At 40.0% G+C, this 65540-nt stretch overlaps 2 protein-coding genes across 2 annotated transcripts; both read right to left on the reverse strand.

The window, feature by feature from the left end:
• Nucleotides 1-18700: 18700 nt before the first annotated feature.
• Nucleotides 18701-19093, reverse strand: LOC138902691 (uncharacterized). The gene is made up of 2 exons (XM_070190580.1): nucleotides 19000-19093; nucleotides 18701-18930 (listed from the first exon to the last, which is right to left on the reverse strand). The coding sequence occupies exons 1-2, from the start codon at nucleotides 19091-19093 to the stop codon at nucleotides 18701-18703; spliced, it is 324 nt and encodes a 107-aa protein (XP_070046681.1).
• Nucleotides 19094-45847: 26754 nt separating this feature from the next.
• LOC138902692 (uncharacterized) lies at nucleotides 45848-54065 on the reverse strand. Its single transcript, XM_070190581.1, has 3 exons — nucleotides 53747-54065; nucleotides 46032-46097; nucleotides 45848-45915 (listed from the first exon to the last, which is right to left on the reverse strand). Exons 1-3 carry the CDS (start codon nucleotides 54063-54065, stop codon nucleotides 45848-45850), a joined length of 453 nt encoding a protein of 150 aa, XP_070046682.1.
• Nucleotides 54066-65540: the final 11475 nt, after the last annotated feature.

Consider the following 65540-nt stretch of genomic DNA (forward strand, 5'->3'; position numbering starts at 1 on the left):
CTAGTAGTTCCCCTACTAGCCACGCGTATCAAGCCACCCTTATCTCACCGCATGCGTTTCAATACCCAGACCTTATACCACCACATGCATATCAACATCACAATATATCACAATTTGTACCTCAAGTGCTCAAATAATTTAACTTGCCAAAATACTTCAATAATAATATTTTTTCACAATAAAGAGCTCACGGCTCATGCCAATATAAATCATCAATAATATTTTTCCACAATAAAGAGCTCACGGCTCCATCACAATAAGTACGAAAATCATACAAAAATATTCAGGAATAAATAATTCAGCAAAATAATATTTCAAAATCTTTAATACGTTGCTTCAATACCAAATTTAAAAATGTCAAATACTTCATATTAATAATATTTAATTTAAAGAAAATCAACTTCAAATAATGCACAGAATAAAAGAAATCAAGTTTTAACTAAACAGGTAAAACAATTAGCAGGAAAATGTCAAGCAACTTTAAAATATAAACATTAAATCAATGATGAAGAATATATCAGAATAAAATAGTTTAATTAATGCGCAACAGTGATCTACACAATTTAAAAATATAATCTTTCATATTTAGCCCGTGTACATACTCGTCACCTCGTATACACGACTTTCAACACATTACAATTTATTACTTCAATACCAATCCTAAGGGAGATTTTCCCCATACAAGGTTAGACAAGTCACTTACCTCAACTTGCTCCAATTTAACCAAGTAGTACGCCTTTTCTTCGATTTTCTGACTTTGATCGACTCGTATCTAGTCATAATTAATTCGATACAGTCAACAAAAATTATAGAATCAATTCCATAAAAAATACTATATTTTTCAATAAAATCCGAAATTAACTCAAAAATAGCCCGTGGGGCCCACGTCTCAAAATTCGGCGAAAGTTATGAAATATGAACGCCCATTCAACCACGAGTCTACCCATACTAATTTTACCAAAATCTGACCTCAACTCGACCTCCAAATCTTCAAATCTTATTTTCAAATCCCTAAGTTCAACCTCCCGATTTACACCCCAAAAATATGTAATCTAGTCGGATTATTCGATGATAATTCAATATTATGGTGTAAAAAATCTCACAAGGGACTTACCTCAAAATTTTCCGTGATTTCTCGCTCAAATATCGCCTCACCCGCTTTTGGAAATGTCAAAAATGACAAAATCTCAGACTCCTCTGTTTTTAACATTCTGTCCAGGAGTCTCGCACCTGCGGACAAAGTTCTCGCACCTGCGGTCCCGCATCTGCGGTGAAACACCGCATCTACGGAAATTAGTCAGCCCCAGCTGCCTTCACATCTGCGAGCCTTGGACCGCATCTGTGCCTTCGCAGGTGCGGAAAGTTCTATCACACCTGCGCACCTACCCGCACCTGCGCCCTTCCTCACGCTTCTGCGCAACATGAGCCGCATCTGCCGCATCGCACCTGCGGCTAATTTCTCGCAGGTGCGATTACACCAGAAGACAAAATTTTTTCCAGATTTCTTCTAAGTCCGAATTTGATCCGTTAACCATCCGAAACTCACCCGAGACCCTCGGGACCTTAACCAAATATACCAACATATCCTAAAATATTATAAGAACTTTCTCGCGCGATCAAATTGCCCAAATAACACCTAAAACTACGAATCGGATCCCAAATCAAAGGAAATTTCCAAGAAAATTTTAAAACTTATATTTTCACAACGAGACGTCCGAATCACATTAAATCAACTCCGTTTCTCACCAAATTCGGCATACAAGTCATATATATTATAGTGGACCTATACCGGGCTCTAAAACCAAAATACAAACTCGGTGTCAATAAATCCAACATCAGTAAATTCTTAAAAAAAATCATTAAGCTTTCAAACTTTTAATTTTTCATCAAAATTCCATATCTCGGGCTAGGGACCTCGGAATTTGATTCCGGGCATACGACCAAGTCCCAAATCACGATACAGACCTACTAAAATAGTTAAAACATTGATCCGAGTCTGTTTGCTCAAAATGTTGATCAAAGTCAACTCAGTTGAGTTTTAAAACTCTAATTCACATTTTTAATCTATTTTTCACATAAAAACTTTTCGGAAAATTTTACAGACTGTGCACACAAGTCGAGTAATAATAAATAGTGCTTTTCAAGGTCTTAGAACACATAATTAATTATTAACTTTAAAGTTGACATTTTGGGTCATCACATGGATTTTCTCTAGAAACCAAACAGACGACATTAGCTTGAAAGTCGTGCTTCAATTTTTGGATTGCGAAGACTAGCACCAAACATAACTTTTCAATTGGCGAATAATTCATCTCATTTGGTGTCATCATCCTGCTCAAGTAGTAAAGGGAGTTTTCTTTCCCTTCACTATTTCCTTGGGCCAACAACGCTCCAACAGACCTTTCTTGTGCTGAAATGTATAGTATCAACAACTTTCCAAGTATAGGGGCTGCTAAAACCGGAGGCTTCATCAAGTAGGATTTAATGCTCTCAAAGGCATTGCTACATGCTTGGTCCCATTTGAAAGGGACACCTTTCTTCATAAGGCGACTGATTGGTTGGCACCTCCTAGCTAGGTTTGAGATGAATCTCCTAAGGTACGCTAACTTTCCTTGCAGACTTTTCAATTCGTGAATATCCCGAGGTTCAGGCATTTTCAAGATTGCATCTACTTTGGCTTGATCAATTTCTATCCCTCGATGTTAGACAATGAAACCAAGGAACTTTCCGAAAGTAATTCCAAAGGCGCATTTTAATGGATTCATCCTAAATTGGTACCTCCGGATCAACTCAAACACCATTCTCAAGTCTCTCAAGTGGTCACCCCTCTTTCTTGATTTTACCACCAAGTCGTCCACATAGCATTCAACATTTTTGTGGAGAAGGTCGTCAAAAATATTCTGCATAGCCCTTTGATAAGTAGCACCAGCATTCTTCAAGCCAAAAGGCATTACCCTGTAGCAATAAATACCCTTGGGGGTGCGGAATGCAATAAGCTCTTCATCTTTTGGTGCAATCCGAATTTGGTTATAGCCTGACGAACCATCCATAAACGACATTGCCTCATACCCAATAGTAGCATCAATCATCAGCTCTGGAATAGGAAGCGGGAATTCATCTTTGGGACACGCATTGTTGAGATCCCTGAAGTCGACTCACACTCGAATCTTGCCATTCTTCTTCCTTACATGGACAATAGTTGAAACCCACGTTGGGTATTTAACTTCCCGAATAAATCCAGCTTCAATGAGTTTGTTAACTTCGGTTTCAATCAGGGGAACCAAGTCTGGCCTAAAGCGCCTTTGAGCTTGCTTAATAGGACGAGCGCCATTCTTGACCGCAAGGTGATGGACTGCTACTTTAGGGTCCAAGCCAGGCATTTCTTTGTAACTCCAAGCAAAGACATCCTTAAACTCCTTGAGTAACTCAATATAAGTGTTTTCTTCATCAACCTCTAGTAAAGCACTCAGGTAGGTGGTTCTTAGTTCTTCATCAGTGCTAAGGCCAATTTCTTTTAAGGCATCAATCGTTTCCTTCACCCCTTCTTCAAGTTTCGAGGGAGCATCTTTCGCATCTTCATCTTCTTGAGGGTCCCCATAGTTGAAGGATATGTGATAACATGGTGAAACATCGTCCAATTTCTCGTCATCCTCAATTAGAGATAAAACACCATGCTCGCCTTATGCAGTAACATGATACGAAGAACCCATACTTTCTTCGTCTTCATCACGTTCTTTAGTGTAGACCATAGTGTATGGCTTCACCTTCAGTACCTCATCACATGAAACCATGACTTTTGTTTATCGCTTAACTCTAGAAAGAACCAAACTTTGGAAATATTTAGAGATCTTCTAAATTTTGGGTAAAGCAACTGTTTTTATATTTCGATAATTTCTATGGAACTTATTCCCCTTCTTTAATGGACCCAATCTCTAAAATACAGAAGTTCTCACAGTTGATTTTCCAAGTCGATCAAAGACTGAAAGCCTGTTAGAAGCGGCAGATTCGTCTTCTACAGTGATATAATTGTTGCTCGCCCTTCTTATGGAGATGCGCACTAGTGACGGTTGCTTGTATCCCAAACCTTCACGTGGTTGCCTCGTTGCATCTTCTTATGGGAGCTTCCCTAACTTTTACGGCTCATTGGGATTATATCCAGCTTTTGCAAATAGCCTGTAAGCATTAGGATCAAAATCTTCATCTGTTCGCTTTGTAGGGAGTGCCACATTCTGCAAATGATTTTGGGCTACAAACCCTGCAAGTGGCTTTGAGGACAACTTTACTGCTTCAATTTGTTTTACCGGAAGAGTTAACTCCTTTAGCATGTTAGTTTGGAGATTAGATAATTCGCCTTCATCTTTCTTTCTTTTAGGAACATATTGGAGTGCAGGACTTACTTTCTTGCCATAAGATGCAATATCCCCTCTATGAGATTTATTCGCGTTGGGTTGTACCTCCTCAGTAACAGCTTTGGCTTTACCAACAATCACCTCAACTCTTTTTCATGCCATATCCCCTCTTGCTTTTCATGCCATCATCAGCTTTTAGCTCCTTCACAATACAAATCTTCAAGTAGAACTTTGCATCGGCGAAGTGTGACTCAGCCTCGGTGAATGGCTCATCATCAGCAACTATCTTCTTCTCGACTTCACCCTCGTAGTACTTCAAACATTGATGGTAGGTAGATGGAATCACTTTATTCTCATGTATCCAAGGCCTTTCGAGCAAGACGTTGTATGAAGTCTTTGCATCGATCAAATGCAGCCATGCACTTGATTGCATATCTTCAATGGTAATTCCCAACCTGATCGCACCTATGGCTCTTTGCCCCCCTTGGTTGAATCCTTGGATCATCACACGACTTTCAGAGAGTTCGTTCATGGGAATACCGAGTTATTTCACAGTGCGAATAGGCAAGATGTTCACTGAGGATCCTCCATCAACTAAAATTCGATTTACCCTTTCATTACGCATATATCTAACTAGGTACAACGGGCGGTTATGAAGAGTGTCCCCTAGTAGAAGGTCGTCATTTGTGAAAGTAACTTTTTCCTCGCACGTGTTAACTTATTGATGGATAGACTCGATGAGATTTTCTGGAGATGGTGCCAACGGTAGGTCATCACTCTTTTCTTCCCCTTTATCAGCATTGCAACAAGAGGCCTCAATACTTTCACGGGAAATCTTCATGCGAAACCAACATGGAAAGAAATCCTCCAAGGTCACTGGATGTCGTGGCTTTTGAGGATGGTGCACCTCCACTTTTGGTTTCTTCAAATGCTTAACTGGATTCCATCTCCGGGGTCTTTTCACCATTATTTTCCTTTTTGGTTGTTCTATTGATTCTTTTCGTGGGCTCCTTTTGTGGTGCCTACGCCGAGTCACCAACGTCCAACCTTCATCATCATCAGATTTATTGACTTTAGCTTTGTCGTTCTCCAGTAATTCTTCATCTTTACTTTCTTTAAAACCACATAATTCATCCGGACTGAATGAGCCAAATGTGATAGAGACTTGGTTTGCGCTTTCTATCTCATCTTCAAGCACAATCTTCTTTTCGCGAGCCAAGTCCATAACTTTGTTCTTGAAGACAAAGCACTTCTCCATAGGGTGGCTCACAAGTCGATGGTATTTGCAGTAATTAGGATCCTTTGTTTTCCTAGCTTCATTTGGTCGCTTCATCTCCAGAAGCTCAATGAGATTTAACTCGAGGAGTTCTTCAAAAATAGCTGGCACATCAGAATCCAGAAATGGGTACTCTTTCTCTTGCATTTCTTTTAGAGTCAACTTTTCACTTGGCTTATCTTGAAAAGAAATTGATTTCATACTCTGCTTCTTGCTCACTTTCGTCATGAACTTTACATGTGATGTGTTGACATTCATAGCTTCTTTACTTTCAGACTTGGGCATGAAATTGCCCCACTTCCTGACTTCTTGCTTGTCATTCCCTTTGCGAGGTTCATAGATGGGCAGCCTTTCAGTTCTAGCAGAGGCCATGCTCAATTCCATGTCATGGGCACGAGTTGCAAGTTCTTCAAATGTGCTAGGCTTGATACCTTGCAAGATGTAGCGCAATCCCTAATGCATGCCTTGGATGCACATCTCTATGCCAGAAGCTTCACTAAGCCTGTCTTTACAGTTGAGGCTTGCATTCCTCCAACGATTGATAAAGTCAATGACTGGTTCACCCTTCCGTTGGTGAGTATTTGTGAGTTCCACTATGCTCACAGTGCGCCTTGTGCTATAAAAGCGATTGAGGAACTCTTACTCTAGTTGATCCCACCTATCAATAGATCCCGCCTCGAGGTCTGTATGCCAATCAAAAGCATTTACTTTTAGCGAGCGGACAAACTGTTTGACAAGGTAATTTCCATAAGTCCCAGCATTGTTGCATGTCTCAATGAAGTACGCCACATGTTGCTTTGGATTGCCTTTACCATCAAACTGTTGAAACTTTGGAGGTTAATAGCCAGCAGGCATCTTCAACATATCGATCCTTGCAGTGTATAGCTTTGTGTATATAAGGAAGGACTTGGCAACAACTTCATACTTGTTCTTAATGGTTCCTTCAATAAACTCCTTCAGTTAATCGATTGGAATCATCCCTTCAGATGAGACAGGGATAGTCTTAGCGGATGCTACTTGTCTTAGGGGAGAATCACTCTCTGGAACTTCTGGGAGCTTGCCAAGTGCGTGGTTAGATTATTCTTCCATCAAGATTCCCACCTTATCTGTTAGCTTGTCGATTCTAGCATCTTGATTTTGCATGCACTTGGTCAAGCCAGCAATTGCTTCCGTCAAGTTTGCCAACTGCTCTTCCACAGATGAAGTGTTTGTCACCATGGCTTGCATGATTGTTGTAGATAATGGGGGGTAGCATGGATTGTCACACAAATTGATTCTCGAATGACTCACACTATGCGGTGTAAGTGGGGAGGATCCATCACTTGAAGCATCATCATCTTCCTTCACAGCTGAGTTCTTGGTTCCGAAGAGGTCAAGCAGAGCAAGAGTTTTCTTGATCTTTTCAGCAATATCGCTTTCTCCTTCGGGTACGTTTGTGGAAGATCTTGCTCCTTTTGAGGGTGAAGATCCGAAAATAGGGGTTGATGCGGATAACACTTGGGGTGCTTATTGTCCTAACGAGCTTGCTTTGCTCCTCGTAATTGGTCCAAAGCTTCCAAAGGTAACATCGAGGATGCTTTCCACATCAGCATAGAACCTGGAATTAGCAGCCTTGGTGGAAGTTGAACTGGAGTTGATTTTCTTTTAAGCCATTTCAATATTCTTGAACTTTGATGATTGAAAAGTTGAGATGAGAGGTAGAGATAGTCCCACCGGGCATGCCAGAATTTGTAAACGTGATAATAAAATTGCGTCGAGAAAATAAAATCAAGACCGAAAAATATTGCAACAATCGTAGCATTTGATTTCAAATATTTGAGTGTACAATCTCTATAATTCCTCTGATTCTACTTTTCCAATATAAATTCAAGGGCCTTTGAGCTTGATCTTGAATATGTAGTCGTTGCCACGAACGATGATCTTGAATTCAACTAGCACGAACTTTGATTTGAAATCGTACTCCTTGAATCTTGATTTGTTCATCGTTCTTGAGCTTGAACTTGATTTGTTCTTCATTCTTGAGCTTGAACTTGATTGCTTGAAGCTTGAAACTTGTGGAGGAATTTGCAGTGTTTGATCCACGAGCTCTTTCTTGCTTCTTGTTATAACTTCTGGTGTCTTTTCTGGGTTATGAAGACCCCTATTTATAGTTGTGGAAGGGAGGAGTTGTGATAAGAACAAACTCTTTCCGACCAATCAAATTAAAGTGTGACATGGCCGCATTTGATTGGCCAGAACATGTCACTTGCACATGTGGCGCGGTTTCATTGGCCTTTTGATTTGGCTTGACATGCCTTGTCATTTTGACACATGGCATTATCTCATTGGCTCTTCTGTTTGACTTGGCGTGCCACGTCATTTGACACGTGGCACCAAACTGGGCCTGTAGGAAGATGATATCTTGGGCTTAATGAAGTGGGCTCATCACTTTAGCCCAATTAAATGGGCTAGCCCAATGAATTAAGACTTATTTATTTAGTCCATATATGTTGGACTTATGTAACTAATCTAATTATAAAGGCCAATAAATTTATTTGAACTAATATATCTTGAATTTAAAATATAGTCCAAATTTTTTACGGATTTAATTTCAATAAAATTTATATGCCTACATTATCCACTAATTTTTCTTGCAGCTCTATTATACGCATATTTGTTAATTTATGATTCTTTTCGCTGAATTGCCATTCGAGCATCCGATCCGTTGCTATTTGATTTGTCCTTCACGAATACACGTAGGGGTACTTTAAGAATTTCAAGTAATTTTTTCTTCAATTCTATGTAAACATTGTTTATCAACACACATATGGGCATCCTTCCTTCGGAATTAATTAATCTTATTTTTATCAAATTCGATTATGTGTCAACTTCTAAGTGTCTTGCAACTATTAAGACTAAAGTCTCAAAATTGAACGTGAAATCAATAATAACTCATTTCCGACTGAATTGACGTGCGAATTTGTATTGATCATTCCATTCACCGTTGTGCTATATGTATATGAGAAACAATTTCTTTGGAAACAAAAAAGAGAAAATTTCAGAAATCACTATTGTTTAGGGCTATTAATTTTCTATAATTATTTTATACATAATTACTTTCTATAGTTACTATTTAGTTGTTACGCGATTGTATTCGTGCTACTGTATTCATGAATACAATAGCGGAATTCGCCTTAAAAATAGGGGAGTCCAGCTATGCAACTGTATTCGTTGTATTCGCGCTACTGTATTCATGAATACAGTAGCAGAATCCGCCTAAAAAATAGGGAAGTCCACCTGTTTAATAATGGAAAGATAATCAATTAGCGTGTATCTCTCATAATTTAACTTAACAAAATTAATTCTACATAAATTTCGATACTACTGTGCGGTATTTTATGTATTCGTGTGACTGTATTTATAAATACAGTGAGGTAATCTGCCTAAAAAATAGGGATTATAACTGTTTAATTCTGTATTTCATGTATTCAGCGAATGTATTTATAAATACAGTAAGGTAATCCGCCTAAAAAATAGTGATTACAGATGTTAAATAACGGAAATCGCAATATTGAATTGTATTCAATTTCACTATATTGAATTCAGTTGTATTCAAACAACAAAAAATCAAGAAATAGGGTATATACCGTTCTATTCAATTGGACTGTATACATTATATTCAATTCACAAATATTCATTATTCACTATTATACATTGTATTTAATTCACCGTATCCAAATCGACCGTATTCAAACAACAAAAAATCACAAAATACAGTGATATTCAGTTGTATTAAAAAAATACAAACCTACGGAATACATAAATACAGACGAAAAAATAATATATTTAAATAAAAATATAATGTATTTGAGTGTATTTGTATAAAATACAATGTATTTGTATCATTGTATGTGACTAAATAGCAAAGAACAGAAGAAAGTTCGCCGGAGATGGCGTTTTTCGGCCAAGCAAAATACTGTATATATTGTATTAAAACTAAAAATGGAGAAAAACAAAAATTCGGTCCTCAAATATTTTTCGGCGTAGCCATGACCAGATCTGTTCGCCTAAAAGGATGAGCCAATAGTGGATGATGACGCCCACGATTCTGACGCCGACGACCATGATGATGACACCGACGATTCCGTTGATTTGAGGGAGAAGAGAGAGAGGATTGAGAATCTTGCTGATAGAGAGAGAAGGAAGAGAGAGAGAAATAACATAAGTGGCGCATTTCATGCCTGAATGGTAAGTATAAATAAATGCCTATTTTGCTATAAAAGAGAAAAAGGTAGCTATAAGTAAATAATATTTAGAAATTATTTTGGTTTATAATAAATAGGGTGTAATAGTTTGGTATAGGAGGTAAAATTTCCAACCAAAAATATTGAAAATGGGCCTACTTTACTTTTTCTAGAAGAATTATTGCAAATCCTTATCTCTGAATGTAGTAGCGACTAGCAAAAGCTTCAAATTTTACTGTTGAATTATACTAGTGTTTTTCAGAATTTGGCTTGTTTTGTATAGTTTTTGTAGCAATATAGCTTAAGGAGTAATAGCAATCATGCCTTTGATGAATTGATTGTTTTCGCGCGGAAAATCTTCACAAGATACACAAATTAGTTGCGGTTCATACTGAGGAATAGCAGGAGAAGAGTTCTGGAGTATGAAAGCTTTTTGTATGCAGGTGAAAGTAAAATCAATGGCTATATATCCATTTGATGTTTCTGCTATTGGACTGCATATTCGTGAAATGTTCTCTCGATTATTGGTACTAAATTATGCATAACTTCGTAAAGCACAAGTTCACTTCATTTTTTGTGTTCGTTTTTCTTTTTCCGTCAATTCATCTTTGATGTTCAAATAAATTAGAAAATTTATCCTGAGGGAAAGCTCTAGCTGTAATTTCAATTTAGTTTTTTTTTTCATTCTTAACTTAAATAAAAGGAGTATAATAGTTATTGTTCTAACTTCACTTGTCTTTTCTTTAAAATTTTCTAAAATAAAAATTCGCAATTCGAAAATCACAACGCTCCAATAAGTGATACTGTAAATTCTATTTCACTTTGAAAAAGAAAATCAAAGTTGAACATAAACCAAAAAGAACCATCAAGATTGAGAAGAACATATGCTCCCACCCACAGAAAAAAAATAGAGGAGAAGAATAACTATAAACTGTATACCTGTCAACCGGTTATAACCGGAACTGGACCGGAACAATCGCCGGTTTCTGGTTTAAAAACTGGTTTGACCCACTGGTTTTCGGTTAATCCGGTTACGGTTATACAATTAAAAATATAGGAATCGGCCGGTTTTTTTTTTTCCAAAAACAATTATTCGGTTACAACGGCTACTTTATAATTTTTTTTTCTTTTATTCGGTTTATACTACATAATAAATATTTCAATACCATATATAGTTTTTGGGGAACCATTTGTTTAAATGCATAAAATAATTTGGACTATATTTTAAATTCAAGATATATTGGTCCAAATAAATATTATGGGCTAATATAATTGAATTAATTATATATGTCCAATATACATGGATTAAATAAAGAAAAACTACCAGCTATATCCATTTATAAGTATCTCATTACAAAAATTAGTCAATTCATAAAATATTACTAATATTAGCCAAATATTACTAATATTAGCCAATTAGCTATTTGTAGCAAAACAAATATCAAATTTTTGCTTTCTTTTGAGTGGGTGTTATTAGAATAGACTGGATACATCTTAAGGAGCTTGAATCTCAGTTTTGGGATGATTTGGTGAAGTTTTGAGGTGGTTTGAATTGAAAATTCGAAGTAAAAACCGAGCATAAAAAAAATAATATGTGTATCACACTGTGTATCATTTGTTTTATCACATATATATCATATTTGTATCAATTATGTATTACATGTATATCCATGTATACCTGTGTGTGAGATACATGCGTGATACATGATTGATACATGTGTCGCAGAAGAATTTTTAAACTCGATCTAATTATGAATTTTGATACAAAACCAGTCCAAATTACCTCCAATGTTCCTCAAATTTTGTATATTGAAGTATCTATATGTTTTCAATGAATTTCAACTATACCCATTGAAAAAGCTCCTTTTTGCTTAGATTTTTGGAATATTGTATATATATTTTTTTTGTATTTCATCACCTTATTTGCTATCTCATCCATGAAATTTTCTTTCTATCTTGCACCTAATATTGCTAATCACGCTTAAAAATATGAAATGTGATTTTTGCATGTAGTTCTTTGAGAGAAAGAACCTTATTTATTTGGTTTTTCAATTTTTATATGTGCTTGGCTAGTTTTGGTAAGTCTATGACTAATGGCTAGAGGTTGGTAAGTTGAGACTTATTTGGGACATTTGTGTAAGTTTTCCTTAAATAAATAAGTCTTAATCCATTGGGCTAGCCTATTTAATTGGGCTAAAGTGATAAGCCCACTTCATTAAGCCCAAGATATCATCTTCCTAGAGGCCTAGTTTGGTGCCATGTGTCAAATGACGTGGCACGCCAAGTCAAACCAAAGAGCCAATAGGATCGTGCCACGTGTCAAAATGACAAAGCATACAACAACAACAATAACAACAACCCAGTATAATCCCATTAGTGGGGTCTGGGGAGGGTAGTGTGTACGCAAACCTTACCCCTACCCTGGGATAGAGAGGCTGTTTCCAATAGACCCTCGGCATCCTTCCCTCCAAGAACTCCTCACCTTGCCCTTGGGGTGACTCGAACTCACAACCTCTTAGTTGGAAGTGGAGGGTGTTTACCATCAAAATGACAAAGCATGCTAAGCCAAATTAAAAAGCCAATGAAACCACGCCACGTGTGCAAGTGACATATTCTGGCCAATCAAATGCGGCCTTGTCATACTTCAATTTGATTGGTCGGAAAGAGCTTGTTCTTATCATAACTCTTCCCTTCCACAACTATAAATAGGGGTCTTCATAACCTAGAAAAGGGACCAGAAGTTATAACAAGAAGACACAAGGGAGCTCGTGGATCAAAGACCACAATTCTATACAAACTGCAAGTGTTCAAGCATTCAAGCACTTTAACACAAATTTCAAGTATTCAAGATCAAGAACGAATTCAAATTAAATACAAGGCGTTCAAGATCAAGGCTACTTGTTCGTGATACAATTCGTGGCAACAATCAAAGTGTTCGCGACGGATAAATCAAATTCAAATTCAAGATCAAGCTCAAATGCCCTTGAATTTACTATTGGAAAGAAGAATTAGAGGATTCATAGAGATTGTACACTCATATTATTTGAAATCAAATACTACGATTGTTGCAATATTTTTCGGTCTTGATTTTATTTTCTCGACGCAATTTATTGTCTACACCATTGTACACAGAAATTAACACCAAAATGTATATGTATGTGTACATCCATATCTATGTACATATTTATATCTATCTATATTATTATAAAAGTACGAATGTTTCATGCTAAATATTAAACGATCAAAATATCCTTGCAATATTGATCGACTTTTATAACCTTCAAAACTAAATTATTTTTTTATGTAAATAACTCCATATTGGATAAAGTTGTAAAATTAAAAACCTTACCTCATAATATTTAAGATTTTGAAATCAATTCAAATTTTACTGAAAGATTTTGTAATGGAACGTAATTGAACAATTCGAGCTTGCAAATGAAAATTTTGTGATGGAACGAGATTGAAGAATTTGTGCTTGCAAAGGAAACTTTCTAATGAGTCTCAATTTAATTTGGATCGATTGTGTATTATACATTAACCAATTTTATACAAAAATATCGCTGACTTTTCTCCTTTTTGTTTTTTTGTACTTGTGTGGTGATACGTACGTATTAAACATTTTAAGAAGTAAATAACGTGTTCTATCTCGTCCAAGCTAATCAAGCAAAAAACAAGGAAAGAATAATATATTTTGGTGCATTGATATCTTAAAGTATGCCAATTATTTATGAGACGCAACTTCGTAACTTGTTTTATTTAGACTCATGAATAATAGTTCTACATACTCGACTCAAACAATAGCTTTTACTTACAAATCAGTAGGCCATATTAGTAGCCATCTGATACTCATCAAGGTTTGATATGTGGCATATGAATTTAATTTTGATTTCGACGAGATGGCACATGCCTAGAGCGGTAACAAGAGTTCAAGAAAAAAATAGAACAAGGCGGAAAAGAAATCTTTTCATTAAGGTATATTCTGCTCATTGCCTGATAAGATTCATATAGCCAAAGAGCCGTTGGCAGAAGTTGGATTGTGTTTCTTGTGACGTCCATATCGGGTGATTTCTTGCTACTTCTAGGAAATTTTCTTATTGCTTACTTTCCTTAATTTTTTTTTCTTTAATTCCAATGTTTGATTTTGCTAAAAATTGTTGGTAGGATGAGAAAATTTACTGTCGACAAATAAGTTATTACTACATATGTAACGATCCGACCGGTCGTTTTGAGCTCTTGCATGTCGTTCGGCGGTTCGAGACCTTGAGTAGTTTCACTTCATGTATTATGACTTGCACGCGTAGTGGGATTAGATTTTTCGGGATGATCAGAATTGGTTTGGAAGAATAATTCTCAATTCGGAAGCTTTAAGTTGGAAGATTTGACCATGATTTGACTTTTGGGTAAACGGCCTCGGATCGGAGTATTGACGATTTCGTAAGTTCCGAATAATGAATTTGGACTTAGCCGTATGTCCGAATTTGGATTTTACAGTCCGTAGGTTGATTTGATGCTTTTTGACAAAAGTTGGAAGATTGAAGGTTTAAAAGGTTGATAGGTTTGACCGAGAGTTGACTTTGTTCATATCGAAACTGGATTATGGTTCCGGGAGTTGGTATAGGTTTGTTGTGTCATTTGGAATTTTCATGCAAATTTGAGGTCATTCCAGGTTGATTTGGTATGGTTCGGCATGAGTTTTAGAAGTTTAAAAGTTCATTAGTTCATTAGGCTTGAATTGATGTGCTATTCATGGTTTTGATATTGTTTGGGTTTTGTGTGATTGGTCAGGGTCCCAGGGGCCTCGGGTGTGTTTGGGTTGTGTTGCGCTCTTATTTGATGTTTCGGCGTTCTTTCTTTAGGCATAAAGGTTACTATATTGAACAAACGACCTTTGATTTATGGTTATATTAAACCATTAAATTCGTATCGTAATTACGTCTCCATAGCAACAAGAATCGTCGAATTCCGAGGTCGTACGAGAGAGTTATGCCCATTTCCGTGTCAGGAAAGATTGTTGGTTTTTGGTGCGAACTTTTATTATTCGCGAACGCGAGAGAGGTTCTGCGAACACGAAGAAGGATTTATGGGTTGACCAGTCAACGCGAAAATTTGCTCTTTGCGAACACGAAGGTCTCCCGTGAAGGCGATGAACAAAAATCATCTGGACAATGTTTTAAACCGAGAATTTTAGTATTTTGAGCATATCTTGAGTTCTAGAGCTCCGTTGGGGTGATGTTTGCGGCGTTGTTCTCGTATCAATAATGGGGTAGATACATGACCTTTATTTTGATATTTTTTCATGATTAGTTTCGTTGATTATTATTTTTATCCATCTTTAGATTGTAGAAATTGGAGTCTTTAGCCCTACAGTACCACCCTACATTTATATGGTGTTTCTACATCCCCTTCCTCCTCCAAAACTCCACAAAACAATAATAAAACACGCAGCTCAACAGCAATACAAAACAGTCCACAAAACAGTCCACTACAAGTGAATAACTCGAACTCACGGCTTCCGATCACCGTCCCGTGAGTTCTCACAAGTATAGAACGACTTACCATGAATTTATAGAAGAAAAACTGGATGAAAGAGAGCAGTAAACTCACCTTATTTGTTGGATAACTCAGCTCCTATCTTGGTTCTTCAAACTCTAGGTTTTACCTCCAATTAGAACTTGAAAGGGAGAGAAAATCAATTAGGGTTTGTGGGAAATTTTTGGGAGGATTCTTTGCAGAGCTTATGTCTGGTTATTATGCTCTATTTTAAGTCTAATATATGAAGAAAATAGGCCTTTAAAAGGCCTCTTTGGACGACCCGAAATGGCCCATTTTTGGGCTTTCATTTAAGCAAGTAGGTGACACACCTACTTGTCACCTAGCAGCTTGCGCAGTATCGCAAACATGCCCATATCTCTCTACTCCGATGTCGTATTGACAAACGGTTTAATGCATTGGAAAATAGACTCATAGATCTTTAATTTGATGGGTGGAACACCCCATAACTCTAAGTATATTGGGAGAAAATTGCAGTTAGATTTGACCCAAAGTTTCAGTAAAACTTATGAGTGTAACTTGTGATGACTTTCATCGACTTTTGTTCCACAACTCGTTTGACATTAAAACATAACACACGGATGTCATACGACTAATATAAATCATAACATAATCTCCTTATCATTTTAATCACCCTAGTCTCACCCCAAAGGTACATGTTATAACATTCCCAACTTGTCGACTTTCGACGAAACATTGTTTTATTCAATTGCTTTAGCTTCTGAACTGTCCAACCCTCTTTGTACTTCTTGTTCATGATCTTCAATATTTGTAACCTCATAGGTAACATGATTAACTTACTTTATATACTTTTAAATATTATCTCATTTTTGGTCCTACATTAGTTTGCTTACGACGCATTTTACGTACAAAAATATAGGGTGTAACAAGGCTACCCATAGATCTATGGCTGAGGGCATCGGCTACCACGTTCGCCTTCCCCAGATGGTATAAAATATCAACGTCATAATCTTTAAGTAGCTCCAACCACCTCCTTTGATGTAAATTCAATTCTTTTTGCTTGAAGATATATTGGAGGCTCTTATGATCCATATAGATATCAACATGAATGCCATACAAGTAGTGCCTCCACATCTTTAGTGCATGAATCACTACGGCTAACTCTAAATCGTGGGTCGGCTAATTCTTCTCGTGCTTTCTCTATCGTCTAGAAGAATAAGCTACAACCTTACCATGCTCCATCTGTACACAACCCAACCCAACACCCGAGGCGTCATAATAGATAACATAACCATCGGTCCCTTCTGGGAGCGTTAGAACCGGTGCAGAAGTCAGTCTATCCTTCAATGCCTGGAAACTCCGTTCGCAAGCATCAGTCCATTTAAAATTTGCTCCCTTCTGAGTCAACTTTGTCAAAGGTGCTGAAAGGGAAGAAAATTCCTCTACAAATCTCCTGTAATAACCTGCCAAACTGAGAAAGCTACGAACCTCCGTCGGTGTCGTGAGTCTAGGCCAAGTCTTTACTGCCTCAATCTTTTGTGTATCATCCCGGATACCTTCACTCGAAATGATATGCCCAAGGAAAGCTACAGAGTTCAATCAGAATTCACATTTAGAGAATTTTGCATACAACTTTCCTTTTTGTAGAACTCTGAGCACAATACGCAAATGATCTACGTGCTCAGCCTTTGAACGAGAATACACCAATATATTGTCGATAAATACAATTACGAACATATCTAAAAAGGGCCTGAACACACGGTTCATCAAATCCATGAATACTGCTGGGGCATTGGTCAAATCGAACGACATAACACGAAACTCAAAGTGCCCGAATCTGGTCCTGAATGCTGTCTTCGGAATATCTTCTTCCTTAACCCTTACCTGATGGTACCCGGACCTCAAGTCTATCTTTGAAAAACACTTGGCACCTTGCAACCGATCAAATAAATCATCAATCCTCAGGAGCGGGTACTTATTCTTGATCCTCACCTTATTCAACTGTCTATAATCAATACACATCCGTAAGGAACCATCTTTCTTCCTCACAAATAACACAGGTTCTCCCACAGTGATGTACTAGGTCTAATAAAGCCTTTTTCAAGCAAGTCCTTTAGTTGTTCCTTCAACTCCTTCAGCTCTGCGGGGGCCATTCTATAGGGAGGAATAGATATTGGGTGAGTATCTGGTAGTAGGTCAATAGCAAACTCAATTTCTCGCTCTGACGGAAGACCCAAAAGTTCATCAGGAAAAACATCAGGAAACTCATTAACCACAGGGATGGACTGAATGGTTGGTGACTCTACTTCCACATCCTGAACCCGAACTAAGTGATAAATATAACCCTTTCTGATCATCTTCCTTGCCTTGAGATAGGAAACAAATCTACATCTCGGCGACGCCGTATTACCTTTCCACTCCAAAACAGGCTCCCCTGGAAATTGAAATCTGACTATCTTTGATGTACAATCAACGTTGGCATGACAAGAAGCCAACCAATCCATACCCATTATAACATAAAATTCTACCATGTCTAACTCGATTAGGTCCGCTACGGTAGATCGACTATGAACCACCATTATACAACCCCTATATACTTGCTTAGCTACCAGTGAGTCCCCAACAAGTGTAGATACCTCAAAAGGTTTAACCAATTTAGGTTTTAATCCAAACTTACTAGTAACCAATGGAGTAACATATGATAAGGTGGAACCTGGGTCAATCAGTGCATATACATCATATGAGAAGACTGATAATATACCTGTAACAATATCAGGTGATGACTCCTGATCCTGTCGTCCTGCCAACGCATAAATGCGGTTCTGAGGACCGCTCAAGCTAGATGCTCCGCCTCTGCCTCTACCACGACTCATTAGTGCTTGCGAACCTTGCCCGGGGGGCGTACTGATAATGATGAACTAGCTACAGATCCTGGTGGCTGAGCTATTCTTGAATCACCTCTCGTTGGACAATCCCTCATAACGTGGCCCGGATAACCTCAAGTATAACAAACACCCAACCCCATACGGCACTGCCCGACATGTTGCTTACCATACTAAGCACATCATGGCAAAGGCGGTCTCATCTGACTTGACTCACCCCTATAATGAGAACCTGAGGCCCTGAAATTCTGACCAGACCCTGAATATGTGGAACGATCAAATCTCTTACCGCCCAACTGAGGGGGCGTGCTAGCCGATGGCTAGGCTGGATACCTCAGGTATTGTGGTCTTTGACCACCTCGAAACTCACCAGAAGGACCCGAAGACCTCGCTCTCTTATTCTGGGCCCTATCATGCTCATGATCGGCCCTCTGCTTCTGCTTACGCTCCTCTACACCATTATGCCTGAATACGAGAAATATCCATGTCTGGCTGAAGTGAGACCGACGTACAATCATTAACCAAGTACGGCTCTAATCCCATCATGAACCGGTGAACCTGATCCTCCATCTTAGATACAATAGTGGGAGCATACCTAGCCAACAAATCAAACTGAAGACTGTATTCTCGAACACTCATGTTACCTTGCCGAAGGGTCAAGAACCTATCAACTCTGGCCTGTCTAAGCTCTGGTGAAAGATAATGACGAAGAATAGCTTATGCAAACTCCTGCCATACTGTTGGAGGGGCATCCTCACCTCTGGACAATTCCCAAGACTCATACCAATTTACTACAACATCTTGGAGTCTATAAGAAGCTAGCTCAACTGACTTAGTCGTAGTGGCCTTCATTACCCTCAACTCCCTCTACGTTCTATCAATAAATACCTGAGGGTCCTCATTTGGATCTGCCCCCGTGAATACCGGAGGGTCTAAATTAATGAAACCGCGAACCCTCGCACTGACAGACCTATCTGCATGACCAATACCTACTTCCTGACGCCGAGCCTGTGCGGCTACTAATTGAGTTAATAGCTGAATAGCATCTCTCATCTCCTGACCCGGTGCATCCAGCTGAGGGGCTAAAAATACATGGGTGGGCGCTGGAGGTGGTGCCCCTCGGACCTCTCCTGGAGAGGGCGGGGTATGTGAAGTCTGAGATGGAATCTCACTATGAGACTCCCCCCGAGCCCTGGTCACTCGTGGTGCTTGACTAGTACTCTCACCAGCCACGGACTTTCCCTTCTAGGCGGCTGTAGTCTTTGGAGGCATCGCTGAAAATATAACATATCGTTAGGAACATGAATTCTTATATCGTACGATCTAAGATGAAAAGAGAGGATAACATCCTATATGTCCTGTAGTCTCTTGTCTATAAGTGTGGTGCACAACACACCCATAAACAAGAATCTACTAGACACGGTCTGTAGACAACCCTAGGACAGAACTGCTTTGATACCACTTTTGTCACGACCCAAACTGATGGGCCGCGACGAGTGCCCCAGTCCTACCTGACGAACACCTTTAAGCATGCGACTAAGATATAAACGTGAATAACATTCGCTGAATTACGAGAATAACATACGTGAGGAAAATCTATCGAAAAGACATATATACATATACGTATGGAATACAGTGGGCGAGCCGGCAAGGTTGCTATAGGCAACTATATACCCAAAACTGAAAGCCGACATGGCCATATACTATCCAATTATACATAACTGTCTACAGACCTCTAATAGAAATATAACTGTACAAAGATGGGACTGAGCCACATCATACCCATATATATATATATACAATCATATGGTACCAAAATCAAAAGCAGCTCGGGATCAAGTGGAGCACGCCAACTCTCGCTGATCAAGGATCCTAAGAAGGGAGACTGTCGCCTTGCCTACCTGCACCTGCGGGCATGAACCATAGGCCCCGAAAAATAGGGCGTCAGTATGAATAATGTACTGAGTATGTTAGGCATGAAAATCAGTACATAAAAGACATAGATGAAACATGGAATAACAAATTCCGCATGTAAAATTCATGTAACTTTGCAGATCCTAAAATATTTATAACGTCATGCATGTGCGTATGAATGTCGTGTCATGCATAGGTATAGGTGTACATAACATCTTCAAGCCTCTGAGGGCATCCCATCATATCATCTCGGCCACTGTGGGTAAATTCATCAACGTATACCAGCTGATCAGGTGGTGGTGCATATATAAAGCCATAACCTTTCCCCATATCCCATATACATATAATATACACGTATATAACGCCTTCTGGCCATGGGTCAATGTACATGTATAAATGCATGAAATGCATAAGAAATGCGTTAATAAGATTTCTCGAATATCATAAAATTAATATGTCTTTAGAACAACTTTATCAAATACGTATTTTTTTGAGACCCATGAATAGAGGATATAATAATAATTCACATGGGGAATCAAGAATATAGACACCCCTAATATTTTTATGAATAGAGTCATTTATGAAAGTTGCGTATTTTGCTCGTTACGTTTGTATCATTTGGATCATACCAAAAAGAAAGAAAGGATAGCCTTAACATACCTGGAGTAGGAAAAACTCCGTATGATGTTCTTGGAAAAAGTTTCACCTTACTCCTTTAAAATCGTAAAATTTACGTTGCTAACAATTCTCGTTGGATTTCTTTTGGTTGCAAGAATTCACGTCTTTGTTGAAAACTTGAAGAATGGTTAACGGTCTGTAGTGCTTATTCATGGCTATTGTTTCTAATTGTAAGAATGGCATATATTCAGATTGTAGGAATGGCTAATGTCCAAATGAACCAAACTTCTATAAGAAAAGCCAAACTTGAATGTCTTTACTTTACACGTTAAAGTCTTGTTACCCTAGGTAGCCACCTAAGCCAATTTGACCCTTAGTCATTTTGTTTGGTTAGCCCCTTGCTGCCACGTTTCTTTTTTTTTTTTAGGGGAGGGTTTAGTCTTATCTCATAATTTATTAATTAACTAAGTAATGTCCTGTTACCCGATAATTAACTAATTACCCGCATAATTAAAAATTATCTCAAATTACTTAAAATACTACTCATTTTTAATATACTTCATACATCATACTATTACGGTCATATGGTATCTTGTATGGTACTAGTCTATAAATATCGGGTATTATACCTCGGACCGTATTTTATCCCAAATCGACAACATTCAACGAAACTCGTTTTCTTTAATCCATGTATCTTTTATCCTTCATGGCACTTACTTATTGCTTGTTTTAAATAGTATAAATACGTTAACCTCAAGATAATCTCATCCCCGAGTCTACGTCGATTAACTTAAGACAAAACTTTAACGTACGAAAATGCGAGATATAACACAACGTTGCCATGGATCCATCAAAATAATCACACTTAGCACTGTACGGGTACCTGACAAAACTGCCCAACATCAAAGCACGTATACGAAATAGTATGCATGCGCTTAGTGCTGGCATATCAAACTCCGAAGGGGCGGATACTACCCAAGCGCTAATCATAATAACATAGCCCAAATAGTGGGGCCTGATGCATACGTAGCCATAAATTAGTATAGCTTAGCCCAATATGAGGTCTGGCATACGCGTCACCTGAATATCAATATAACCGTTACGACATGTAACACGATCTAAATATTCATATCAATATGGCTCTATGGCCCACATCAGTCAATAGTCCGCTCAAGTCTCAATATGCAGACACCTCAAAGAAACACAATCCAATTATATAAGATGGAATAACACATTACGTCTCAAATACCGCTCAAACTACTGTCACGTACAAGGATACCAATAACATATGAGACAACATATCTGAAGTACACAGAGACCGCGATAAAACATGCGGAGGTAACAATCATGACTGTTCAGTATGACTACGGCTAAAATAAATAGCTCAACATGGCAAAAATAGCCATATCATGTCTCAAACAATTGAATGAGTAGCCTAGGCATGATTTCTAGCATGAATGATATCCCACGTAGTCACATAAATGGAGAAAACATGATATCAAAGAAGCATGATAGAAAAACCAGCCACATAATAGCCTAAGAACTACCGGGATGATGAATATCTCCATGCACACACCCGCACCCATCACCTAGCACGTGCGTCACCCCAACCTATCTCAAATATCATAGTTCTCAGGGATATTTACCCTCAAATCCATGTTTAGACATGTTACATACCTCGAACAAGCCAAATACAATACCGAGCAAGTCAAACAATACTCTAAAAATGCTATCCCGCGCGTATACCCCCTCAGTACAGCTCAACTAGCCAAAAGCAACTCAAAAATATCAAATAATTCCTAAGGAAATAACCCCAAATGATAAAGGTCGAATCTTTACACATTTACTCAAAGTCAACCAAAAAGTCAAACTTGGGCTCGTACCTCGAAACCCAACAAAACTCACAAAATCGTACAACCCATTCAATTACGAGTCCAACCATACAACTTTCACCCTATTCTAACTCCGAATCGATGTTCAAAACTCAAATATTCACTTTAGGAAAGTTTAGACAAAAAACCCCAATTTCTCTTTAAAATTCATAATCCAAATGCCAAAATCGAATATAGATTAATGAAATATAATCAAAACCAAGTAGAAAATACTTACCCCAATCCATGTGGTGAAAATCCCCTCCAAGATCGCCCAAAACCGAGCTCCAAATCTCAAAATGTGAACAAAAATGACCAAGCCCTCGATATATAGCTTTTGCCAGGCATCTTTGCATATGCAACATCCCAGTCGCTTTTGCGGTGTCTCTTCTGAGGAAACAACAAACGAGTAGTCCTCTCGTACATGCGAAATATACTTCGCTTCTGAGATGTCGCAGGTGCGAGGAAAATGCTATACATCTGCGCTCTTTCCGCTTCTGTGCCAAAGCTACCGCACTTGCGCCTTCGCAGATGCGATGAAATATCCGCATTTGAAAACTCTTCCCCAGCTCCAAATTGCGCTTCTGCAATGCCTGCCGCACCTGGACCCAAATTTCCGCAGGTTCAGTCATATCAGAACCCAGCGAAAACCAGCAGCAACAATCATGTTCCCAAATAATCCTAACCACAGTCGAAGCTCACTCGAGCCTCCCCGGACCCCGTCCGAACATACCTATGAGTCCCAAAAGATAACACGGACCTACTAAAGGCCTCAAATTACACATAATATCATCGAAACGACGAATCACACCTCAAATTGAATTGAAGAACTTTTGAACTTTCAACTTTCAAAACTCGTGCGGAACCAAATCAAATCAACCCGGAATGACCTCTAATTTTGCACACGGGTTCCAAATGACATAATGAAGCTATTTAAATTTTCGGAACCACAATCCGAACCCGATATCATCATTGTTAACTCCCGGTCAAACCTATGAAAACTCCAAACCTTCAAATTGCCAACTTTTGCCAAATCCGAGCATATGACCAAGTCCAAAATCACCAATCAGACCTAACGGAACCATCAAAACTCGGATCCGATGCCAAATACGCAAAAGTCAAACTTGGTTAACTATTCCAACTTAAAGCTTTCTAGTTGAAAATCATTCTTCCAAATCACCTGAAAACCAAAACCGATGATACACGCAAGTCATAATACATAATATGAAACTACTCAAGACTTCAAACAACTAAACAAAATGCACATGCTCAAAACGACTGGTTGGGTAGTTACATCTCCCCCACTTAAACATGCGTTCATACTCGAACGTGCCAAGAGATGTTCCAAAGCCATCAAATCACCGTATAACCTTACTGTGCATATACCCATGGGTGATCTCACTTCACCCCAATCCATATAAGTCAGTCAACCCAACATAACCGAAGAGTCTTCCTTCAACCTTTGTCCATAAATCATGGAACCCAATTTCTAACATTCGGAATCCTACAAGACCCGATTATCACATCTATACACTATATAAGTCTGAACAAGCCGTACCAAGCCATGACCATTACCCAAGATGTAATCACATGATATACCACATAACTCAGATACTCATAACAATAGCTTCTGACCACGATAGCTGCCCAAAAACAAGCCCGATACTGGTAATAAACCTCATATCAAATATAACCTTGTTCCAAACTTTCATACACTGAAAACGTTGAAAGAAACATGCACAAACTCATAACCACCCATCAAATCAACAAGTCATGGAGCTCCCTCGCGGAACAAGAACCATGGTCCAATTCTAAGCTGATTAGTAACATTATTCTTCCAAACCTACCATAATCAAATCTGATAGTACCCATTCTAGGTCCAATGACCTCATCTCATCAAATACAAGTTGCGCATTAACATGTTACGCCAATACAAACCTAAGCCACAAACTGTATAATCTGTGCACCCATAAGCAACAACTCGAATGTACCCAAAAATGGAAGATGACTCAAATGAGAGAACCATTCTGCTAGCTCAACAGATACCACCACAAGCACAATGTTGTGAACCCATCATATAAAGAAGAACCAAAACACACGAAATCAACACAAAGAATCATATCCCAACCTAACCTCGCCATAGTGCGTGGTCCAATCCAAACACCGGTCCACATGAAATACCATAAGCCTTAGTGCTCAAATCAACAACCATACACAAATCAACATCAAGTACACGAAGTGCATAACCATAACTATGGAGGAACGAGTAGAAAAATATCGCAAAATTCGGAGGACAATAACCCAGTCTCCATCAACCATTCAATACCCCAAGTACCATCTCGCTCGAATTTCGCCACCAGGCCTAAATAGAAATACATCTAGGGTGCAAATAACAAACCGATCACAACCCATTATAGCTTAGAAGAGTAACACATAGAACATATCGGAACAGGAACAAGCTCAACTCCAATCGAATGACACACCCCTTAACAATAACAGTGTTGAGTCAACAAATTCGACCCGGTGTATAATACACATCCTCGTTGGGCATACCAATGGGCGCCCAAATCAACTCGGGTCATCCACAAATAGATTAATAACCCTCCAAAAGTCCACCATAACCTAACCATAACACATGCTATTAACTATCTAACTTTTGCCATACCTTCGTAGTCAGCAACCAAGGAACAATCTGCCTCCGAGCACTCCCAGCCTCCAAATCCCTAGAATACCAGAATTACCATATCCGCTCCCAACTCGACAAGTCAAGTGACTGACACACCCTTACGACAAAATCATTCCATGAGTAATTATTCCATAATTCTTCCGTAATGCATAGCTAAATCTGAACATTAGCACTTGATCGACCAGGTGTGTACCGCTATACCAATGAAACATCTGTAAGTCAAAACACAGTGCGCCTTCTGAAATGCGCACCCATCTCATGTAATACCAAGTAGTACTAGCATTCATCTAAACATGTGGAACACCATGCTATCTAAAATTCATGACCTTCCCTCCAAAACAGAACCACAACCTAGTACATGCAAACCTCAGTCCCACACGACGCACCGCATCTATCATGCCATCATATGAAAACACGAGAACCACATTATCAACCATGAGACGCAACCAAATTACATACTTAATTAGCTAGAAACCTTCCACCTGATCCTATTCAGGAGAAAATCACAACGCACAACAAACTCCCCATGCCTGTAGAAAATATCCATGCCAAGCCATGGTAGATATCATCGAGAACTCTATGACATAACCAAGCCATCAGAATTGAATCCCTCTAACTCAACCAAGCCACGTTGGCCAAACCCAAGAGTATTGCCACAAAACACTTATAAAGCTTCACCACATCATAAGAACCAAAAGAACCGAGCATACAATTACCATATTCATCCAACATACTACCAAGTTGTCCTATTTCCTCGGAGCTTCTTCTGAATTGCCATCAAGATAACACTTCTCCTTGCCATAATACCATAATCCTCAATCAAAACTCGCCACACGAGATCCTAGCATGATACCATATCGCCTTAAAGCCCAAAAGCCATTGTATTCCCTTTTAAGCACTCAAAATACTGCATCCAAGATACCTAGTCTGAAGTGACCTTATGTGAATCTAAAGCTATTTCTTTAACCTCTCAAATGCTGAAATGCCGAATTAATAATGATACAGAAATACCGCAAGTCTCAGTACCATCCAATGCAATCTTAGATCTTAGCCTTCACAGATTTCCGAAATTCTTCAAATGCCACATATGAATCTTGAATCCATTAGAACCTTCTCGAGAGTCATCCACTCTTCCCAAATCTCAAATGCACCGCCCAAACGAACCGAACGACCAATCCCCCATAAGCACACCAACACCCAGAGAAGTAATCCATACCTCTATGCAACCGAGTGAATCGCTTTTGTTAGTACATTACATCCATCACGAACAACAAACCTAAACCATTCCAAGACTTTCATATATCCATAAGGTGTAATGCATCATGCATCCAGAAATTTCCTTGCTTAAGTCATCCTCAAAACTAACCTCTGCAAGTCATAACCGATTCAAAAGTATTCCTCAGATCGAAACCAATGCGACACAAAACCATGCAATTAAATCATCGATAGTAGACTCCCCCACTTGGCTCGAATCCATAGAACAAAACATCTGATAACTCGCAATACCCATACTCTGTTACTGCCATAATCCTACACTAAAATTCAACTAAATCCTTCATAAGCTCATGCAACCCAAATCATAAAATACCTTAAATCATCTACTAAGCTCGTATTCACCCTCGTGACAGTCAAGTCAACTTTCTCAACCGATCCAAACTCACTCGCAACACATATAACCCACTGGTAGAAAGAAACTCTCCACACAACATCATAAGGATCACATATCCGTAGACCACCCTGCATGAGATAACCCACCTGCTTAGCCTCAAATTGGCATTTCACTATGCCCTACCATGCCCACAAACATCATGAAATCACTTAATCTTCCCGAGTCTAAACTCATCAACAAGACATAAGAAGCCCACTTAATCCCATAACTAGACAACGTGAAAGATCACTCAACACGATCATAACTCGAGACTATACAACAAATCAAGACAGAAATCAAGCATCCAATAGTCCTTTTTCATATCCCAAGCAAACTCTTCTCGTCACATCCAAGCCATCTGAACACTTCTTGTTGTCACATCATATTCATCATATAGCTATCCAATAACTCACCGAGCCATAAATCCCGCTCCTAGGGATACTACTGGATATATAAGCCCAAAAGCACATGCTCACACAACTGAAATCACCGAGCCCAAACTACGATCAAAACCAGGCCTCAAGTCCTCCAGACTGGCCCATCACAAAAATACCAAAGACACATTTCACACCTCATCCATAGAATCACAAGCCATCGATGCATAGCTGATACCGAGCGCTCACATACGCATATGAGTGAGTTGAAAGAATTCAAAGAGATACACTTCAAGCTGAATCAATGTTGCACGGTCAGGAAAGAAAGATGGGAAGTTTATCCTAATTACCCTATAGCATCTCGAAGATAGGTATGGACGTCATCAAACTGATCCACAAGACTCTACTAGACACTTGATCATGACTCATAGAACCTATGAACCTAAAGCTCTAATACGAACTTGTCACGACCAAAAATTTAGCCCATCATGATGGCACCTAACCCAGCCTACTAGGTAAGCCAAATGATAGACAACACAACTCAAATAGGATAACAGGAATCAATAAATAAAATAACTGAGCTTTCTATACAAAATCCCAAGGATTGATAATATAAATCATGCGCTTCTAAGATTTAGAATTTGGAAAGCATGTATGAAATAAGTACATCATCTATTCGAAATATACATAAACAGATTTGAAAATCTAGAGCTACCAAGGACAAGTGGTAGCTATAACTGGAATGCAGGTACATCTTTAATGCCAGCTTCCGCCACATGCAGCAACATCAGCTCCAAAATCTGCACGGAGGGTGAAAAAGTATAGTATGAGTACAACCGACCCCATGTACTCAATAAGTAACAAACCTAACTTTAGGTTGAAAGCAGTGACGAGCTCGAAAGAAGGTCAGTGACCAACATCAATAGCCAGTAACACTTCATAACAGTGTAGTGAAGCCAATAAAGATATTTGAATCAGGAGATATATGTTCGGCTAGATCACACTTACGGGAAAGTAGGCATGCTTTTCAAGTAAAACAGTCAATTCCAAATCTCACCATTGAGAAACAACTAAACATGAGTTTATCAAAAGAACTGTATTCCCAATTTACAACACCAGATAAGAGTTTTACTTTACCAATTAACATGGGGAAAGTACATCTCTATGCCTACCTGTCAATATACACATCAAGTCATCAATTATCAGCTACCGTCTAGCATGAGGAATATACATCTCTATGCCTACCTATCAAATATACATGTCAAATCATAAATGTCACATTACCGTCTAGCTTGAGGAATATGTATCTCTAAGCCTACATGTCAGGTATACATGTCAAGTAATCAAATGTCATGTCATTGTCTAGTATGAGGAAGGTACATCTCTATGCCTACATGTCAAGAACTCAGTTTCTCAATGAACTCATTAAGTACAAACAATCTTAGTATACTCCAGGTGCCTGGCTCAAATGCACCAATAACGTTACCATGGATCCATTAAAATAATCACACTTAGCACTGTACGAGTGCGTGGCATAACTGCCCAATATCAAAGCACATATATGAAATAGTTTGCCTGTGCTTACTAATAGCATGTCAGACTCCGAAGGGGCGGATCCTACCCAAGCGCTAATCATAATCACATAACCTAAATAGTGGGGCCTGGTGCATGTGTAGCCTCAAATCAATACAACTTAGCCCAATATGGGGCCTACCATATGCGTCACCTCAATATTAATATAACCATTTTGGCGTGCAACCCGGTCTAAATATCCATATCAATAAGGCTCTTTGGCATGCATCAGTCAACAATCCGCTCAATTCTCAATATGCAAACATCTCAAAGAAACACAATCTAATTATATAACACAGAATAACACAATATTTCTCAAATACTACTAAAACCCGTGTCACGTACAAGGACACCAATAACATGTGAGACAACATATATGAAGTGCACAAAGACCAAGATATAACATGCGGATATAAATATCATGATTGTATAGTAGGGCTACGACTAAGGCAAATAGCTCAACATGGCGAAAATAGCCCTATCATGTCTCAAACAATTGAACAGGTTGCCTAGGAAATGATTTCTAGAACGAATGATATCCCACGGAGTCACATAAATGGAGAAAACATGATATCAAAGAAACATTGTAGCAAAACCAAGCATATAATGGCCTAAGAACTACCCGGATCATGACCCAACCCATCTCAAATATCATAGTTCTCAGGGATATTTACACTCAAATCAAAATTTAGAGATGTTACTTGCATCGAACAAGCCAAATACAATACCAAGCAAGCCAAACAATACTCTAGAAATGCCATCTCACGCATATACCCCCTCTGCGACTCAAAACTAGCCAAAAGCAACTCAAAAACATCAAATAATACCTAAGGAAACAACCCCAAATGATAACGGTCGAATCTTTATACATTTACTTAAAGTCAACCAAAAAGTCAAACTCGAGCTCGCACCTCGGAACTCAAACAAAACTCACAAAATCGTACAACCCATTCAATTACAAGTCCAACCATATAAATTTCACTCGATTCTAACTCCGAATCGATGTTCAAAACTCAAAAATTCACTTTAGGAAAGTTTAGACAAAACTCCCCAATTTCTCTTTAAAATTCATAATCCAAATGCCAAAATCGAAGATAGATTCATGAAATATAACCAAAACCAAGTAGAAAATACTTACCCCAATCCATGTGGTGAAAATCCCCTCCAAGATCGCCCAAAACCGAGCTCCAAATCTCAAAATGTGAATAAAAATGACCATGCCCTTGATTTATAGCTTCTGCCCAGGCATTTTTGTGGCGTCGCTTCTGCGACTAATTCTCTGTTTCTACAAAAACAACTAACCAGCCGACGTCACATCTGCGCTCTTTCTGCTTCTGCGCCAAAGCTACCCCACCTACGCCCTCGTAGATGCGATGAAATCTCCGCATCTGTGGAATCCTGCCCCAGCTCCAAATTGCACTTCTACGCTATGCGTACCACATCTTCGGCTCCGCACTTGCGCCCAAATTTTTGCAAGTGCGGTCACATCAGAACCCAGCCAAAACCAGCAGCAACAACCATGTTCCCAAATAATCTGAACCACATCCGAAGCTTACCCGAGACCCCCCTCCGAACATACCTACGAGTCCCAAAATATAACACAGACCTACTCGAGGCCTTAAATTGCACATAAAAACATCGAAACGAGGAATCGCACCTCAAATCAAATTGAAAAACTTTTAACTTCCAAAACTCGTGCCGAACCATATCAAATCAACCTGGAATGAACATAAATTTTGCACACGAGTCCCAAATGATGTAACGAATCTATTAAAATTCTAGGTACCACAATCCGAACTCGATATCATCATAGTCAACTCCTGGTCAAACTTATGAGCATTTCAAACCTTCAAATTGCTAACTTTTGCCAAATAGTGCCAAAACATTCTAGAAATATCCAAATGCAAATCCGAGCATACGCCCAAGTACAAAATCACTATACGGACCTAATGAAACTATCAAAACTCCGATCCAAGGCCAAATACTCAAAAGTCAAACTTGATCAACTCTTCCACTTAAAACTTTTTAGTTGAGAATCATTCTCCCAAATCAATCTCAAATTACCTGAAAACCAAAACCGATAATACACGCAAGTCATAATACATCATATGAAGCTACTCAAGAATTCAAACAGCTGAACAAAATGTATATGCCCAAAACGACCGATTGGGTCGTTACATAGAAGCTAAATTAATATTTTAAGAAGCCCTTCCCGCGTGAAATAACCTTAGGATGGCTCAAATCTAGATAAAATAATTTAATATTATAAATAAAAATCATAGGAGATGATTCTAAATAATAAAGCTTTGATCTTTCATTTAAAAAAAAGTCAACTAAAAAAGGGCATGTATCTTTACTAATCTTGCGAATCTGTACCATCAATACTAATACAAAAGATCAGAAACATAGAATAAGTTAGGCTGTGAGTTTAAAAAAGAAGAAGATAGGCAGTAAGTTATGGTGTTTCCCTGTAGGTACAAAATATGATACTTATGAAACATGTTTAACCCCAAAAAATAGTTTTTATGGTCAGCAATTAATTTTATATTTCGGGACACTAACAACCAATTTAAATCACTTTTTCAAATATAAGTAATATAAAAAGGAATAGTAATTGAACAGAATAATTAAGAGATAAAAGGAAATATAAATCTTATTGGTGTCAATGACCCTTCTTCCCCGTAAACATAATATTGGATTGCAGAAATAGAACAATGAGATTCTATACTGTGATTTAGAGAGCAAGTAAATAATCTTCAAATGGGGATACAATGTAAAGAAAATGGGTAATCCTATTTGTAACTAATTGCCTTGTTGAGCTCCTGCACGTTACTTTTATTTATTGCATTTATTTTATGTTGCATAACTGATATGTAATTGATGGAGTGATAATGGCAAATCCCACATAATCAGGGGTTAATTGATTCTCTCTATCTTTTTCATTATGAATAATCTTCTATACTGGATTTGGTTCTATCTTCTCACGATCATTTTCGAGTCTAATAGCCATGGTATTATCATGCTCAGCTTCAAACGTAATTTACATGTCATCTGTAAGTTATTTTTGTGAATACCTAATTTTGGCACGCTTTTAATTCTCTTACTAAGTATTATTTTTTGGATGGTTTTAGCTATTTTGTCACGACCCATAATCCCACCATAAGGGTCATGATGACACGTAATTCATAAGACTAGGTAAGCCTATCACATAACGAGATCAAGCAGAATATTATAACTTAAATATTAAATAAAGCTGAGAAATGCCATACCATGGCCAAAACAGAAATATAAAAGTCATAGTTCCAAAACCCGCTAATACTAAGTCATAAGCTCTACATGGAATACACAAGAAGTCTAAAAAATATGTCACTTCTTGGGATACAATAAACAATCGAAAATGAAGTAGGATGGTGACTCCAAGGCGTGCAAGCGGAATAGCAGGTATAACTTGAAGTGTCTAATGGCTCGGGCACAACTCTTTAATGACCAGCACGATCTGAGGTGCCTGGATCTGCACAAAGAATTTGAAGAAGCATAGTATAAGTACACCACAGTTGGTATCCAGTAAGTATCAAGACTAACCTCGGTAGAGTAGTGACAAGGTTCAAGTCATGACACTCAGTAGTTAAATAACCTGTGCAAGATAATAAAAAAACTAACAACAGAAAGCATAACGAAACAGATATCAACAACTTTGAAGATCAAGTAACATCAACTTCAAGTAGAAAAACTCCTCTGTACAAACCAATTATCAAACTGGAGTGGGACATGTGATAGCATATCAAATCAACCAATAACTCATGAAAATTCATAGTAGAAACATTTAAGAGAAATGAGTATGTGAAAAAAACATCAATCCCCGTTCCAACACATGAACAATAACAAGGGAACACCGTGAAATATCACATAATAACATCAACAAGCCACCCCTACGTTGCCGCATACGTATCACAATGAAATGTTCCCCTTATGTTGTCGCACGCGTATAAGCCACCCTTATCTCACCGCATACGCATCATTAAACACTTCCCTTATGTCGCCGCATGCGCATCTCGCTACCCTTATACTCCACACAACAATAATCAACCCGCACAACAAGTCCACATGTGTTACAATATTACAAAAGCAACAATATCCCAAAGTCACATCAAGATATAGCCCACGACTCAACAACAAGTTGCACAATAACATGACAATAGTATAAAAGTGCAGGGAATATTCAACAATAAAGCATGTTCATATAGCAAACAACCCAAATTCAAAGCATATTAATAGGCTAAGGTCTAATCCGGTCATAAACCACACATACGTTGTGTACACACTCGTCACCTCATGTACACGCCGTTTCACATAATACAAATAATGAAATTTAGACTAATTCCTAAGGGGTAATTTCCCCACACAAAGTTAGGCTAGATACTTACCTCAATTAGGCCAAATTAATACTCTAAAAATATTTTTCCTTTATAATTCACCTCCGCACAGCTCAAATCTAGCAAAAAATGACATAATAATATCAAACAATGCAAGAGAAATCAATTTCAATTAAAAAAGTTAAGATCTTTACATATATTCCCAAAAGGTCAACTCTGAGCTCGCTCGGCCAAAATCCAAGTCGAGCGGTAGATCTCGACTACACATAACCCCACGAGTCTAAATAAATGATTGATTTTCAAATCCGAGTCCATATCGACTCTTAAACATCAAATTTTCATTTTTCAAAATACAGCAAAAATCTCCAAATTTTACCTTCAAATTATATGATTTTGATGTTATAATTCATAATTAATCAAGTTATAATATCAAAATTGAGTCAAAATTACTTACCCAATAGCTATGTATGAAAATCCCCTCCAAATATCGCTTCCCATTGAGCCTAGGTCTCAAAATGTGATAAAATGAGACTAAGTCCTGAAATCTCAACTATTTGTTCAGCTGTAGAAGTCGCATTTGCGATCAGAGATTCGCAAATGCGATGCATGGATCGCCAAAGAGAATAGTGTCATCCCCAGGGAACGTCGCAAATGTGACCCACACTTTGCAAATGCGAAGCCAGTCCCCCTTCGCAAAAGCGACCCTTTGATCGCAAATGCGGTCATCCTTGTCCAGGTGCCCCATCGCAATTGCGAGCCAGGCTTCGCAAATGTGAAGCTTATCTCCCCCTGCCAAGTTCCACAATTGCGGTAGATCCTTCGCAAATGCGATAATCACAAATGTGAACTAATGCTCGCATTTGTGAGACCCCGAGCACCAGCCAAGAACCAGCAAATCTGAACATCAATCCAAATGATCCGACACACATCTGAAACTCACCCGAACCCTCGGAGCTCCACACCAAACATCCACACAAGTCTAGAAAAATTATACGAACTCGCTCGCAAGCTCAAGTTACCAAAATAACATCCAAAACCACGAATTGAACATTATAACTCATAAAAATCACAATGAAACTCAAGAACATCTAAAATCACAACCAAGCATCCGATTCCTACAAAATCAACTCGGAATGAAAGCAAACTTTTCACACAAGTCCCAAATGACAAAATGGACCTATTTCAAGAACCAAAACCAAAATTCGAATTCGATAGCCATAAAGTCAATCCTTGGTCATTAGGAAAATTCTAAACCTTCAAATTACCAACTTTCGGCCAAAAAGAGTCAATTACCCTAGGGACCTCCGAATTCAATTCTGGGCATATGCCTAATTCTAAAATCACTATACGAACCTATTGGGACAATCAAAATACCGTTCTAGAGTCATTTTCACATAAGTTAAACCCTGATCAACCCTTCTAACCTAAGCTTCCAAACTAAAAACTAAGTGTTCCAAATCAATCCAAAACCTCCCCGAAACCCAATCAATCATCCCCGCAAGTCATAACCACAATTACATATAGGAAGGTTCAAAAGGGGAAACGGGGTTCAAATACACAAAACGACTGGTCAAGTCATTACATTCTCCCCCTCTTAAACAAAGTCGTCCATGAACGAGTATAGAGACATACCTGAAATGACAAAAAGATGAGGACATCGGCTACGCATAACATGATCGGTCTCCCAAGTCGCCTCCTCGACCGGTTGATTGCTCCATTGAACTTTTATCGATGCAATGTTCTTCGACCTCAACTTCCGGACCTGCCTATCCAAAATAGCTACCAGCTTCTAAACATAAGTCAAATCCTTGTCCAACTGCACCGAGCTGAAATCTAACACATGTGACAGATCTCCATAGTAGTTTCGGAGCATGGAAACATAGAACATCGGGTGAACTACCGATAAGTTGGGTGGCAATGTAAGTTTGTAGGACACCTCACCAATTCTCTCAAGAACCTCAAAAGGACTAATATATCGAGGGCTCAACTTGACCTTCTTCCCGAACCTCATCACACCCTTCATGGGTGAAATTCTGAGTAGAACCCTCTCACCCACCATGAATGCCACATGACGATCCTTCTTATCAGCATAAATCTTTTAACTGGATTGTGCTATACGAAGACGTTTCTGGATCAACTTCACCTTCTCCAAGGCACCCCGAACCAAATCAGTGCCCAACAACTTAACATCCCCATGCTCAAACCAACCAACCGGAGAACGACATCGCTTCCCATATAAGGCCTCATATGGAGCCATCTGGATGCTCAACTGATAGCTGTTGTTGTAAGCAAACTCTGCTAATAGTAGAAACTGATCCCAGTGACCCTCGAAGTCAATGGCACATGCTCGTAATATGTCCTCCAAGATCTGAATAGTGCGCTTGGATTGTGCGTCCGTCTGCAGATGAAATGGCGTACTCAGCTCAACCTGTGTGCCAATTCACGCTGTACGACTCTCCAGAAATACAATGTGAACTGTGTACCTCAATCCGAGATGATAGACATAAGCACACCATGAAGGCGCACAATCTCATAAAGATAAATCCAAGCCAGCTACTCTGAAGAGTAGGTAGACATGACTGGAATGAAGTGTGCATAATTGGTCAGTCTGTCCATAATGACCCACACATCGTCAAATCTCCTCAAGGTCCGTGGTAGCCCAACCACAAAATCCATGGAGATATACTCCCATATCCACTTTAAAATATCAAGCCTCTGAAGGAAACTACCCGGACTTTGATGTTCATACTTAACCTGTTGGCAGTTCAAACACCGAGCTACATAATCAACAATATCTTTCTTTATTATCCTCCACCACTAGTGCTGCTTCAAATCCTGGTACATCTTCGTGGCGCCCGGATGAATGGAATACCGCGAACTATGGGCCTCCTTAAGAATTAGCTCCCACAACTGATCCACATTGGGTACACAAATCTGGCCCTAAAGCCTCAATACCCCATCATCACCAATAGCCACCTCTTTGGAATCACCAGACTGCATACCTTGATGCACTCAAACAAACACGACCGTGATACAACACAAGCAAGAACCCTACTAGGCTCCGAAATATCCAACCTCACGAACTTGTTGGCCAAAGCTTGAACATCCAAAGCTAATTGTCTCTCCCCAACTGGAATAAAACCAAGACTCCCCATTCTCCCAGTCTTCCTACTCAAAGCGTCGGCCACCACATTAATTTCCCGTGATGATAAAGAATGGTGATATCATAGTACTTTTGTAGCTCTAACTACCTCCGTTGCCTCAAATTTAGATCCTTTTGGTTTAATAGGTGTTGTTGACTCATGTAATCCGTGAACACCTCACATGACATGCCGTAAAGATAGTGCCTCCAAAGCTTGAGCTGCTAACTCCAAATCGTGTACTGGGTAGTTCTTCTCATGGGGCTTCAACTGATATGAAGCATAAGCAATCATTATACCCTCATGCATCAACATTCACCCAATTCCAACCCATGAAGCATCACAGTAGACTGTATAAGAACTCGATGATGAAGGTAAAACCAGAACTAGAGCTGCAGTCAAGGAAGTCTTGAGCTTCTGAAATCTCTCCTCACACTCGTCAGGCCCCCTGAATGGAGCACCCTTCTGAGTCAATCTAGTAAGATAAGCTACGATGGATGAAAAACCCTCCACAAAACTGTGACAGTACCCAGCCAAACCTAGAAAACTCCGAATCTCAGTAGCGGTAGAAGGTCTGGGCATACTATGTATTGCCTCAATATTCTTCGGATCCACCTTAATCCCCTCACTAGACACCAAGTGACCAAAAAATGCCACCGAATCTAGCCAAAACCGGTACTTGGAGAATTTAGCATATAACTTATTCTCCCTCAAAGTCTAGAACACGATCCTCAAGTGTTGCTAATGCTCCTCTCGGCTGTGAGAATACACCAATATATCATCATCGAGTGCATGAAAGCTGTTGTGGCATTGGTCAGACCAAAAGATATCACCAAAAACTCATAGTGGCTATAGCGGGTCCTAAACCATCTTGAGAATATCTAAATCTCAGATCTTCAACAGATGGCACCCCAATAATCTTCGAGAATACCCTAGCACCCTGAAGCTGATCAAATAGATCATCAATACGCGGTAGTGGGTACTTGTTTTTGACGGTAACCTTGTTCAACTGCCTGTAGTCAATACACATCCTCATAGAACCATCCTTTTTCTTTACAAATAGAACTGGAGAACCCTAAGGTGAGACACTTGGTCTGATGAAACCTTGATCAAGCAACTCTTGAAGCCATTCTTTTAATTCCTTCAACTCCACTAATGCCATGCAATATGGTGGAATAGAGATGGGCTAAGTTCCCGGCACCAAATCACCAAAATCAATATCCCTATCGGGTGGCATGCCTAATGGGTCTGTTGGAAACACTTTTGGAAACTCACTCACTACTAGAACTGACTCGACGGTAGGTGTATCAGCACTAATATCCCCCATAAAGCTAAGTAAACCAAACACCAGTTCTCAATCATATATTGAGCCTTCAGAAAAGACACCACCCTACTAGGAACATGACCTAATGAACCTCTCCACTCCAACCTCGGCAACCCCGACATAGCCAACATCACGGTCTTAGTATGACAATCAAGAATAGCGTGATATGGCGACAATTAATCCATGCCTAAAATCACCTCAAAATCTACCATATTTAGTGACAGAAGGTCAACCCTAGTCTCACAGCCCCCAATAGAGACCAAACAAGAACGATAGATATGATCCATCACAATAAAATCCCCAACGAGTGTAGACACATAAACATGGGTACCCAAACAATCACGAGACATATCAAAATATGAAGAAAAATAGGATGACACATACGAATAAGTGGAACCCGAAATAAATAAAATTGATGCATCTCTATGACAGACCGGAACAATACCTGTAATGACAACATCTGATTCAACGACCTCAGTCCTACTGGGAAAGCATAACAACGAGCCTGGCCTCACCCTCGAGGATGTCCTCTACCTGCCTGTCCTCTACCTCTAACTGACTGTGCATGTGGAGAAGCAACTAGAGCAGAAACCATAGCTTGAGTACCTTGTGGAGGTCCACCCCTCCGAAGTCTAGGACAATCTCTCACCATGTTCCTAGTATTACCATACTCCCCTTTATGAGCATGACTGATAGTATTGAGTCTGCCCCGGACGGCTAGAATAACCCCTGTAGGAACCCCGTGCAAAAGGTGCATAGAAAGATGGCTGTTCAATATGAGTATCCTGAGGTCCTTGACTAGCTGGAGCACTACGAGTAACCTGAAATGCAAACTGAACTGGTCGACTGATAAAGCCTCTGCCATGACGAGCTGAAACCGTATAGTAGGAACAACTAAACCCTCCAAAATCTAGAGGCCTCTTGGCCTCCCTATCCCTTTTCTCCTGGATGCGGATAAACTCCAACCTCCTAGTAATCTCCACAACCTGATGGACTAGAGTGTTAGTCTCTAGGTCTTGTGCCATCCCAATTATGAGGCTATAACCGAGTACCTCAATAAATCTATAGACTCTCTCTCTAATAGTTGCAACCAAAGCAGGTGCATGATGAGATAACTCAGCAAACCTCATAGCATACTCGGACACAGTCATACTTCCTGGCGCAACTACTCAAACTCGGTGTGCAACTCATCACTGCAGGTTTGTGGAATAAACTCCGTCATGAAGAGGCTAGTGAACTGGGACCAAGTGAATGGCACTGCACCAGCTAGTCTACTCGCCTCATAAGTATGCCACCATCTATATGACGGTCCTATCAGTTGGAAAGTAGTAAGGCCAACCCCGCTCAGCTCCATTATGCCCATAGTACACAGAATATAATGACACTGGTCTAAGAAACCCTGTACATCCTCACAAGCTCCACTACTAAAATGAGGAAGATGATACTTCTAGATACCTCTCTAACCCCTTCTTCTCCTCAACCAATGAAACTGGCCCGACCTTGGGCTAAACAACAATCACGGGCTTCATCGGTATGACACCGAAACCTGATCAACAAGAGCCCGTTGCTCTGGAGTATGTGCGGTGGGAGTCTGAGCTCCCCCCAGCCTGTGAATTAGTTGGTGCAACCAGGATAAACCCCTCCTTAGCCAAGGTACCAAACATGCTCAGAAAGTGCGCTAAAGTCACTTGAAGTCCAGGGGTAGCAACAGGTGCTTCGGGTGCCAGCTCCCCAACCGGAGCTACTGGTGGCGGCCCTAGCACGACCCCTCGCTGTAGCACATGCCCCGCCTCTGCATCTTCTCCGGCCCGGCCCCTAGCAACACCTACACCGGGGGTAGCATCACCAATAACTGAAGCTCGTGTCCTCACCATACGTGAGAGAATAGAAAGTCAAAGGCTCAAACTCCGAAATCAATAATTCCACATGATAAAGAATGAAAAAAGTGAAATTTCCTAATAGCTCCATAGTCTCTCGAAGATAAGTACAAACATTTTCACACTGATCCGCAAGACTCTACTAAACTTGCTTATGACTCATAGAACATATGAACCTAGGCCTTTGATACCAACTTGTCACGACACAAATCCCACCATAAGGGTTGTGATGGCACTTAGTTCCTAAGACTAGGTAAGCCTATCACATGTTGAGATCAAATAAAATATAATAAATTAAATATTATATAAAAGCTGAGAAATGCCATAACATAGACAAAACAAAAATACAACAGTCATAGTCCCAAAATCCGGTAATACTAAGTCTTAAGCTCTACATGGAATACACAAGAAGTCTAAAAAATACATCACTATTTGGGATACAATAAATAGTAGAAAATGAAGTAAGATGGTGACTCCGAGTCCTGCAAGTGGAACAACAGGTATTCCTTGATGTCTACAACAGCTCGGGCACAACTCTCTAATGACCAGCACGATCTAAGGTACCTGGATCTGCACAAAGAATGTGAAGAAGCGTAGTATGAGTACACCACAGTCGGTACCCAGTAAGTATCAAGACTAACCTCGGTGGAGTAGTGACAAGGTTCAAGTCACGACACTCACTAGTCATAAAACCCGTGCAAGATAATAAAAGAAAACTGACAACAGAAAGCATAACGAAATGGATATTAACAACCTTGAAGAACAAGTAACATCAACTTCACGTAGAAAAACTCCTTTGTACCAAGCAACTATTAAACCAAAGTGAGACATATGATAGCATATCAAATCAACCAATAACTCATGAAAATTTACGGTAGAAACATTTAAGAGAAATAAGCATGTGAAAAAACATAGGCGCATAGCATAACCTCCAAGATGTGAATGGTGCGCTCGGACTGTTCGTCCGTTTGGGGGTGGAATGTTGTACTCAACTCAAGCCGTGTGCCTAACTATCGCTGCATTGCTCTCCAAAACTACGATGTGAACTGCGTGCCCTCATCAGAAATGATAAAAATGGGCATGCCATGCAAGCGGATAATCTCTCGGATATAAATCTGAGCTAACCTCACTGCAGAATAGGTAGTCACAACCAGAATAAAGTGTGCAGACTTAGTCAACCGGTCCACAATCACCCAAACTGCATCAAATTTCTTCAATGTCCGTGGAAGCCCATAAACGAAGTCCATGGTAACATGCTCCCATTTTTACTCTGGAATCTCAAGTCTCTGAAGCAAACCACTTGGCCTCTGAAGCTGGTACTTCACCTGCTGGCAGTTCAAATATCGAGCCAAAACACTCCACTATATCTTACTTCATTCAACCCATATACATTGGGCACACAAATCCGACCCTGCATCCTTAATACCCCATCATCTCTAATAGAAACCTCGTTGGAATCACCGTGCTGCACCGTGTCCTTAAGGATAAGCAAATGGGGGTCGTCATACTGACGCTCTCTGATGAACTCATAAAAAGAAGACCGAGAAATCACGCAAGCTAGAACCCGGCTAGGCTCCGAGACATTAAACTTCACAAACTAATTGGTCAACGCCTAAACATCTAATGCTAATAGTCTCTCACCAACTAGAGTATATGCAAGGCTACCAAAACTCTCCACTTTTCTATTCAAGGCATCGACCACCATATTGGCCTTCTCGGGATGATACTAAATAGTGATATCATAGTCTTTCAACAACTCTAACCACCTCTGATGCCTCAAGTTTAGATCCTTTTGCTTAAACAAGTGCTGTAGACTCTGATTATCTGTGAATACCTCACAAGACACACCATAGAGATAGTGCCTCTAAATCTTCAGTACGGGAACAATAGCTGCGAACTCAAGATCATGAACGGGGTAGTTCTTCTCATGGGGCTTCAACCGACGCGAAGCATAAGCAATCACCCTACCCTCCTTCATCAAGACATAACCAATACCAATCTGCAAAGCATCACAATAAGCCGTATATGAACCCATTGCTGAAGGAAAAACTAGAACTAGAGCTGTCTTCAAGGTAGTATTGAGCTTCTGAAAGCTCTCCTCACACTCATCAGACAACCTGAATGGGGCACCCTTCTGGGTCAATCTATTTAAAGTACAGTAATGGATGAAAAACCCTCCAGAAAACAGCGATAATAACCTGCCAAACCCATGAAGCTCTGAATCTCTGTAGCAGAAAACGGTCTAGGCCAACTCTGAACTTCCTTAATCTTTATTGGATCTACCTTGATCCCCTCACTGGACACCACATGGCCCAAGAACGCCATCGAATCATGCCAAAACTCACACTTGGAGAATTTAGCATATAGCTTCTTCTACCTCAATGCCTGGAGTACAATCCTTAGATGTTGCTCATGATCCTCCTGGCTACGTGAATACACCAAGATGTTATCAATGAACATGATGGCAAATGAATCAAGATATGGCTTGAATACAATGTTCGTCAAATGCATAAAGGCAGATGGGGCATTGGTCAGCCTAGACATCACAAGAAACTCGTAGTGACCATAACGGGTCCGTCTTCAGAATATTTGAATCCCGAATCTTCAGCTGATGATACCCAGACCTCAAATCAATCTTCGAAAATAATCTAGCACCCTGAAGCTGGTCAAATAAGTCATCAATGTGCGAATAGTGGGTACTTGTTCTTAATTGTAACTTTTTCAACTGTCTTTAATCAATACACATCCGTATAGTACCATTATTTTTGAAGTTTCTACAAAAACTCCCAATTTCTCAAATTCAAATCACTAATTAAATGATAAAAATGAAGATTTAATCATAAAATATAACCAAATCCGAGTCAAGAATACTTTCCCCAATCCAAATCATGAAAATCCCATCCAAAATCGTCCAATACCGAGCTCTCTAACTCAAAAAGTGATAAAAATATAATAAGCCTCGAAATAGAGTAATTTATGTTTTTCCCATGCACCATACATCGCGATCATGAAAATTCCCACGCGAACGCGTAGAACAAAATCACCAGCTTCCAAAAATGTGCTACGCGAATGCAGAAGGATAGACACAAACGTGATCCAAGCCTATGCGAACGCGAAGGCTAAAGCTCCTGGCCTCCCCAGCCTGACCACCCACTACGCCATTGTGACCCTACCCCGCGAACGCGATGAGTTAGCTCCCCACAGGTCCGCAATCGTGGCCTCAACACTGCGAACGCGAACAAGGGAAGCTTCCTGCCACAAAAATACACTACGCGGACGCGACTTACACTTTGCGATCGCGTATAACAACATCAGACGACATCCATCAGTAGTCCAAAACATAGAGAAATGACCCGTAGCCCATCCAAAACATACCCGAGGCCCCCGTGATCCAGACCGAACATACCAACAAGTTCCATAACATAACGCGGACCTGCTCGAGGCCTGAAATCACAATAAACAACATCAAAATTGTGAATTACACCTCAATTCAAGCCTAATGAACTAATGAACTATCAACTTCTACAACTCGCGCCGAATCATATCAAATCAACCCGGAATGACCTCAAAATTTTGTATGCAAGTCTCAAATGACACAACAGAGCTATACCAACTCTTAGAATCACAATCCGAACCCGATATCAACAAAGTCAACTCCTGGTCAACCCTTTCAACCTTCCAAACCTTTAACTTTCTAACTTTCGCCAAAAAATATCAAATCAACCTACGGACCTCCAAATCCAAATCCGGACATACGCCTAAGTCCGAAGCTACTGGAATGATCAAAACACCATTTTGGAGTTGTCTACACAAAAGTCAAACTCTTGTTAATTCTTACCACTTAAGCTTCTAAAACAATAATCATTCTTCCAAATCAATCCCTAATCACTCAAAAACTGAATCCAACCATACATGCAAGTCATAATAAAATACGAAGCTACTCAAGACCTTAAACCACCGAACGAAATGCTAATGCTCAAAATAATTGGTCGGGTCGTTACATTCTCCCCCTCTTAACAGTCGTTCATCCTCGAACGTGGCAATAGTCGCTCCCAAGCCATCAAATCACTCAATGGACTCACCATACATACACTCGCGGGTGATCTCACATCACCCCAATCCACATAAGCCCGGCAACACCATCTCAACTGAAGATTATTCCTTCCACCTATACCAATAAGTCATAGAACCAAATTTAAACATCAGATCATCCCCCGAAGACCTGATTCCCACACATACACACTGTATCAACCTCAACCAGCTGCAACAGCTCATGCATACACCCACAAGGTATAACCACACGACATAACACATCGTCCATATGCCTGTAGCAACAACTCTGACCACAATAGCTTCCCATAATCAAATCCAACACCGGTAAATAACCTCATATTAGTTAGAACCCTGTTCCAAACCTTCCCAACACTGACAAAGATGTAAGAAACGTGAAGATATCATAATCACTCACCCAAATAAATAAGTCACACCTAACGCTACCTGGGCACATACATCTCGATCTAAACCCAATAAGCACACCGTGAATATAATTGAATATGGAAAGGGAAACACATGAGAGAACTATCAACAAGTCCAACTCCTCATCGGTATCATACTACGAATCCATTCCACAAGGGAGAACAAAACATATGAACTAATCACAAGGATCTCATCCTAATATAACTCCACCGCGACACGTGGACTGGTTCAAATATATCAAACCACAAAGAACACCGGGTTCCCATCCTCCACTCGGAATCACAAGTAAGGTAAACATCTCAACAATAAAAACACTCTACTAACTCAATCCCATAGAACAAAACCACAATACGTAACAGACTTCCCCTGCCTATAGGGAACCTAAATCACAAGTCGTAGCCAAACCGTCCAGAAATCACATCAAAACCCACCATATAAAGTAACAGAATGTTCATCGTAGTCTCATAACACTCAATAGTGAACAAACCAAAATGATAAACACAGGCTACCACTATAGAATCTCTCAACATGTGCAAATACATAATAGAGTAAAAGAATCATGAAACACACCCATATATGAAGCAAGATAGGAGGACCCACACCGCTAAATAGGACTAGATCAAAAATAAGACTGATGCTCCTCTATGACAAACCGAAACCATACTTATAATGACCTCATCTGGTATAACGACCTCATCCCTACTATGGAAAGCATATCAACGGGCCATGCCTCCCCCTCTAGGACACCCTCTACAGGTCTGTCCTCCTCATCTAGCTGGCTGTGCAGGTGGAGTAGCAACTGGAATGGGGCCCATAGCCTGAGTGCCTTGATGAAATCCACCTCTCTCGAGTTTGGGACAATCCCTCAAGATGCGCCAAGTATCGCCACACTCATACTAACCCCTCCGCGGGCGTGGCTGCTAGTACTGCGACTGTGCTGAATAACTGGAATGGCCGCTGTAGGAACCCCGTGCAGGAGGTGCACTAAAAGATGACTATCCCATATGAGTACCCTTAGGTCCATGACTAGCTGAAGCACCACGAGTAGTCTGAAGTACGGATTGGATTGGACGACTGACTGAGCCTCCACCATGATAGGTCAGAGCTGAAGAGTAGAATACACTGAATCCTCCAGAACTTCGAGACCTCTTGGCCTCCTTATCCTCCTTCTCCTCACCCCGAATACGTTGTAATCTCCTGGCAATCTCCACAACCTGCTGAAATGTAGTATCAGTCTCCAACTCCCAAGCCATGCTGAATCTATGACCATAACTAAGCCCCTCGATAAATCTGCGAACCCGTTCTCTAACGGTAGAAACCAGAATAGGTGCATGACGGGATAACTCACTAAACCTGATGGCTTACTCCGACACTGTCATTGTGCCCTAATGTAGCTGCTCGAACTATGTGCGCCACGCATCCCAAAGGGTTTGGGGAACAAACTCCATCAAGAGAATCTCTGAAAACTGAGCCCAAGTGAGTGGGGCTGCATCAGCTGGCCTACCCTCCTCGTAAGCCTGCCACCACCTATATGCTGCTCCTGATAGCCGAAATATAGTAGGGGTGGGCATTCGGTATTTTGGTTCGGTATTTGAGAATTTTGGTTCGGTATTTCGATATTCGAATTATCAATTGTGTATACCAAATACCGTATCAAAATATTTTGATACTGTTCGATATTTATTATTTTGGTTTGGTACGGTTTCGGTTTAATATTTGCTAAATAAGAAACACTAACGAGTGACAATTCTCCTATGTTTCAATGCACTGTCTAACTGTTCATCCAAGAAATACAATGAAACTGAACAACCATTTCTTCAGAAAGAAGTAAATAGACATGATGCATTTTCTAATGCTGGCATTTGGAGCCAACTGACATTCTTGTGGCTTAATGCCTTAATCCACTATTCAACAAACATGCGACAGTAGCAGCATTAACAGGCTGCAGATTTTTTCTCTGAAAATGGCCAAGTTTAATGTAATCTTTTGGCAGAAAATATATGCAACAGTAGCAGCATTAACAGTAGCAGAATTAACAGTAGCAACATTAACAGTAGCAGAAATAACAGTAGCAGTAGCAGAATTAACAGTAACAATAGAATGAGAACAAAATTAATTTTTGAATTAATAGTAGCAGCAGAATTAATTTTTTTTTTCTAAATTAAAAAAAAATTAATTTTTTCTGAACAATGTATGAATGAGACAATATTATATAAAATGAAATACCCGTTACATAATTTAACAAACTTTTCAAACTAGTGCTAATGAAATTCAAACAAGGAGAATAAATCTTGAAATGGATGAACTGAGAATAAGCAGAAAACACAGGAGGAAGACGAAAACTATCTCTTGATTACAAAATTCTCTCTCAAGAGATTGTTTCAACATGTGGGTAAAAGTTATGAACCTGTTGAAGTCTTGAAGAGTTGAAGATTGAAGATTGTTTCTCAATTCTCACTTTTCAGAGTTCTCTCACAGGTCACAGCCGTGGCCGATCGGCCGATCTCTTAGGCTTCTAATTACCAATTCCAAGTGAGAATGAAAGACTGAAAGTATGAAACTAGGGTAACTGCCTAACTGGGGCCTGGGTAGTCTTATTGGGTTGGGCTCCTACAGAATTAAAATATTGGGTCGGGCACTTGGGCTGGGCAGTGAATAGGTCCTACATGATCTTTAAAAATTTGGTATTTCGGTATACCGAATTGTCAATATCCTATTACCGAGGACCGTACCGTTATACCGAAATACCAAAAATTTAGTACCGAATTGAATCGAAATACCGAAAAAACTGTAACCGAAATACCAAATTAATTCAGTCCGGTTCGAAATTCGGTTTTTCGGATTTTATGCCCACCCCTAGCCCATGGTGTGAAGAATACGGTGATACTTGTCTAGAAAACCATGTGCATCCTCAATCTATGTGCTCCTCCTCGGATGCCTCTGGCCTGACCTCAGGCTGAACCGCAATAACGGGCTATACTAGCACCACACCTGGAGTACGACCAATATGAGCTTATTGCTCTGGAGTACGGGAGGCTGGAGCCTGAGCTCTTCCCCATTCTGTGAAGTAGCTGGTGCAACTGGAATCAATCTCACTTGAGCCAATGTACCAATCATGCACAAGAACTGCGCTATAGTTTTCTAGAAGTCTGGGGGTAGCAACAGGAGCCTCCGGTGCATGTCCCCTAACCGGAGCTACTAGTGGCTCCTCAAATACTGCTCTGGCAGGTGCTCTAGCTGCGGCACGTGCCCCTCCCTGCCTCTATCTCGGCCCCGGCCTCTTGCGGCTCTAGTAGGGGGCGCGTGTGTCTGCTTGGATGATCTGGTAGTGTTTGTCCTCACCATCAGTTAGATACAAAGGCACAAACATCAAAATCAACAAATCCTCGTGACAGGAATGAAAGAAGTGGAATTTTCGTAATAGTTTCACAGTCTCTCAAAGATAAGTAAAGACGTCTCTGTACCGATCTGCAAGACTCTACTAAACTTGCTCTTGACTTGTGGAACCTATGAACCTAGAGCTTTGATACCAACTAATCACGACCCAAAATCCCACCACATGCGTTGTGATGGAACCTAGTCTCTAAGACTAGGTAAGCCGATTACTTACCACACTTAAACTAGTTGAACTGGATATTTTAAAGCAGAATTTAATATCAATACCAAAATAAATGTGACATTAGACTACACGACAATATTCACAACAATCCTACCAAGACTAGGTAATACAAAGTCACAAATACTAGATGAATAAATAGAAATATCTCAAAAACAAAATACAATACTGTTCGGATAACGAATTAACAGTACAATCAAAAAGAAAAGGACTCCAAGGGACTACAATGACCAAGCAATTCTACCTTGAATCCGCGCGATCAACAAGTTAACCTTGCCTATGTCCGTTATCTCCAATACCTGGATCAACACAAAAATATATAGAAGTATAGTATGGGTACACCACTGTTGGTACCCAGTAAGTATCAATACTAACCTCGGTAGAGTAGTGACGAAGTACAGTCAAGACACCTACTAGTCGTAAAACCTATGCAACATATAAGTATAAAGCTAATAATGAAACAAGGATCAATAATTGCAACAAGGAATAAAAATGTGACATAAATAGTAAAGTAATCATTATAACGTTAAAATACTAGTGACACTAATTAAGGAACACAAATGACAACTGAGTAATCAAACCTTTCTAACACAAGTCTCAACACAAAATTACTCTGAGATACCTCATCTCATAAACACAAATCACGAGTCTTAATTCATAATCCATATACTCATGGTACCCTATACCCACATTATTAATCATAACCACATGGACAATTCACATGACAATATCTCAATCTGCCCGTCATGGTCACAGTCTCACTATAACAATCCGTCCGGCGTGATTACAGGCTCAATACCACAATGGAAGCAGGTAATACAAGAGTACATGTGCAGGATCAATGAATGTCAAGTTTCATACTCCTGAACCGGTGTAAATAGCAAGTTATGGTGTATGCTTGTGTGAGTGTACTATTACAGTCCAAGTCAACAAGTAATATCAAAGACTTCAAGTAGCTCATTGGAAACAACACAACAAGTCACGAAATTTGCATGACATACACAAGGAACATTACACCATCACACGAATATCATTAACATTATGCACCCATGCCGTCACATATCATCCCTGACATAGCCACCCTCATCTCTCTTTATTGACAACATCATAATAGCCACCCTTATAACTATGCCCAGACAATAACACAATAGCCACATGTATCACTCCGCATAATAGCCACCTGTATCGCTCTGCACAGACAATAACACAATAGCCACCCGTATCACTCTGCATAATAGTCACCCATATCGTTTCGCCCAGACAATAACACAATAGCCACCTGTATCACTCCTCCTAGACATTAACACAATACTCACCCGTATCATTCTGGACAATTAACAACACTTAGATGCCACCCTTATGCTCCGCATAACAATAATTAATCCACACAACAAATTACATGTGCTAGCATCACAACAATACGACATATCAATCGTACTACAAGTGCTCATACGCCACAACGCTTTTCAAAACAACAATACCAATATCACTACACCACCTAGCCCATGGCTCAATCCACAATGTGTACAAGAATCTCAATAGCAACAAAATAAAATAGGGAAAATAACTCAACAATGAACCATACTCCATTAACCGACTACTTCAACTAAAACATGTTAATGGCTTTTAATAACTTCAACTTCAATTAATTGCTTAGGAATAAACTCAATAATAAAGGTATTTCCATGAAATGGAAAATTCGAATTCTAATGTATGACATAAGCTAACAATGAAAGAGATGGTATGAACTAGCAACTACGTCTAAATGCATGAGAATAACTTGACAACGAAGAGATATCATGTGATAGCAACTTCAATTAAGAGTAATTCAACAATAAAAGAGGCAACATGACAATAAAAAGGTAACAACTTCAAATAAAGCATATAAGAGTAAACTTGACAAATAAAGGATAAAACATTTACTAACAACTTCAAATAAAGCATGTATGAATAAACTTGAGAGCGGAATATAGCACATGCAATGACAAATTCAATAAAAGCATATAAGGATAAATTTAACAAAGGAATGTAGAACATGTAATGACAAATAAAATTAAATGAATATAAGAAGCCTAAGAGTCTAGTCCTATCAGTTTTCACATATAAGGCCATGTACACACTCGTCACTTCATGTACACGTCTTCCACGTAATCCAAATAGTGCAATAAAACAAACTCCTACTGGGTAGTTCCCCCAAACAATGTTAGGCAAGATACTTACCTTAAAGAAGCTAAATCAATACTCTAAATATACCTTCCCGTTTGAAACGACCTCCGTACGGCTCAAATCTAGCCAAAATAACTTAATATCATAAATAAAAGACACAGAAAATAATTTCGGATAATAAGGCTTCGATATTTAACGAATACCAAAAAGTCAACCCCGGGCCCGCACCTCGAAAACTGACAAAACTAACAAAATCTGAATACCCATTCCGATACAATTCCCACCATACCACAATCATCCAATTCCGACCACAAATCGGCATTCAAATCATCATTTTATGTTTTAGAAACTTTTTACACCCCCCCTCCCCATTTCTCAAAATCAAATCACTTATTAAATGATAGAAACAAAGATGGAATCATGAAAATAACAAAATCCGAGTCAAGAATACTTACCCCAATCAAAAGCATGAAAATCCCTTCCAAAATTGCCCAAAACCAAGCTCTCTAACTCAAAAAGTGATACAAATATCATAACCCTCGAAATAGAGTACTTTTATATTCTACCTAGGTAACATACATAGCGATCGCGGAAATTCCAACGCGATAGACGTGAACACAATGCACCAAAACTCCAAACCTACGCGAATGCGAGGTTCCTCCGCGAATGCGAAGCCTAAAGTTCCTTGCCTCCCCAGCTTGACCACCCACTACGCAATCGTGACCCTACCCTGCGAACGCGATGAGTTAGCTCCCCACAGGTCCGCGATCCCGACCTCAACACTGCGAACGCGAAGAAGGGAAGCTTCCAGCCACAAAAATACACTACGTGAACACTACGTACACTTCGCGATCGCATATAAGAACATCAGACACCATCCTTCTATAGTCCAAAACATAGAGAAATGACCCGTAGCCCATCTGAAACACACCCGAGACCCCCGGGACCCCGTCCGAACATACCAAGAAGTTCCATAACATAACGCGGACCTTATCGAGGCCTCAAATTACAACAAACAACATTAAAACTATGAATCATACCTTAATTCAAGCCTAATGAACTAATAAACTTTGAACTTCTACAACTCGCGCGAAATCATATCAAAGCAACCTGGAATGACCTCAAATGTTGCATGTGAGTCTCAAATGACACAACGGAGCTATACCAACTCCCGGAATCACAATCTGAACCCCATATCAACAAAGTCAACTCCTGGTCAAAACTCTTAACCTTCCAAACTTCAACTTTCCAACTTTCGCCAAAAAGTATCAAATCAACCTACGGACCTCCAAATCCAAATCCGGACATACGCCTAAGACCAAAATCATCATACGACGCTATTGGAATCATCAAAATACCATTTTGTAGCCGTCTATACAAAAGTCAAACTCTGGTCAACTTTTACCACTTAAGCTTCTAAAACAACAATCATCCTTCCAAATCAATCCCGAATCACTCGAAAACCGAATCCAACTATACACGCAAGTTATAATATACAATACGAAGCTTCTCAAGACCTTAAACCACTGAACAACATAATAAAGCTCAAAATGACCGGTCGAGTCGTTACATTCTCCCTCTCTTAACAGACGTTCGTCCTCAAACGTACCAATAGTCGCTCCTTAGCCATCAAATCCCTGAATGAACTCACCTTACATATACTCGCGGGTGATCCCACATCACCCCAATCCATATAAGCCTCACAACACCATCTCAAATGAGAGCTTACACTATTTTGTAAAATGATCTAAGTTTTGATATTCCTCTCTTTTACCCAGTTGCAGATATCGCATTTGCGAACACTATTTCATAAATGTGATGTCCGCCAATGCAACACACTGATCGCAAATGCGATAAGTGCATCAGGCCCAGTGAAGTCGCAAATGCGACATTTGGTTCGCAAAAGTGAAATGCCCCCCATCGCAAACGCACATCAGTTCTTCGCAAATGCAAAGATGACTCCCAGGACACTGCATCACAAATGCGACTGAGATTACAAATGCGGTCTCAGAGTTTGCAAAAGCGAACTATTCTTCGCAAAAGCGAAGTACCAGCCCCCAGCCTATTTTCATAAATGTGATCGTTTAACCGCAAAGCAAGGCTCGCAAATGCCAGCCAGACCTTGCAAATGGGATATCTGCAGGCTTGCACCAACAAAGCCTTGCACCAGCAGTTCAAACCTTTCAAAACACATCCAAAACTCATTCGAGCCCCTCGAGATTCAAACTGAACACGCACAAAAGAGTAATAACATCATAAAAACTCACTCACTAACTCAAATCATCAAAATAATTCCAAATAACAAGAATCAGTCATCAAAACTAGAGATTTCAACTTTAAACTCATTTTTTACAAATTTTCACATAATGCGCCAAAATGCGCTTGGGTCACCACGATCCCAAACGAACGTGCGTACAAATCCACAAACATCATATTAAGTCAAAAAATATCCTTTTCTTGAAAATTTTACGTAAACACTTTCCGAAAAATGAAACGGACCATGCACGCAAATCAAAAAATATTAAATGTATCTATGAGAGGTTTCGGGACACAAAAATTAAGGCTAGTACTCAAAACGACCTATCGGATCGTTACATTCTCCACCTTTAAAAGAAACATTCGTTCTCGAACGGACATAGAAAAGTACCTGTGCTGGTAAAGGGGTGGGGGTATCTACTTTGCATATCGACTCGAACTCCCATGTAGCCTCCTCGATCATCTGACCCTCCATTGTACTTTCACAAAACAAAAACTTTTAGATCTCAACTTCTGAACCTGCCGGTCTAGAATAGCCACCGACTCTTCCTCATAGGTCAAAGCTTCATCAAGTTGCACCGTGCTGAAGTCCAAAACATGCGATCTATCTTCATGGTACTTCCAAAGTATGGAAACGTGAAATATCGGATGTACCCCTATACTAGGCTAGGAGGCAATGCAAGCCTATAAGCAACCTCACCATCTCTCTCTAAAATCTCAAATGGGCCAATAAACCTCGGGCTCAACTTGCCCTTTTTCCTAAACCGCATCACACCCTTCATAAGCAACACTCGGAGAAGAACCTTATCACCCACCATGTAAGCCACATCTCGAACCTTCTGGTCGTCATAACTCTTTTGCTTAGACTTAGTTGTACAAAGTCACTCCTGAATCACCTCAACCTTTTTTAAAAGCATCATGGACCCAATCAGTGCGCAACAATCTAGCTTCATCGAGGTCAAACCAATGAATTGGCGAATGACATCACCTCTCATATAAGGCCTCGTACGGAGCTATTTGGATGCTCGACTGATAGGTGTTGTTGTAGGTGAACTCTGCGAGTAGAAGAAATTAATCCCATGAACGACCGAAATCAATAACACAGGCATGTAACATGTCCTCCAAGATATGAATAGTGTATTTAGAGTGTCCATCTGTCTGACAATGAAATGCAGTACTCAACTCGACCCGTATGCCCAACTCATGCTGCACGACTCTCAAAAAATTCAATGTGATTGCGTGCCTCGATCAGATGTAAATCTGAGCCAACCGGTCTGATGAATAGGAAGTCATCACCAGAATGAAGTGTGTGGACTTAGTCAACCAGTCCACAATACCCAGATTGTGTCGGATTTTCTCAAGGCCCATGGTAAGCTTGCCATAAAATCCATAATGATGGGCTCTCACTTCCACTCCACTAGCTCGAATCTCTGAGTCAACCCACCCGGTTTCTGATGCTCATACTTCATTTGTTGATAATTCAAACACCGAGAAACATAAGATACAATATCTTTATTCATTCTCCACCACTAATAGTTCTATTTCAAGTCACGGTACATCTTCGTGACACCTGGGTGAATGGAATAGCACGAACTGTGAGCCTCCTCATGGCTCAACTCTCTCAAACCATCAATATTTGGAACACAAATCCGGCCTTGAAGCAGCAGAACCCCATCTTCTCTAATCACAACCTCCTTAGCACCACCCCGCTGCACCGTGTCCCTCAACACCAATGAGTGAGGATCATCAAACTGGCGAGCCTCGATACGCTCCAACAATGATAACTTTGCCACCACACAAGGAACAACTCGGCTAGGCTCTGAAACATCCAATCTTACGAACCGATTGGCCAAAGACTGAACATCCATGGCTAGTGGCCTCTCCGATACCGTTAAATATGCCAAGCTGCCCATGCTCTAAGCCTTCCTACTTAATGCATCAGCCACTACATTGGCCTTCTGCGGATGATGTAATATGGTGATATCATAGTCTTTCAACAGCTCTAGCCATCTCCGCTACTACAAATTAAGGCCTTTATGCTTAAACAGGTGCTGGAGACTTCGATAGTTAGTATAGACCTAACATGGAACACCGTACAGATAGTGCCTCATAATATTTAGTGCGTGAACAATGGTTGCCAACTTTAAATCATGCACAGAGTAATTTTTCTCATGAACCTTCAACACGCGATGCATCACAATACACAGTGTAAGATCCCGAATTTATAGGCAACACCAACACAGAGGTTGTAGTCAATGCGATATTGAGCTTCTGAAACCTCACTTCACACTCATCGGAAAAGAGCACCCTTCTGGGTTAACTTGGTCAATGGAGCTGAGATAGATGAAAACCCCTCCACGAATCGACGATAATAACCCGCCAAACCTAAGAAGCTCCGAATCTCTGTAGTTGAAGTTGGTCTAGGACAGTTCAGAACTACCTCAATCTTCTTAGGATCTACCTTAATGCCCTCGAAAGATACAACATGGCCCAAAAAGGCATTCGAGTCAAACCAGAACTCACACCTCAAAATGTTTTCATAAAACTAACGATCCCTCAAAGTCTAAAGTACGATACAAATATGCAGCTCATGTTCCTCTCTGCTACGAGAACGATCGCAAAAGAATCCATATGGGGCTTGAACACCCGGTTCAACAAATCTATAAAGGTTGTTAGGGCACTAGTCAAGCCAAATTACATCACTAAGAACCCATAGTGACCATACCTAATCCGAAGAGCTGTCTTAGGGATATCCAATGCCCTAATATTCACCCAATGGTAGCCCGACATCAACTCAATCTAGGAAAACACATTGGTACCCTGAAGCTGATCAAATAAGTCATTAATCCTCGTCAACTGATACTTATTCTTGATAATGACCTTGTTTAACTGCCGATAATCTATACATATCATCATCGATCCATCATTCTTCTTCACAAACAACACCGGTACACCCCAAGGCGAGACACTCGGCCTAATAAATCTCTTTTCTAGCAAATCTTGCAACTACTCCTTCAAATCTTTCAACTCAACTAGGGCCATATGGTATGGTGGAATAGAAATGGGCTGAGTGCCCGGAACCAAGTCAATGCAGAAATCTTGCAACTTCCCCACTACCGCCCCACGTGGCGCGTCTCCCCATGCGGCGTGCATGTGCAATTTTTACTGAGTTAATATCCCAGTTCGCGTAGGAAAATGTGTTTTCATCTGGGCCCGACCCTACTTAGATAAATACATGTAAAAATGTTATTTTAAGGACTTTTGACAGATCTAAGACCTAAGGAGGAGGTGGAAAAGCAAAAGCTCAAGGATTTCATAATTCAATCTTCACTCAAGACAAGGGTTTGGATTATTTTATGTTTTCCTTTAATTTAAACATTGTTATGATGAATTACTCCATATCCATGGAGTATTTCTCTTTAGGGTTTGATGGATTTGGTGTATTGATACTTGCTTGTGGATAATTAACTCTACTTTTATGTATTGAATCATTTTGGATGTTTTAAGTGTTGCATCTTGTCACGACCCAACTGGAGGGTCATGACTAGCACCCGGGCCATACTTGCCGAGCACCAACGTACATTTTATCTAACCTTCCTTATTATCTTTAAGGGCCGACAAGATCAATATAAATGGTAGACATGGATCATGAACATCCAACAATGAAAGATAATGTCATGAACATACATAACATGGGACGACAAGACTGTCAAGAAACTATATATAAGGTACGAGCTACCATGAGTCGACACCTGTCTATGAGCCTCTAAAAGAACATAAGTGCTACAACATTGCCGGAACAGGGCCCCGACATACCCATAAGGTCTATAACAAAAATGCATACCAAGACCACGGCAAGTCCGGAGAAAGGATCTTGCCAATAACGCTGAACCGGATAGCCTACTGTGATGGGGGAGCTGCGTCTACCCGTCTATCAGGACCTGCAGCACGACATGCAGCGTCCACAAATAAAAAGGACGTCAGTACGAATAAAGTACTGAGTATGTAAGGCAGAATAGCATAAGTAAGAATAATAATGTAAACAGTGATAGGGAATATACAACCTGTGACATCTGGGTACCTCTGAGGGCTACTGACATGAAATACATGATACATACATATATATATATACATAAACGTTTAAAACATATGCCTTTGTGGGCATCATCATCATCATATCGTACCCGGCCATAATAGGCTCGGTAAAACGTACCCGGCCATCATAGGGCTCGGTAGAATCGTACCCGGCCACGTGGAGCTCGGTAAAACCCAACTGATCAGTGGTTGCACAATAGGTGCCATACCCGGCCGACTATAGCGCGGCTCGGTAGAGTAAAATAGATACATATATATGATGCATGCTGGACTCGTTGGAATCATATTTTGAACCTTTCGGAGTGACGTAAGGTCGGTATCCTTCGTACACGTTATTAGGATTAACTCTTCATCAAGAAACTTATAAGAATCAGGAACTACCAACAACATTGATAATATAAGAATAAGAGAAGTAACATCAATACCAATCGTTTCATAAGAAGGGCAGCAATGTAAGTACTGCTAGCTTCTAAGAGTAGAGTATCTTTGGGAGCTCGTTCATTACATTATGTACAATTGGAGTCGTGCAAAAGAATGAAGGGGATAGCCTCACATACCTTGTATATACTGCCCAACCTCAAGCTATGCAAATATCACGACTCCTTAGTCTACAATAAGATAAATGACACTATCATTATCGTTTAAGCGTCGTAACTATTATGTATCGACCACAACCTATTTTACGATGAAACGGACAGCACCTCCCCTATTTATATGACTTCCCACAAGTCAATACAATCACCAAACAGCCCAAACAACATCATTAATAATCATATTGAGCCTCCAAAATAGTCCACCAACCAACAACATTACTACCAAGCTTTTCGATATATATTTCACAAGTTCTAGCTTCAACGACTTAGCTGCAACTTGGATAATCTTAAATATATATAGAGTAAGAGGTTACTTACCTTTAAACAGAAAGAACAACTCCAATTTGACCTTAATTTTCTACGAAATATCCCTTCAATTCTGCCACAAGAACAAGGAAGCGAAACTAGCAATTAATTCGGGTTTTTCGGCACTAGAATTACTTTAGAAGACTTGAAATCACCTAGGGTTGATATTAAAAACTTGAAGGTGTATTTACAGAACATAAAGCACTTAAAACAACCTCCCACACGAGCTGGAACAACACAAAAATCAGCAACAACAAGAAAAACAAGAAACTTACTAGCACCACGGGATTCCCGACATTTGATTTGTGTTGTTTGCCCTTTGTTTGGGTCTTGGATCATGAGAGAACCTTGAGAGAATGTTTTTAGGGTTATAAGGTCTGAATATACTGAAAAATAATGACTTAAAATGGGGTTGAGTTATCTTATATATGTCCAAATGTCTTAAACCGCCTTTGTGGGCCCCATAGAGAGCAGCTTGGCGCACTCTCGCAAAAACGCGAATATCTCTCTATTCCGAGATCGTATCGATGAACGGTTTAATGCGTTGGAAACTAGACTCATAGATCTTCAATTTGATAGGTAGATCACCCCATAATTCCAAGCACATTGGGAGTAAAATGCAGTAACATTTGACCTAAAGTTTAAGTAAAATTATAAACCTAAGTTGCGACAACTTTTATCGACTTTTATTTCATAACTCGCTTGACTTCAAGACTTATGATGCGGATATTATATGATTCAAATACATTAAAACAAGACCTCTTGGGACAGTTAATCACCTCTAGTGTTATCCGAAAATACGGGTTACAACATCCTTGATTAGCTTAACTTCAAATACTTGTTAACCACTCTTATACACCCTTGTATCGTTTAAGACCAATAGGATTAACTTATTATCATCTCAAAGATAATCTCTTCTTGGATTTACGTCGACTACCTTACGGCGTGATCTATGATATGCGAATTTGGGTTGTAACATCCTCTCCCCCTTAGGAACATTCGTCCTCGAATGTAAGGGTTTATGGGGTGTCTAACTCATCGTGGATTCCGACGGAGATTTCTGGCTGAGTTTCCCTTATAAAATGGACACTAGCCAAACTTGCAAGCAGTTAAACCCAACCTATGGCCATACAAGACTATACAAAGCATTATGGATATGTACATTATCTGCATATCACCATTTTGTATTAAAAAAAGAGTATTCACAAGCTATTGCTTATCTCATAGAGCCGTTTCACCTTATAATGCGTCCTTCTTTCCCCCGGCATCCTCGTTATCTTCACTCTGGAATAGGTAAGGGTATTTAGACTTCATCTCCTCTTCTGCTTCCCATGTCATTTCTTCTATATTTTTGTTCCTCCATAATACTTTCACGGAAGCTACATCCTTTGTTCTCAGCTTGCGGACTTGTCGATCTAATATAGCCACTGGCACTTCATCATATGATAGATCCTTTGTAACTTGTACATCTTTGATAGGGATGACCCGAGAAGGGTCTCCAATACATTTCCTCAACATAGATACATGGAATACCGGGTGGACAAATTCCAATTCAGATGGCAATTCTAACTCGTAAGCAACCTGTCCAATTCGTCGAAGAATTTTGTACGGCCCAATATACCGCGGACTCAACTTACCCTTCTTCCCAAAACGCATAACACCCTTCATCGGCGAGATCTTCAGGAAAACCCAATCACCAACCTTAAATTCCAGATCACGACGTCGGACGTCGGAATAAGACTTTTGCCTGCTTTGTGCCGTCCTCAGTCGCTCTTGTATCACTTTCACCTTCTCAATGGCTTGGTGAATCAAATCTGGCCCATATAATTCTGTCTCACCGACTTCGAACCATCCAACTGGTGATCTACATCTCCTCCCGTACAGTGCCTCATACGGGGCCATTTTAATACTGGAATGATAGCTATTATTGTAGGCAAATTCTATAAGTGCCAGATGGTCATCCCAATTCCCCTTGAAATCTAGAACACATGCTCGTAGCATATCTTCAAGCATCTGGATGGTACGTTCAGCCTGTCCGTCAGTCTGCGGATGGAATGCAGTGCTGAGATTTACTTGTGTGCCTAAACCCTTCTGAAAAGACCTCCAAAAGTTAGCCGTAAATTGAGCTCCTCGGTCTGATATAATAGATACCGGCACACCATGAAGCCTAACAATCTCCTTGATATACAACTTCGCATAATCTTCAGCCGTGTAAGTTGTCTTAACTGGTAGAAAATGGGCAGATTTTGTAAGTCGATCAACTATCACCCAGATGGAGTCAAACTTATGATAAGAGCGAGGTAATCCAATAATGAAGTCCATATTAATCACCTCCCATTTGTAGGTCGGAATCTCTATATTCTGAATCAATCCACTGGGTTTCTGATGCTCGATCTTTACTTGTTGATAATTAGGACACTGGGCTACAAATTCTGCAATAGACTTCTTCATGTTATCCCACCAATACTGCTCCTTAACGTCATGATACATCTTTGTCGAGCCAGGATGGATAGAATATCGGGACTGGTGAATCTCAATCATAATCTTCTCTCGCAACCCTGCCACACTAGGTACACATAATCGGCCCTGGTATCTTAGTGTCCCATCTCCTCCGATCTTGAAAGCTGTAATCTTACACTGCTGAATTCCCTCTCTCAATCTTACTAAGGTAGGATCTTCATATTGCCGTGCTTTTACCTCGGCTACCAAAGATGATTCTGCTGTATTCTGTACAGTAACACCTCCGTCATCAGAGTCCAACAATCTGATTCTCATATTGGCCAGCAGGTGAAGCTCTTTGGTCAACCCTTGTCTACCTGCCTCAATATGTATTAAGCTTCCCATTCACTTACGGCTGAGAGCGTCTGCCACAACATTGGCTTTACCAGGATGGTGCAATATCTCGATGTCGTAGTCTTTCAGTAATTCAAGACACCTACGCTGCCTCAAATTCAACTCCTTCTGCTTGAAGATGTATTGTAAACTCTTGTGATCTGTGTAGATGTCAACATGGACGCCGTATAAGTAGTGCCGCCATATCTTCAAAGCATATATTACTGCAGCCAATTCCAAATCATGAGTCGGGTAATTCTTTTCATGCTTCTTCAATTGTCTTGATGCATAAGCAATCACCTTCCCACGTTGCATCAATACGCACCCCAAACCTATACCTGAGGCATCACAATATACCACATAACCTTCTGTTCCTTCTGGGAGAGTGAGCACTGGCGCGGATGTCAATCGATTCTTTAGCTCCTGAAAACTATGTTCACAAGCATCAGACCACTGGAACTTAGTTTTCTGTGTTAACTTAGTCAATGGTGCTGATATAGAGGAAAACCCTTCTACAAACCGCCTATAATATCCTGCTAGCCCCAGGAAGCTGCGGACTTCTGACGGTGTTGTAGGTCTCGGCCAATTCTTCACTGCATCGATCTTCTGAGTGTCGACACTAATACCCGCATCAGATATCACATGGCCAAGGAATGCTACTGAGTTCAGCAAGAATTCACATTTAGAGAGCTTAGCATATAACTTATGATCCTGAAGGGTCTGGGCATAAGCCTGAATACGGGAAATATCCATGCCCTCTACCAAGGAGGCTGTTGTGCACTCATTTATCAGATGTGGTCACCCTATCACTCATCTCGGCCACCATATGGGGAGTATACCTTGATAAAGAATCAAACTATATACTATACTCTCATGCACTCATATTACCCTGTCGAAGGTTCAAGAACTTATCAGCTCTAGCTCATCGTATCTCAGCTGGTAAGTAGTGATGAAGAAAGGCCTCAGAAAATTCCTTCCACACGGCTGGAGGAGCGTTCGGACCCCTAGATCTCTCCCAACTATCATACCATAAAATCGCTAAATCCCATAACCGATAAGAAGCCAACTCTACTGCCTCTGTATCACTAGCATGCATAACACGCAATGTACAATGAACCTGATCAATAAATGTTTGCGGGTCCTCCTTGGGGCTTGATCCGGTAAACACTGGAGGGTCTAGATTAATAAAATCACGAACTCCTGCACTAACCGGTTTATCAGCAGCACCGGTATTCTGCCTCTGAGCCTGAGCAGCTACTAAGCTACTCAACAACTGCACTGCACTGCGCATATCGTGGTCTGTAGTGCCAGACGGAGGAACTGGATGTACTGGGTGCCTCCTAATATCCTCTGGAGGAGACAGAGAGGTATGAGACGGCATCTCACTCTGAGGCTCACTTTGGCCTGCTATGGCTGGAGGCACCTGAATGTTACCCTCTCCTACAGCTGTATCAAGCCGTTTACTAATCGCTTGCTTCCTAGTCGAAGGCATCGCTAAAAGAAAACAAGGTGAATATTAGATATGAACACTTACGACTCAACTCTACGCACGATCTAGATTCAGGAAGAAGGTAACAACCCTAGATGTCACGTAGCCTCCTGATTATAAATGTGGCGCGCTACACATCCATAATCAAAACTCTACTAGACACGGCTCATAGACAACCCCTAGGACAGACTTGCTCTGATACCAAGTTTGTCACGACCCAACTGGAGGGTCATGACTAGCACCCGGGCCATACTTGCCGAGCACCAACGTACATTTTATCTAACCTTCCTTATTATCTTTAAGGGCCGACAAGATCAATATAAATGGTAGACATGGATCATGAACATCCAACAATGAAAGATAATGTCATGAACATACATAACATGGGACGACAAGACTGTCAAGAAACTATATATAAGGTACGAGCTACCATGAGTCGACACCTGTCTATGAGCCTCTAAAAGAACATAAGTGCTACAACATTGCCGGAACAGGGCCCCGACATACCCATAAGGTCTATAACAAAAATGCATACCAAGACCACGGCAAGTCCGGAGAAAGGATCTTGCCAATAACGCTGAACCGGATAGCCTACTGTGATGGGGGAGCTGCGTCTACCCGTCTATCAGGACCTGCAGCACGACATGCAGCGTCCACAAATAAAAAGGACGTCAGTACGAATAAAGTACTGAGTATGTAAGGCAGAATAGCATAAGTAAGAACAATAATGTAAACAGTGATAGGGAATATACAACCTGTGACATCTGGGTACCTCTGAGGGCTACTGACATGAAATACATGATACATACATATATATATACATAAACGTTTAAAACATATGCCTTTGTGGGCATCATCATCATCATATCGTACCCGGCCATAATAGGCTCGGTAAAACGTACCCGGCCATCATAGGGCTCGGTAGAATCGTACCCGGCCACGTGGAGCTCGGTAAAACCCAACTGATCAGTGGTTGCACAATAGGTGCCATACCCGGCCGACTATAGCGCGGCTCGGTAGAGTAAAATAGATACATATATATGATGCATGCTGGACTCGTTGGAATCATATTTTGAACCTTTCGGAGTGACGTAAGGTCGGTATCCTTCGTACACGTTATTAGGATTAACTCTTCATCAAGAAACTAATAAGAATCAGGAACTACCAACAACATTGATAATATAAGAATAAGAGAAGTAACATCAATACCAATCGTTTCATAAGAAGGGCAGCAATGTAAGTACTGCTAGCTTCTAAGAGTAGAGTATCTTTGGGAGCTCGTTCATTACATTATGTACAATTGGAGTCGTGCAAAAGAATGAAGGGGATAGCCTCACATACCTTGTATATACTGCCCAACCTCAAGCTATGCAAATATCACGACTCCTTAGTCTACAATAAGATAAATGACACTATCATTATCGTTTAAGCGTCGTAACTATTATGTATCGACCACAACCTATTTTACGATGAAACGGACAGCACCTCCCCTATTTATATGACTTCCCACAAGTCAATACAATCACCAAACAGACCAAACAACATCATTAATAATCATATTGAGCCTCCAAAATAGTCCACCAACCAACAACATTACTACCAAGCTTTTCGATATATATTTCACAAGTTCTAGCTTCAACGACTTAGCTGCAACTTGGATAATCTTAAATATATATAGAGTAAGAGGTTACTTACCTTTAAACAGAAAGAACAACTCCAATTTGACCTTAATTTTCTACGAAATATCCCTTCAATTCTGCCACAAGAACAAGGAAGCGAAACTAGCAATTAATTCGGGTTTTTCGGCACTAGAATTACTTTAGAAGACTTGAAATCACCTAGGGTTGATATTAAAAACTTGAAGGTGTATTTACAGAACATAAAGCACTTAAAACAACCTCCCACACGAGCTGGAACAACACAAAAATCAGCAACAACAAGAAAAACAAGAAACTTACTAGCACCACGGGATTCCCGACATTTGATTTGTGTTGTTTGCCCTTTGTTTGGGTCTTGGATCATGAGAGAACCTTGAGAGAATGTTTTTAGGGTTATAAGGTCTGAATATACTGAAAAATAATGACTTAAAATGGGGTTGAGTTATCTTATATATGTCCAAATGTCTTAAACCGCCTTTGTGGGCCCCATAGAGAGCAGCTTGGCGCACTCTCGCAAAAACGCGAATATCTCTCTATTCCGAGATCGTATCGACGAACGGTTTAATGCGTTGGAAACTAGACTCATAGATCTTCAATTTGATAGGTAGATCACCCCATAATTCCAAGCACATTGGGAGTAAAATGCAGTAACATTTGACCTAAAGTTTAAGTAAAATTATAAACCTAAGTTGCGACAACTTTTATCGACTTTTATTTCATAACTCGCTTGACTTCAAGACTTATGATGCGGATATTATATGATTCAAATACATTAAAACAAGACCTCTTGGGACAGTTAATCACCTCTAGTGTTATCCGAAAATACGGGTTACAACATCCTTGATTAGCTTAACTTCAAATACTTGTTAACCACTCTTATACACCCTTGTATCGTTTAAGACCAATAGGATTAACTTATTATCATCTCAAAGATAATCTCTTCTTGGATTTACGTCGACTACCTTACGGCGTGATCTATGATATGCGAATTTGGGTTGTAACATCCTCTCCCCCTTAGGAACATTCGTCCTCGAATGTAAGGGTTTATGGGGTGTCTAACTCATCGTGGATTCCGACGGAGATTTCCGGCTGAGTTTCCCTTATAAAATGGACACTAGCCAAACTTGCAAGCAGTTAAACCCAACCTATGGCCATACAAGACTATACAAAGCATTCTTGCATATCTTCACGTGCTTAAAGTCGGTTCATCTTTGAGGTTGAGACTTAATCAAGAGAGGAGTTTTTACTAATCAATTGAACTAATAACCAAGTGAATTCGAGAGACTCACTTGAACATTAGAAGTGAATTATCTCGAGTTAAATCTCAAACATTTATCTTGCACCTATCCTATCAACCCTATATTCTCCCAATTGATAAATTCCTTTGCTTAATACTTGCGTTGATTGTCATTAGTCAAATAGTATAGATTCTTTGTTAATTTTAGTTTTAATCACATAAACCTAAATTATTGATCATATTGGATAGCAATCTAGCTATAAAATACGATAATACTGTTTAACTCCAATCCCTGTGAAATACCTCTAGGAACTCTCGTACAACTGGAATCAAAACCATGGAAGGAACTTCTGAACTAGAATCACGGATATAGGCAAAAATACGCCAAACATCCCTTCTCGACCATACGCCGAGCCTTTACATAAGAAATCACCCTACTAATGGAATGACCAGGAGTACCTCTCTACTCCAATCGAGGTAACCCCGGCATGGCCAATATCACAGTCTATGCATGATAATCCAAGATAGCGTGATATGGCGACAACCAATCCATGCCCAAAATTATGTCGAAGTCCACCATACTGAGAAAGAGAAGGTCTGCCCTAGTCTCATAACCCCCGATAAAGATGACACACGAGCGATAAACATGGTCTACCACAATAGAATCCCCAACAAACGTAGATATATAAATATGAGAACTCAAAAGTCACGAGACATATCTAAATATGAAGCAAAATAGGATGACACATACGAATAAGTGGAACCTAGATCAAATACAACTAATGCATCTCTATGGCAAACTGGAATAATACCTATGATGACCACATCAGACGACTGTACCTCGGGTCTAGCTGGGAATGCATAGCAATGGGGCGGAGCCCCACCAATTTGACCTCCGCCTCTCTAACGACCTCTAACTGGCTGGCCTCTGCCTCTGACCACTACCTCGAGGTAACTAACCCCCGCCTCTAGCTGGCTGAGTGGGCAGTGGAGCAACCGGTGCCAGAATAATGGCACGAGTATGCTGCTGTTGTCTGCTGCTCCTCAATCTATGATAGTACCTGTCGCGACCCCGTTTTCTCGTGAAAGCAGGTTTCGACATGTGATAACTATTTTGGATGGGAGATAGAGTGTTAAAAGAAGAAGAGTCGCCACCTAACAATTTTTAAGGTGCGTTA

The sequence above is a fragment of the Nicotiana tomentosiformis genome, chromosome 12 (genome assembly GCF_000390325.3).
Source record: "Nicotiana tomentosiformis chromosome 12, ASM39032v3, whole genome shotgun sequence".
NCBI classification, from domain to species: domain Eukaryota; kingdom Viridiplantae; phylum Streptophyta; class Magnoliopsida; order Solanales; family Solanaceae; genus Nicotiana; species Nicotiana tomentosiformis.

What these genes read in the sequence shown, in the direction of transcription:
- LOC138902691 (XM_070190580.1), bottom strand. Translation starts at nt 19,093, where the DNA reads ATGAAGGCCACTACGACTAAGTCAGTTGAGCTAGCTTCTTATAGACTC. An exon ending in GTCTTGGGAATTGTCCAGAG is followed by an intron (nt 18,931 to 18,999) that starts GTGAGGATGCCC and finishes ATCTTTCACCAG; the next exon opens with AGCTTAGACAGGCCAGAGTT.
- LOC138902692 (XM_070190581.1), bottom strand. Translation starts at nt 54,065, where the DNA reads ATGGGCAGCTTGGCATATTTAACGGTATCGGAGAGGCCACTAGCCATG. An exon ending in GAGCCATGAGGAGGCTCACA is followed by an intron (nt 46,098 to 53,746) that starts GTTCGTGCTATT and finishes TTCTGCCAAAAG; the next exon opens with ATTACATTAAACTTGGCCAT. An exon ending in TAATGCTGCTACTGTCGCAT is followed by an intron (nt 45,916 to 46,031) that starts GTTTGTTGAATA and finishes ATGGTTGTTCAG; the next exon opens with TTTCATTGTATTTCTTGGAT.